This window comes from Colobus angolensis, unplaced genomic scaffold, assembly GCF_000951035.1.
Source record: "Colobus angolensis palliatus isolate OR3802 unplaced genomic scaffold, Cang.pa_1.0 Scaffold46, whole genome shotgun sequence".
Lineage (NCBI taxonomy): Eukaryota > Metazoa > Chordata > Mammalia > Primates > Cercopithecidae > Colobus > Colobus angolensis.
Genome location: NW_012118043.1, coordinates 1045031 through 1117119, shown reverse-complemented (window position 1 = coordinate 1117119; position 72089 = coordinate 1045031).

Sequence of the window (72089 nt, the reverse complement as noted above, 5' to 3'; positions counted from 1 at the left end):
TGAAAGCACATTGAAAATGTGGTATCTCCACACTGTGGAGCATAATCAGAATATAGAAAAGGTAGTCAAAACTTTTGGGACTGTTACAGATAGCAGTAGACAACCACAGAGGAAAACACTATCACTGCTAGTTGACATTCTGCCCTAAAGCAATGATGCCCCATATTACAAGGAAACATCTGTTCAGTTGATGGGTATAAATCATATTGTGAAAGAGTCCAATCAGTTGAATGCCATTACAGTTTTGAATTATATAATTGATTGCTCAGAATTTCTGCGGGCCATGTAATGATATAATAATTTGACTTTCCAAATACTTTTCCTTGAGCCAAGAATGTTCATGCCAACTTAAAACTCTCGTGTAACTTACATTATTGATATAAATCAATACCTTGGTACTTTGGTTTACACACTCCAGTCTTTCAGTTTTTATTAAGTTCAGATAGCATCATTAGCCTCATCAACTCTACGGTCCTGAGAATGTTTCTAGAGTATTACATCATTAGGAAAATGCTATCCTCTGAGTTACTTCATTAGAAAGTTATTGATCTTATTTGATGATGAATTGTTACTTCTCTCAAAGTTTGAAAGTCCTACCATCTCAACAAATTAGACTACTTTTGGCAGTCTTTGTTATTTGCATCAAGATTTTGTCTTGGTGCATTTTTTGCATTGTTTAATTTTTAATTTTTTTATTTTATATATATTATCCATGCTGAATTTTTAAAAAAATTACAGCAGCAAGACATTTATTTTAGAAACATTATTGATGTAATATTGCATGAAAAATTCTATAAAACTCATTATGTTACTTAACGAAACTTCCCTAAGTTATTTGTAGATGTTTGAGTAATTTAAAACTTAATTAAAAGTGAAAATGCTAATTGTTTTTACAATTTCAGCTTTTATCATAGATTAAAGGGTACACATACAGGTTTGTTACATGGGTATACTGTGTGATGCTGAAGCTTGGGTCACCCAGGCAGTAAGCACAGTACTCAACAGGTTGTTCTCAACCCACACTCCCTTCCCATCCTCTCTTATCTAGTGATCCCCAGGGTCTATGCTTGGAGCCCCAATGATCCCATCACCCAGGCAGAAAGCACAGTACCCAATAGGTTGTTCTCAGCCCACACTCCCTTCCCATCCTCCCTTATCGAGTGGTCTCCAGTGTCTATTGCTTTCATCTTTACATTAAAGTGTATTCAGTATTTAGCTCCCACTTTAAGTAAGAATATGCTATATTTGGTTTTCTGTTCTTGCATTAGTTTACTTAGGATAATGGACTCCAGCTCCATCCATATTACTGCAAAGGGCATGATGAGGCTTCTTATTTAAATTATAATGAATAAATCCAAAGATTTATATAAAAAAATCTAATTCTGGCCTTCATATTTTGAGCCCCTTTATAAGAATGTTATTAAACATTCCTACTCATTCCCTCCATAGTCACTTCATCTTTCTGCCATAGTTCACACTCCAGGAATTGCTGTTATTTATATCTTTCCTGCCCTTTAGAGCCACCACAGCCAAACAAAAATATTGTATCAAAATCATAAATGAGAAGAAAGTCAATACGATTGACTTCAACTATAGGAAAAATTTCAGTTTGTTCACACACACACACACACACACACACACATACACACACATATTTATATTCACTTAATGAGCCCTAAGGACAGTTGAACTAAAGCCATTTCATTTAAGACAATTCCGCTTTCCCAGATGATATGCTAATGAACCAAGTAAGCAGTTCTAAGTCATTGATATCACATCATTCAGCACACAATTTCCAAAAACAAGTTAATGAACCAGTTTTTGAAAATCATTTAGAAGAGACACAGTTTGACACATACCAATGAAGCCAGTTCATTTGCTTGCTAAAATAGACTCTATCTTGGGTCCTTTCTAAACTAAAGCTAGTTTGACTGGCTGTCATCAGAAATAGTATAAAAATAAAAATGAATAAATGCATTCCTAGGCTGTTGAGAGGACTGTTTTTTTTTCTATTAGCATAACAAACTATATTCAAGTGACCACTTATATCACCGTAAGAACTAAATGCCTGATGAAAAAGTTGAAACAAAGCATGTGTCTTTCATTTACTTAAGTGTCCTGGAAGTAATTCAAAGACCCTCTGTAAGAAGAAAATGGCTTTCCTCACTCTGAGGTATTGGTGTATTATTTGTTTTTACTGTGTTTGTGTACATCCTTCCCTGTCTCTAGTGGTTTATGTTTATGTGGAGACAAAAGAAGCTTGGAATATTTTAGTCTATTGTTTCTCACACACATTCTCTAAGACAAATGTTATGTGAATTTTATTGCACTTATTGGCGCTTCAATTCAGAGTTTCTACCTAAAATACTTTTAGAAAAATCCAGAAGGAAATATTCCCTGCATATATAAATCATTTTTTCTGTCATCCATCATTACATCTCCTCTCTCCTAAACACTTTCATGATTCCTTACTATTACTATCTATAGCCATTTTGATAATCCAAGAATTTATCACAAAAAAGATTCAATTTCTGAAAACACAAATATTAAAACCTCTAACCAGAAGCTCCTTCCTTTTAATTTTCTCAATGACTTTACTTAAATGTTACCCATTGTTAATCGAATCTAGACAAAACCATTTATAGATATCTGCTCCATTGCTGTCACATAGCTTTCAGTCTAGTAAGAGACACTGAATAGTAAACAATTCTATTACAGTATGATTCAGTGCTGTGATAAGCCAGCATTTTCTCAGTGTTGTAGTTTTTACTTACTTAATACCTCCCAAACTCGTCTACTAATTTTCCCTCTTTACTATATGTTTTTAAAAGATCACAACCATCTTTTGCCTGGATGATTCTGACAGTTCCTCAGCGAACCTTCTTGACTTATAGATATGTGTTCAATCCATTTCTCATGGAGCAGCCAGAATAATCTATTTACTAGAAACATGTTTTACTCCTTGCTTAAAATATTTCATTGTGGTCATCCCATTAATACTGAATTAAAGAACTAATTTTTTAACATGATTTATTAGACCCATGGGACATTTCTTTTACTGTCCTGTCTCTTTATCCTCACCTTATTTCCTGCCCCCTAGTTGTAGTATGTAATCTACAGTCTAGCCATGCTGCATTGTTTTGGATGAATTATGTTTCATACTCAGCAACAGTGCACATACCATTTCTCTGATTGAAACACACTTCCCATAATCAGCTTCCCCAAATTCTAGTTAACTTCTCTTTTGTTTGGCCTCAGAATTTTCTGGGTGAGAAGGATAGTGTTTTATTGTGTTTATTGCATTTTTCAGCCAGGTTGGAGTCCAGGATCATACGTAAGCTAAATTCTGCACAGATTTATGTCTTTAAATAGAAAGTCCTATGAATGAATAATTAATGTCTATGCCTTTAAATAAAAAGTGCTTGGATATGGAATCTGTCTGAAAGAAATACCCCAGCCTTACTTTTTTTTAATTTTATTGGGTAACAGTTACATTTCTGGCTCTAGCAATACCAAGATACCTTTCTTTTGAAATCTCTTCAAAAGCAAATAAACCTAGATTTATTTTCTCTTTCATAGCTAATTTCGTTGATTGGTAAGAGGTATTAGGTTCACTATCTAACTTTGTAATTTCTGTTGTTTTTACTTCCATTGTCCGATTAAACTATACAAACTAAATTGTGGGATTCATGTAGCTAGCCCATGCTAAATATCTACCATCTACAACGTGCGCCTCTATTTATTCTGAATGTCTTAATCACATAAGCATCATCTTTGGATTTAAATTTCAGATTGCTGGACTGTCACTACAATTCATAGAGGTAGAGTTTAATAAAGAAAACATGAGAAAATAACAGGAGTCTTAATTACGAAGGGAGCATGCCTTCTCTTTGGATTCAGTAAAGAAAAAAATGTATTGAAGTTGTTATAAACCAAAGACTAAAATAGGAATTTGAAACGTGTGCACAGTAGAGTCTTTTTCTAGAAACTGGATTTTCTTATGAAGTCAAATAATAGTGGAATTTGCTTTAAAAACATGTTTAATTAATTTCAAAATAGGGGCAGTGTGAGGTAACATGGGCATAAAACAATTGTAAAGGAAAATATGCTATAGTTAAACCGGAGGAAGAGAGAAAATTCCTTAGCACAACATTTAAGATCTTAGAGAACAGAGTAGGTAGACATGAAAGAGATAAATAAATGAACATGGATCTAGTTGCTTTTGAAGATATTTAAAAAAAAAAAAGTCGTAGGTATTACTAGAGCCAAGAGTGTAATTATTACCCGAAGAAAAATGTAAAAAGGCTGGAGTGCTTCTTCTAGAGGGATCCCAGATCCAATAAAGCATGTGGAGTCATATTATTAAGGCGTAGATTGTACAGTGAGAGCAATTGGTGAACAAGCTCTTAAAGACTGAGACAGCTTTGCAAAGTGGTTACATAAAAGACTGACTGATTTAAGAAGCAAACAAATGGGAGTATCAGAAAAAGTGTTAATATATTTTTGAAATGTTTCACATGACACAGTCACTGTGGTTGTTTACACAGATACTGCCTGTGTCCTGAGGAAATGTACAATATAAATTTTGAAAATAGAAATTTAAAGGATGTGATATGTACTAAGTTTAGAACATAAAATATGCTGAAATTGATCTTGGCAGTACTACGATACATTGAATGCTGTATTAGATCAGTTATTAGTCTAATTGAAAAATGCCCCCTGTATGCTATTGCCCAGCTCAGGGAAGTAAAGAAAGGCAAGATTATCTTTAAACTGCAGATAATTGTTCACTTGTAAGCAAATGAATTCATACTTATTACTGAATTCACTCACAAGAAAAAAAAAATTTTAAGGGTTTTGCCTTCAATTGGTTTTTTGGGCTTGAAGGAAAAGGTAAGTTGAAGGAGGGCAGGAAGTACTGGTACCCAAGCAAGAGGGCAACATAACCAGGTTACACGGAAAAAAATGCAGATGATTGTCTTCTCAAAAGGAATACATCAGAGGAAAATAACACCCAAGTTACATATCTCACAACTGCAGAGGATATAGTGGAAGAATGATTATTATACTCCTAGCGAAGATGAGCAAGTAACTTTTTTCAAGAATACTCTTTCTCCCCAAAACATGGGCATGATATATGAAATACAAAATGATAAAACAAGAAGATATCCAGATCAAAAATGATACACATATCTGTTAATAGTTTATACTGCCATCAGCAGTAGATTAACCTATTAGTACCTACTTAATTGCTTAAAACAACACAAACTTGTTGCATTAATTTCTGTAGATTTAAAATCCAACACAAGTCTCATTGGATTAAAAATCAAGGTGACAGAAGGGCTATATGTCTTTCTGGATATTCTAGGGAATAATTCATTTCTGAGCTTTTTCCAGTTTCTGGAGGACGGCTGTATTTCTTGGCTCAAAATCACCTCTTCTATCTTCAAATCCAGCAACAGTGAGTGTAGTCCTTTTCACAACATGTCAATTTGATCTTCTCTTTCTTCTTACACTTTTAAGGACTCTTAGGATTACATGGGGCCCACCCAGAAGATACAGGATAATTTTCCTATTGTAAAGTCAGCTGATTGGCAACTCTAATTCCCCCTTGACATGTATTACAACATATCAGCAAGTTCTGGGGATTAAGATTTAGACATCTTCGTGGAAGAGTGCTATTTTGTCTTCCAAAATAGACACTTCTGTGTAATAGCAGTGGAACAAAGGATAAGCAAGATTCATATGGGCATGAAGGCAGTGGCAATCAGGGAGAATAATATAATAAGCACTACCACAAACAGGATTATTCAAATAGCCAACAAACATACAACATTGTGTTCAACTTCATTCATAATTAGATAGATAAATAAATAAATAAAAGTAAAATAATATGCCTAGCTATCTTTTTTTTTTTTTTTTTTGAGACAGAGTCTCACTCTGTTACCCAGGCTAGGGTGCGGTGGCACAGTCCTGGTTCACTGCAACCTCCACCTGCCAGGTTCAAGTGATTCTGATGACTCAGACGGTTGAGTAGCTGGGATGACAGGTGTGAAGCACCATGCCTGGCTAATTTGTTTTGGTATTTTTAGTAGAGATGGGGTTTCATTATGTTGGCCACGCTGGTCTTGAACTTCCGGCCCACCTAGGCCTCCCAAAGTGCTGGGATTACAGGTGTGAGCCACTGTGCCCAGCACACCCTGACTAAAATTTTTAATGTTTTACAGTTTCAAATATTGGTGATGCCATGAAGCATGAGAAATTTAAGCACCCATTTGGGGAGTGTCTGTCAGGGATACCTGCACCAGCATGTAACCAGTACAAGCATTTAGAAAAAAAACAGATGTTATTTAATAAGTTGAAGATGTATAAACATACCTTGTTTTATTGCACTTGCTTTTTCACACTTTGCAGAAATTGCATTTTTCACAAACTGATCATTTGTGGTGATCCTGCATTCAGCAATTCTATTAGGAACATTTTGCAAAAGCAGGTGCTCACCTTGTGTCTGTGCCACATTTTGCCATTGCTGCAATATTTCAAACTTTACATTATTAATATATCTGTCAGAGTACTTTCTGATTAGTGACCTTTGATATTACTATTGTAGTCATTTTGGGATGACACAAGCTGTTACTATATAGGATGGCAGACTTATTCAACAAATGCATGTATTCTGATGAGTCCACTGATCAGACCTTTCTGCAATGTAAAATATGTTCTTATTGTCTTTGTGAAAAGTAAATTGACTGTAAATGTCTAGATTTATTTCTGGGTTCTCTAGTTTGTTTTTGTTACATAGCATTACTCCAATCTTCTCTTCTGTTCCCTCCTTAAAATGTCCCAAAATAGAGAACCCAATTCTATGGGTTCTATTTATATGCGTATATGTCTATGTGTCTGTTTATGTGCCAGTACCATGCTGTTTTGTTTACTATGGCTTTGTAGTATATTTTGAAGTCAGATAGTATGATGTCATCAGCTTTATTCTTTTCATTCAGGAATGCTTTGGCGATTTAGAGTCCTTTGTGGTTCCATACAAATTTTAGATTTTTTTTTGTTTATGTGAAGAATGTCATTGTATTGGTCTTTTGATAGAAATTGCATTGAATTTGTGGACTGCTTTAGGTGGTATTGACATTTTAACGATATTAATTCTTTCAATTCATGAACTTGAGATATCTTTCCATTTTTTGTCTATCATATTAAATTTTTTTATCAGTGTTTTATAGTTTTTATTGTAAAGATATTTAATTCCTTTGGTTAAATTTATCCCTAGGTATTTTACATTTTTACACCTATTGTAAATGGAAGCGATTTCTTTTTCAGTTTGCCCACTAATGCAGTATATAAATGCTTGTTGATTTTGCATCCTAAAACTTTACTGAATGTATTGGTTCTAATTTATTTATTTATTTATTTTCTTCTGGCTGAGGTTTTAGGTTTTTCTTTTTAAAAATACTTTAAAAAATGTTTTAATAGAGTTGGGTGTACAAATGGTTTTTAGTTACATAGATAAATTATATAGTGGTGAATTCTGAGATTTTAGTGCACTTGTCACCTGAGTAATGTACATTGTACCCAGTGTGTAGTTTTATATCAAGCCCCCTCCCATTGTCCCCCTTCTGAGTTTCTAAAGCCCAGTATATCACTCTGTATGCCTTTGTGTACTCATAGCTTAGCTCCCACTTATAAGAGAGAATAGACAGTATTTGGCTTTAAATTCCCGAGTTACATCACTTAGAACAGTGGCCTCCAGCTCCACCCAAGTTGCTGAAAAAGACATTGTTTTGTTCCTTTTTATGGCTGAGTGATATTCCATGGTGTACACACATATATGACATTTTCTTTATCCACTCATTGGTTGATAGTCACTTAGGTTGATTCCATTTCTTTGCAATTGTGAATTGGGCTACAATAAACATATGTGTACATGTGTCTTTTTCATACAATGATTTATTTTCCTTTGGATAGATACCCAGTAGTGAGATTGCTGGATCAAATGGTAGATTTACTTTTAGTTATTTAAGGAATCTCCATATCATTTTCCATAAAGGTTATACTAATTTACATTCCCACCAGCAGTATACAAGGGTTCCCTTTTCTCTACATCCATGCTGAAATGTATTGTTTTTTAACTTTTTGATAATGGCCATTTTTGCAGGAGTAACGTGGCATCTCACTGTAGCTTTAATTAGTATTTATCTGATAATTAATGCTGTTGATCATTTTTTTTCTCATATGTTTCTTGGCCATTTTTATATCTTCTTTTGAGAAATGTCTATGTCATTTGCCCACTTTTTGATAATATTATTTGTTTTTGCCTTGCCGAGTTGTTTGAGTTCCTTGTAGATTCTGAATACTCGTTCTTTGTCAGATGCGTAGTTTGCAAACATGTTCTCCCTTTCCATGGGTTGTGTGTTTACTCTGATAATTATATTTTACCATACAGGGTCTTTTTAAATTTAACCAGTTCTCATTTATTTATTTTCATTTTTGTTCCATTTGCTTTTGGAGTCTTAGTCATGAATTCTTTGCCTTGGCCAATGTGCAGAAGAGTTTTGCCAAGGTTATCTTCTAGAATTATTTTATGGTTTTAGGTCTTAGATTTAAGTCTTTGGTTATCTTGAGTTAATTTTTGCTTAAGGGATCCAGCTTCATTCTTCTACATGTGGCTAGCACCATTTATTAAATAGGGTGTCTTTCCCCAGTTTACATTTTTGTGTGCTTGATCAAAGACCAGCTGGTTGTTATTTGTCTGTATTTCCAAGTTTTCTGTTCTGTTTTACTGGTCTATGTGACAGATTTTACGACAGTACCAAACTGTTTTAATAACTGTAGTCTTGTAGCTTAACTTGAAGTCCAGTAAGGTAGTGCCTCCAGGTTTATTCTTTTTGCTTAGAACTGTTTTGGCTATGTGGGCTCCTTTTTGGTGCCATACGGATTTTAGAAATTTTTTTTCTAATTCTGTGAAAAGTGATGTTATTATTTTGATAGGAAGTGCGTTATATCTATAGATTACTTTGGGGAGTATAACTTCCACAAGAATGATTATTCTAATCCATGAGTGTGGGATGTATTTCCATTTGTTTGTGTCATTTACAATTTCATTCAGCAGTGTTTTGTACTTCTCCTTTTAGAGATCCTTCACTTCCATTGTCAAGTATATTCCTAGGTTGTTTTTTGTTTTGTTTCTTTTTTGTTTGTTTGATTTGCAGCTGTTTTTAAAGAAATTGAGTTTTTGATTTGATTCTCAGCTTGGTCATTGTTGATATATAGCGGTGCTACTTATTTGTATACATTGATTTTGTAACCTGAGACTTTAATGAATTCATTTATCAAATCTAGAAATCTTTTGGAAGAGTTCTGAGGATTTTCTAGGTGTATGATCCTATCTTCGGTGAACAGCGATAATTTGAATATTTCTTTTCCAATTTGGATACCATTTCTTTCTCTTGCCTGATTACTCTAGCTAGTACTTACATTACTGTGTTGAACGGAAGTGGTGAAAGTGAGCACCCTTGTCTTATTCCAGTTCTTAGGGGAAATGCTTTCAACTTTTCCCTATTCAGTATGATGTTTACTATGGGTTTGTCATACAGGGCTTTTATTAGTTTGAGGTAAGTCCCTTCTATGCCTACTTGGTTGAGAGATTTTTCTTTTTTTTTTCTTTTCAGAAAGGGAAACTGGATTTTATTGAATGTTTCTTGTGCATTTATTGAGATAAATATATAGTTTTTGTTTTTAATTATATGTATGTGATATATTGCATACATACTTGTATATACTAAATCATTTGATATGGTTTGGATCCCTGTCTCCATCTAAATCTCCTGTGGAAATTTAATCCCCAAGCTGGGGGTAGGACATGGTGGGATGGAATTGGATCATGGGGGCCATTTCTCACGACTGGTTTAACACCATCTTTTTAGTGCTATTCTCATGATACAGTTCTCACGAGATCCGGTTGTTTAAAAGTGTGCAGCATCTCCCACCTCTCTCTCTTTCTCCTACTCTGAACTACGTGACGTGATGGCTCCCTCTTCACCTTCCGCCATGATTGTAAGTTCCCTGAGACCTCCCAGAAACCAATGCCACTATGTTTCCACCACAGCCTGTACTGTACTGGAAGCCTCAACTCTTCATTTAATACCAGTGTATGATCACTGTCACACGACTACTGAGCTGGCATTTAAGAAGGTAACCTTCCAATGTGTTGAAAGGTGCAGATGCCTATTCAAGGAAAGAGGAATGAGCCACAGTCTCTCCATTGTTTTGCCTTTAATACTAAAATGACAAAAGCCTGTGGATGAAGCCATAAGCTTTTCTGAAGATCATTATTAATTCCTGGAACATTAATTCTTGTATTCCATTTCCAGCAGTCACTGATACAATTCCCTAAATGCTTGGTAAATGTTGAGATGTGAGGTACTATTCCATTCATCATGTTATAGCCTACTTGGGTTTGGTTTGTTTCATTGTGTTATGATTTTATAGGCCCTATGAAGTTTACGTTTTCAACAGGTTCTATTTTGTGCATGTTGAGCTTTTGTTTCAAGAATTAGAACTTTTTTTAGCATTATCATGTTACCCGTAAACGGGAATAATTGGACTTCGTTTGTCTTCATAATTTGTATGCCCTTCACTTTATTTTTTTTTTTTCTCTTAATTACTCTGGCTAAATCTTCCTCTAACATGGAATTGTTACTAAAGTGTTACTTTTTAGTTGCTACTAGAAAGTGGTAAAACTGGACATCCTTGTTCCATTTCAAATCTAAAAGGAAATGTTTGTAATTTGTTCCCATTCAGTGTATAATGTGAGATGTGGGTTTGTCGCATATGGCTTTTGTTGCTTTGAGGTATGTTTCATCTATACTGAGTTTGTTGATTGTTTTCATAAAGGGATGTTGTATTTTGTCAAATGAGTTTTCAGCATCTATTCAAATGATCATATGGTTTGTGTGTTTGACTCTGTTGATGTGCAGCAGGATAATTAAGGAATCAGAGAGACCGAGGGGTTGAGGAAGAATTATTTGATTATTTAGATGCACCGACCCAATTGGATTAACATCCAAAGGACTAAGCCCTGAAAAAAGAGTCAAGCTACCTTTTAAGCATTTTGTGAGGTGAGGGGAGATCTGTGCAGTGGGAAGCGTATTACAAAGACAGTTATTCAATTAAGACAAAGAGAAACAAAGACAGTTATTCAATTAAGACGTGCATTACATTATTTCTTACTTTTCAAGGAACAACATGTTTTACGACTTGAGATTATCTGTCTAGTGACTTTGCATCAGCACAGCTAGAGAAAGAGTCTTCACAATGCCTGGGAAAGGGAGAGATAAGGCTCACTAGCCACAGAGAGAAAAACCGGCAGTTAATTGTAAAGGACTCCAGCCCTTTCTCTTCCTTAAGGGGAATTGGGTTTTCTTACATACAACTGAGTTTTTGCTTACACTGTCTTTAATTTCTTTTAATTCCTGTTCCAGATGGGATGTGTCACATTTATTGATTTGCATATGTTGATTCATCCTTGCATTCCTGATATGAATCCCACTTGAACATGGGGGAATAATCTTTTAATGTGTTATATTTGGTTTACTAATATTTTCTTGATGAATTTTATTTTTATAATCATCACAGATATTGACATGTGATTTTCTTTTTTTTGTGACTTTGCTGCTTTAGTTTTTGTTTGCTTGTTAGGATAATGCTGGCCTCATAGAATGAATTTAAATGTATTTCTTCCTCTAAAAGTTTCAGAATAGTTTGAGCAAAATTAATATTAGTACTTTTTAAAATATTTGGTATAATTCCACATCAAAGCCATTAGGTCCTGGGATTTCCTTTGATGGAAAAACTTTTATTAATGCTTTCATCTTGTTACTTGTCAGTGGTTTGTTCAAGTTTACTATTTCCACATGGTTCAATCTTGGTTGGTTGTATATATCCAGAAATTTATCAGTGTTTTCTAAGTTTTACAATGTGTTGGTGTATATTTGTTCATAATACTTTCTAATGATGCTTTGTATCTCTGTGACATTAGTCATTATGTCTCCTTTTTTGTTTCTGATTTTACTAATTTGAATCTTCTCTCTTTTCTTCTTAGTCTAGCTAAAGCTTTGTTAATATTACTTACTTTTTTTTAGAAAAGCAACTTTATTTTATTGGCCTTTTAAAATTATCTTTTAGTTTCAATTTTATTTATTTATGCCCTGATATTTATCATTTTTTCCTTACATTAATCTGGGTTTTGTTTGTTCTCGACTTTCTAGTTTCTTAAGCCACATCATTAGGTTGCTTATTTAAAATATTTCCACTTTTTTGATAAAGGATTTATTGCTATCAACTTACCTTTTATACAGATTTTTCTGTTTTCTCTATATTTTTATATGATCTATTTCATTTGTTTCAACAAATTTTTTGATTTTCTTCTTAATTTCTTCATGAGCTATTTATTGTTCAGGAACATGTTTAATGTACATGTGCTTGCATTGTGTTAACAGATTTTCTTGTTATTGATTTCTAGTTTTATTCTATTAGTCAGAAAGTATACTTCATATGATTTTGACATTTCTGAAATTGCTGAAACTTATTTTGTGAGTTAACATATGATCTGTCCTAGAGAATGTTTCATGCACTGATTAGAAGAACATGTGTTCTGCAGTAGTTGGATAAAATGTTCTATAATTATCAGTTAGGTCCATTTGATCTAATTTAACTCCATATTTCTTTGACAAATTTCTATTGGGATGATCTTTTCATTAATTATGATGGGATATTGAAGTCCCCTAATATTAAGGTATGTTAGTCTATGTCTTTTTTTATAATTAATGTTTGTTTTATATATTTAGTATGACTTGTGTTGGATGCATATATATTCATAACTGTTATATCCTCTTGCTGAATTGATTGCTTTATTATTATATAGCGAACTTTTATTCTCTTTTTACAAGGCTATATTATCTGTTACAAGTACGACCACTTTTAATCTTTCTTGATTTCCATTTGCATGTGATTTTTTCCCCCATTCCTTTACTTTTAGTATACATGTGTCTTTATAGCTGAAGTGGATTTCTAATAGACACATATAGTTACATCTTGTTATTCCATCCATTTGGCCACTCCGTCTTCTAACTGGAGCTATTAGTTCACTTACATTTGATAATATTATTGATAGGAAACAATTTACTAACACCATTTGTTGTTGGTTCTTTGGTTGTTTTGTAACTCTTCTGTTCCATTCTTCTCTAATTACTGTCTTCCTTTGTGGTTAAGTGATTTTCCTCTGGCAGTATGTTTAATTTTTTGCTTTGTTATCTTTATTGTATTTATTATAGGATTTTGCTTTGTGGTTACAATGATATTAGGAAAAGAGTCTTATAGATATAACAAGTTATTTTGAGCAGATGACAAGATAAATCTGATGAGGAAAAAAGAACAAACAAAAGGAAAACTAAGAACTTTACATTTTAACCCAATCCTTCCCACATTTTGACTTTTTATTGTCTCGATTACCATCTTCTTATGTTGTTTATTTTTTATTTTATTTGTTTTTTTTTTTTTTTTGAGACAGAGTCTCGCTCTGTCACCCAAGCTGGAGTGCTGTGGCCGGATCTCAGCTCACTGCAAGCTCCGCCTCCCGGGTTCACGCCATTCTCCTGCCTCAGCCTCCGGAGTAGCTGGGACTACAGGCGCTGCCACCTCGCCCGGCTAGTTTTTTGTAGTTTTTAGTAGAGACGGGGTTTCACCGTGTTAGCCAGGATGGTCTCGATCTCCTGACCTCGTGATCCGCCCGTCTCGGCCTCCCAAAGTGCTGGGATTACAGGCTTGAGCCACCGCGCCCCGCAATGTTGTTTATTTCTTAACAGATTGTTGTAGTTTACTGTTATTTTTGTTAGATTTTCTTTTTAGTCTTGATACTAATGATATGAGTGGATTACACCCCACAATTACAGTATTAAAGTATTCATAGTTTGCTGTTATATTCACCTTTTTCATTGAGTTTTAGAGCTTCGAATGTTTTCTTTTTGCATGTTAGGAATTTTTTTCTTTCAGATGAAAGAACACTCTTTAGTTTTTATGTAAACAAGTCTAGTGGTGATGAAAAACCCTCTATTTTTATTTTTCTGGGAAAGAGACTTTACCTCTCCTACATATTTGAAGAATGATCTGCTGGATACAGTAACCTTGGTTGGCAGATTTTCTTCCTTCAGCATTTTGAATATGTTGCCACACTCTTTCCTAATCTATATTAGTTTTCATTGATAAACATTTTGCCAGACAAATCGAAGCTCCTTTATGTGTTATTTGTACTGGCTGATGTTTCAGACCCCGGGCATCAGAAAGTGGTCAATTCATGGGTTGGTAAGAAGAATTTACTAACAGTGTAGGTTTGAAAAGGGATAGCTCTATTAGAAAGAAAGAACACTGCAGAAGTGTGCATTGGGCCATCTAAGCAAGAAAGAACTGAGAATGCCAGGGTGAATTTTTCCTTAGGGGTATTTAAGGACCATAAAGCAGGGGCTTAAGGATAACTTCGACCATATTAGTCACATAGGTCAATATAAATCATTATGTTTGTAGAAATTTTCATGCCTTAATGTCCGCAAGGATTGCACAATGAGTTTTGATAAGCATGTATTCCAGAGATGTATAAAAATTCTAGTTACTTATAAATTTTGGGAAAGAAATCTAGAACCAGATGCCTGCTTTATATAACAGGGAAGTCCAATTACTTCTAAATTCCTCAGATTAAGGAGTTTTGCCTCTTGGTGGTCCACTTCATGGTCTTCAGGTGATCTTTACTCTCCCGTTTAGCTTTTTTTTCCCCCCTTGCTATTTTTTGGATCCTCTCTTTGCCCTTCCTCTTCGAGACTTTGATTGTTATATGCATTGGAGTAGTCTTATTTTGGTTAAATCTGTCTGGTGATCTCTGACCTCTTGTACCTGGGTATTTATATATTTCTCTAGGTTTAGAAGGCTTTCTGTTAATATTTCTGTGAATATTTTCTTGATCTTCCTCAAATCTCTCTTGAATGCCAATAACTTCTAGATTTTCTTTTAAGGTTATTCTGTATATATAAGGTTATATCTGTATATCTTGCAGATGATTTTGTTTCTTTCCATATGTTTTAAATTTTTTTATCTCATTATATTTTCCAATAGTCTGTCTTCTACTTGATCCATTATGCTGTTCAGAGCATTTTTTTTTCAGTTCAACAAATATCTTTCTCCTTTCCCAAATTTATGTTTGGTTTTCAAAAGTATTTCAGTTCCATTGTTAAATTTTTCTAAGTTTTTGAGTTGATTTTCTGTGTTTCCTTGGAGTTTGCTGAGTTTTATTAGAATTGCTATTTTTTAATTTTTATTTGAAAGATTATGCATTCAATCACTGGCTCTTGCTTTTTTCATTTGTAAAGGTCATGTTTCCCTGTTTGCTATTGTTTCTGTTGGATGTCCATATATGGTTTCAAATGAAGGATTATTTATTCCAGTCTTCACAGTTTGGCTTTTTTTGGTTGGTCTAGAGTATGTTTGCTTAGAAGTTGTTTTTTTTTTTTTTTTTTCAGTTTTCATTTTTTTTCAGTTGCCTGTCTTGAACTCTGTGATAAAAATATCAATCAAAGTAACTGGGAAGAAGTGTGATGTAAAATAAGTCAAAGCTGGCAACATCTTGCAGTTGAGGAAAGACAGGAGAAATGCTTTGAGTCAGATGTACAGCATAGTGGTGACCTTGAGCATTCTGTTCAGCTTGGAGTAGGATTCTGCTCATGGCTTGTGATACATCATAGTATCCATCCTTAGGAATAAAACTGTGAGGATATGAGTAGAAATATGGGAGAACTAGTATATAAAGGAATGAAACCGTGAGATAACTGAATACATGACTTTGACAAATAAAGAAGTGGAAACAGAAAAGACCATGACTTAATATGCAAGTACTTACATGGGGTTAGGCAAATCTACATGTGTGAGGGGTAAAACAGAAATACTAAGTGCAGGCCCCCCAAATTGTGGTGACAACATCAAGAAACTGATGAAATCTTTTTTTGCAGGGACTAGAAAGTGACCTTGGGATTAAAATTATTAAAAAGAAAGCTACTATAAAGAAAAGAGAGACAAAATGTGCCACAATTTTGAAAAAGGATTGAGTTTTAGGCAAACAGGTTACCTGGTAGTGAATTAATCTTTAGGAAACTCATGTGCAAAGTAGATATCCTGTCCATAATTATGTAAACTGCAACCTTTTTCTGGTCTTAATATTCTGTGGTTTACAAATATGAGAAACAGCTAAAATAAATGGGCTTTAACACCAACAAAAATACAGATAGCAAGTAAATAGATAAATCAAAGCTATCTTAAATGCTAGTAATTAATTCTAAAAGTACCTAGCTCTCATTAAATTCTGCTTTATGCTGCATTCTTTAGGAGGATGGGATTGATTTGTGAGCAGCAAATCTGGTACAGCCACATTTTTTTCCAACATAAGAAAGGAGGGAAATAACTTTTAAGGCATTAAGTCTTTCAGAGCCACATTTGTGATTAAATTGAGCAATTTTAGCTCACTGTTTAAAAAAGGACTATATAATGCAAAAATTATGCACAGAGTGAATAATAAAAGATGTGACTGGAGAGATTAAAAGTTAAACAAACCTGCAGAAATCACAGCATGACAGCAAATTCCAGATGGCTGCATTCCCCAGGGTCCTTGAGGAACTTTGAAAGGGTAAGCTGCGTGTCATCCAACAGATTTTTATCTCTGAAAGCCTATAAATGAAGGAAGAAATGTTCCTGAAAATCCACCACTTCAAAGAACAGTTGTGTTGAACTCTGTGTGAGGGCTTGGCCAAGTTCATGACTCAGTCACCCAAAAAAGTCCATGCCCAAGGGATTACAATTGTTCTAACAAGAACTTGCTCCTATGCCCTGAATGCGATTTGTTTTGCAGATGTATCTGAAGACAATTCTGAAATCTTGTGGTTTTTATTCTATCTTCATGAATAGAAATTGTATATATTAGAGGTGTACAATGTGATGACCTTATATATGTAAACATTTGAATTATTATGGCAATGGAACTAATTAACACATCCATCACCTCACATAGTTATCTTTTTGTGTGTGGTGAGAACACTTAATAACTACTCTCTAGGCAAATTTGAAATATGCAATATAGTATTATTAACTACAGTCACTATACTGTACATTAGATCCCCAGAACTTATTTATATTGTAACTGAAGCTTTGTACCCTTTGATCATTATCTCCCCTGCCCAACTTGATCCTCTCTCCTCCAACCACTTTCCATCCCTAGAAACTGATATTTTACTTACTGTTTCTATGAATTTGACTTTTTTAGACTCCATATATGAGACCATGCAATATTTATCTTTCTATGTCTGGTTTATTTTATGTGGAACATGTCCTCTAGGTTTATTCATGTCACAAATGGTAGAATTTCCTTTTTAAAGGCTGAATAACAAATATTTAATTTTTATCTCACATTTTCCTGATCCATTGTTCCAATAACAGACACTTAGATTGCTTTCATATCCTGACGATTGTGAATAATGGTGCTACGAAGATGAGAGTGCCAATATCTCTTTGAGATACTTACTTCAATACCTTTGAATATATACTCAGAAGTGAGATTGCTGGATCATACAAAGTTTTACTTATTTATTAAGGTAACTTCATACCACTTTTTATAATATCTAGACAAATTTACATTCTCACCACAAGTATATAAAATTTCTCATCCGTACAACAAACCCCTGTGACATGAATTTTACCTATATAATAAACCTTCACAGCTACCCTTGTTTTTGTTTGTTTGTTTGTTTGTTTTGAGATGGAATCTCACTCTGTCATCTGGGCCGAAGTACAGTGGCACAATCTCGGCTCAGTACAACCTCCACCTCCTGGTTCAAGCAATTCTCCTACCTCAGCCTCCTGAGTAGCTGGGACTACAGGCCACCGTCACCACATCCAGCTAATTTTTGTATTTTTAGTAGAGACAGGGTTTCACCATGTGGTTTGACCAGGATAGTCTCAATCTCTTGACCTCATGATCCGCCTGCCTCAGCCTGCCAAAGTGCTGAGATTACAGGCATGAGCCACCGCACCCAGCCTAATATAAAAGTTTTAAAAATAGTTCTTTTTTTTTTTTTGAGACAGAGTCTCTCTTTGTCACCCAGGCTGGAGTGCAGTGGTGCAATCTTGGCTCACTGCAGCCTCCACCTCCCAGGTTCAAGCGATTCTCCTGCCTCAGCCTCTCGAGTATCTGGGACTACAGGCGCCTGCCACTGCACCTGGCTAATTTTTGTATTTTTAGTAGAGACGTGGTTTCACCATATTGGCCCGGCTGGTCTTAAACTCCTGACCTTGTGATCCGCCTGCCTTGGCCTCCCAAGGTGCTTGGATTATAGGCGTGAGCCACTGCGCCCAGCCTGTCCTCACTAACATTTCTTATCTCTTGCTTTTCTGATACTAATCATCCTAATATATCTGAAGTGATACGTGATTGTGGTTTTGATGTGCATTTACCTGATTATTAGTAGTACTGAACACTTTTTCACATACCTTTTGGCTATTTGTACATCTTCTTCTAAAAAATGTCTATTAAGATCCTTTGCCTATTTGTAAATTGTGTTATTTGTGGGGATTTTTGCTTTTGAGTTGAGTTCTGAATTGAGTTTTAGCCTCTATCAGACACAGGGTTTTCAAATATTTTCTCCCATTCCACAGGTTGCATTTTCATTATGTGGGTTGTTTTATTTACTGTGCAGAAGCTTGTTAGTTTGAAATAACCCCATTTTATTTTTGCATTTGCTGCCTGTGCTTTTGGTGTCATATCTAATAAACCATTTTCAAGACCAATCTCAAGGAGTTTTCCCCTACTTTTTTTCTGGTAGTTTTATGGCTTTAAGCCTTACATTTAAATTTATAATTCATTTAATTTGTGTGTATGGTGAAAAATAAAAGTCCAATTTTATTCTTTTGCATGTGGATATCAAGTTTTCCCTCTACCATTTATTGAAGAGACTTATCATTCCTTCATTGTGGATTCTTGGCACCTTTGTCGAAGATTAGTTGACCATATGCACATAGACTTACTTCTGGGCTGGCAATTCTGGCCCATTGTTCTATATGCTGTTTTTTTGTGCAGCTATCATGCTGTTTTTATTTCTAGAGCTTTGTAATGTAGCTTGACATCAGGAAATATGATGTCTTCTGGCTAAAGATTGCTTTGCTTACTTAGGGTCTTTTGTACTTCCATATGGATTTTAAGATTTGTTTTTTCTATTTGTTAAAAATGCCATTGAAATTTTGATAGCGATTGCACTGAATCTGTGGATCACTTTATGCAGTATGGACATTTTACATTTTAATAGTATTAATTATTCCAGTTCATGTAAAGAACATATCTTTTTGTTTTGTTTCTTCTTCAGTTTCTTTCAGTAAGTCTTGCAGTTTTCAGCATACGGATCTTTAACTTCCTTGGTTAAATTTATTCCTAAATATTTCATTTTTTAGATGCTTTTTAAAATAGGTTTGTTTTTCTAATTTCCTTTTCTGATATTTTGTTATTAGTGTATAGAAATACTACTGAATCTTGCTTGTTGATTTCATCTCTTGCAACTTAACTGAATTTTTTTTCTTTTTTTTCTTTTTCTTTTTTTTTTTTGAGACAGAGTCTTTCTCTCTTGCCCAGGCTAGAGTGCAGTGGCCCTATCTTGGCTCACTGCAAGCTCAGCTTCCTAGGTTCACGCCATTCTCCTGCATCAGCCTCCTGAGTAGCTAGGATTACAGGCGCATGCCACCACACCCAGCCTGGCTAATTTTTTTTGTGTGTGTGTTTTTAGTAGAGAAGGGGTTTCACCATGTTAGCCAGGATGGTCTTGATCTCCTGACCTTGTGATCCACCAGCCTCGTTCTCCCAAAGTGCTGGGATTACAGGCAAGAGCCACCGTGTCCAGTCTATTTGTTCTAATAGTTATTTTGTGGGATCTTTAGGGTTTACAATATATTCAATTATGTCATCCCTAAATACAGAAAAAAAGTACTTATTCCTTTATAATTTGGATGTCTTTTCTTTCTTTTTCTTGTCTAATTGAATTTTGCTAGAACCTCTAGTAGTATGTCAAACAAAAGTGTTAAATGTGGGCACTTTGTATTATTTTTGGTTTTGGAAGAAAATATATCATCTTTTCACCAATAAGTATGATGTTAACTGTGGGCTTGTCATATATAGCTTTTATTAAGTTAAAATTAATTCCTTCTATAACTAATTTGTTGAGAATTTTATTATAAAGTGGTTACACATTTTGTCAAATGTTTTCATTGCATCTCAATATAAATCATATTATTTTTATTCTTTACTCTGTTAATGTGGTGGGTCACATGTGTCAATTTGCATATGCTGAGCCATTCTTGCAAGGAAAGGGTAAATCCTACTTGATCATGATGTATAATCCTTTTACAATGTGATTGAATTTCATTTGCTAATATTTAGTTGAGAATTTATGCATGTATGTTCATCATGGATATTGGTCTGCAATTTCCTTTTTTTGTAGTATCATTTTCAGATGTTTGTATCAGAGTAGTTCTAGTCTCATCTAATGAGTTTGCAAGTATTTCCTTTTGCTCCATGTTTTTTGAAAAGTTTGAGAAGAACTAGCATGCATTCTTCTTTAAACGCTTGGTAAAATTCACCTGCTAAGCTGGTTGGTGCTTGACTTGTCTTTGTTATGAGGCTTTTGATTATTGCTTCAATTGCCTTACTGTTTATTGTGCTGTTCAGGTTTTCTATTTCTTTGTGATTTCATCTTGGTAAGTTGTATGTTTCTAAGAATATATTTCTTCTAGTATATTGAATTTTTGGCATATAATTATACATAGTAGTTTTTATGATTGTATTTCTTTTGCATCAATGATAATGTATCCTCTTTCACTTATGATTTTATTTGAGTGTGTCCATATAAAAATGTATTTTTTTGTATCTTTTCACAAAAACAACTCTTACTTTTATTGATTTTTAAAAATTGTATTTGTAGGCCTATATTTCATTTATTCTGCTATAATATTATTATTTTCTTCTATATTCTTCTATAATCATTACTTTCTTTCTTCTGCTTTGTACTGATTTTTTTTTTTTTTCAATTCCTTGAGGTATACAGTTAGGTTGTTTATTTGAAGTCTTTTTTATTTCTCAATATAGGCATTTATAGCTAAAATTTTCCCTCTTGGAACTGCTTTTGCTCCACCACATAAGTTTTAGTAAGCTTTCTTTCTATTTGTGTTTGTTTCAAGATATATTTAATTTGTTTTCTAACTTTTCTTTGGCATATTGGATTTCTTTGACTCCAGATTTACCTTAACAGTGAGTTTTATATTTTCTTGTATATTCATGTTAAGGATAATGTTCTATAAATTTCACATATTTGTGAATTTTCCAATTTTCCTCATGGTATTTATTTCTATTTTTATAACAGTATGATCAAAAAAGAAACTTCATGTTTCTTTTTAAAATATTTCAATCTTGTAATATTTACACAGACTTGTTTTGTGGCCTAACATGTGATCTATCCTTGAGAATGTTCTATGTGAGCTAGAGAAGAATGTGTATTCTGTTACTGTTATATGCATTATTGCATATATGTCTGTAAGGTCTATTTATCTAAAGTGTAGTTCATCTCCAGTGTTTCCTTCTTGATTTTCTATCTCCATGATCTGTCTATAGCTAAAAGTGAGGTATTGTTGTCATCTGCTGCTATTTTATTCTTATATATCTCTTCTTTGTATTCTACTAATATTTACTTTATATATTTAAGTTCTCCAATATTAGGTTCTTGCAGATTTACAGGTGTTAAATCCTTTTGATGAATTGAACCCTAATTATTACAAAATGTTTTTCTTTTGTCTGTTTTTACAGTTTTAAGTTTATTTCCTTAGTATAACTATCCCTGCTCTCTATTTGTTTCTATTTGCATAAAATATATTTTTTAATTTTCTTCACTTTCAGCCTGATGTGTGTCTTTAATGCTAAAAGATGCCTCTTGTGTGGAATGTATTATTCTATCAGGTTTACTTTGATTTTTATCTATTCAGAAACTCGGCACCTTTTGATTAAAAAATTTATTCAACTTACATTTTAATTTTTTCTAACTATTTTGTAGTTCTTTGTTCCTTTCTCTCTTGCTTTCTCTGGTATTTGCTTGCATTTTTGTTGGCATATTTAAATCCTTTTCTATTTACCTTCTGTGTATATACTGGAAGCTTTTTCTTCATGGTTACTATGAAGCTTACATAAAAAAAATCTTATAGTAACAGTCTATTTAAGCTGATAATAACTTAAGTTTAATCACATACAAAAACTTCACTTGTACTTCTCCCCCACCACATATATGCTAGTATTGTTACCCTTTATATCTTTTAAAATTATGTATCCATTAACAAATTACTGTAGCTATAGTTATTTTTAATAAATTTATCTTTTAACTTGTATACTACAATTAAAAGTAATTCACTTACCACCACTGTAATAGTTGAGTAATCTGAATTTAGCACTCTATTTATCTTTAACAGCAAGTTTTATATTTTCTTACATGTTCATGTTGATATTTACTACACTTTCATTTTAACTTGAAGAACTCCTTTAGCATTTTTTGATAAAACTGACCTAGCTGTAATTAGCTTCCTGAGATTTTGTTTGACCGAGATTTTTTTTTTTTTAATCTCTTCTTAATTTCCAAAAGACAGATTTATTGGGTATAGTAATCTTAGGCAACCATTTTTTTATCTTTAAGCACTTCGAATATGTAATTCCACTCCCTCCTTACGGGCAAGGTTTCTGCTGGGAAGTCCACCAGTAGCCTTATGTGACAGTAATTAACTTGTATGTGACCACACTCTTTTCTCTTGCTGCTTTAAAGAGTTTCTGTTTGTCTTTCACTTTTGACAATTTGTTAATAATTTATCCTCTGGTGATATTTGTATTGATCTTGCCTGAGGTTCCTTGAGCTTTGTGAGTATAGATGTTATATCCCTCCCTAAATTTGGAAAGTTTTAGTCTTTTTTTGTTTGTTTTTTTCTCTGTCTCTCTTCTTCTCTGAAACTCCAATAATGTATATACTTGTTTGTATGATGGTATACCATTGGTCCTATATGCTTTCTTTACTCTCTAATATTTTTTTCTTCTAACCTGGTAATTCCCAGTGGCCTGTTTTCAAGTTTGCCAGTTCTTCTTCTGCATGATTGAGCCTTCTGTCAAGCTCTTTACTGAATTTTTCAGTTCTGTTATTACATTCTTCAGCTTCAGGACATCTGATTAATCATTTTTTATGGTTTCTAAGTCTTTATTAAGCTTATTATTTTGTGCATATATTATTTTTGAGGTTTTATTTAGTTGTCTATATGTGTTCTCTTACATCTTTTCTTCTTGAGTTTCGTTTGGATGATTATTTTTAATTATTTCTCAGGCAATTTATAGATCTCCATTTATTTGGGATTATTCACTGATGCCTTATTAATTCTCTTTGGTGATGTCTTGTTTGGCCAGTTCTTTATCACCTGTGTAACCTTGTACTGATGTCTATGCATTAAAAGGAACAATCACCTCTTCTAGTCTTTACAGTCAGGTTTCAGCAGGCAATGACCTCCTCTTGAGTTCCTAGGGATTGCAGTCAATCAGCATGGAAACCAAGTGGTATAACTGCTCCTAGGTCTGCAATGGGGTCCATGATTCACATGTTGTTATCAGATGCTTGGGTGAGTGTGGATTCTGCTTGGTCTTTAGACAGGAGTGTCTCATTAATCTTGGTCAGTGGCTCTGGCGCTGGGCAAGGGTTAGGTTCACAGATGATGGGGTCTATTACCAAGTCTGTGGGCGAGTGTGGCTTTCAGTAGGTCCCTAGGAAATCTCCCACTGGGTCAATGGGTGGATTACTGGGCAAGTGAGACTGCTCCTGTGCTACAGATTCTTGAGGCTAAAACTAAGTCATATGGCCACTTCAGGACCCACAGTCACATTGAGGCTGGTAGCCTACCTTTGAGAGCACAAACAGGCATGTCTCCCACTAAGTTGCTGGGCAGGCAGGACTGCCCCTGACCATGTCTGAGAGGGGCTGGAGCTCAGTAACAGGCTCATTTCAGGATCTGTAGCTGGACCAAGGTCAGTTTGCCTGTCTTCATGGGAAAATGTAGGCATGTATTTCACTAGCCCCTGGGTGGCTCAGACTATTCCTGCACTGCAGCTATCAGAGCCTGAGCCAGGTCACAGGCTGCATCAGGGTCCACAGCTGGTACTGAGGTCAGTAGGTCTTATGCCTGAGGCATGGGTAGATGTGGCTCCTTCTTGATCCCTGGATAGATGGTGTTGGTGGCAGGACCAAGGCCAAATGGGGCTGTAACCAAGTCCACAGGGGGACATGGCTGTTTCTGGGTCTGTAGTTGGGACCACAGCCAGTAAGCCTGGCACCTACACACTGGCCTAACTTCTCAAAACAATTTTATTTGGTCTTGGACTTTACCAGGGTTTTGCAGCCTCCTATCTGGATACCAAAGTCTCACAAAATCACATTTGTCTATGGTTTGCTGTCATATTGTCTATTGTTGGAGGGATACAAGTGGGTAACCTTTTATTCCTACAACTTGCTGATATTATTCCTAAGGTTTTTGCGTTGTTAACTCTGTAATAGAGGTCATAGGAAAACATGGGACTAGGTAGTACAGGAAAAATTTGGGTCCCCCAAGTGAGACCTATGTACTTGTTTCATGAGGTACCCTGGGACTTTAGAGAGGTTTGTTTCTGGAAAGCTTTCCCTTCTAAAAACCTTTAACTCTTGTTTTTATGGAAAATAATTTTGCTTTGTGAAATAGTTAACAAAACATTCGGTCTTTGAAATAAGACAGAGTTGGTTTTGACTGTCGGACTTGCTACTTTCTTGGCACTATGCTTCTTAATTAATTTCAGTTTTTATATTCTTTTTTTTAAAAAAGGGAAGTAACAATGCTTATTTCAAGAGTTGTGACTGTAAATGGAACACGTTACTTAAAGTACCCAACACATCGTAAAGCACGCGATAAATTTATCAACATCAGTTTTTCTCCCTTTCTAGTGTCTGTGTGTGGATGTGTGTGTTTCAGATTTCTAAATCACTGATCTCCTCACACATTGTCTCTAAAATTTTACCCTGATTCAAAAGAATCTCCCAGGTATAACCTGAATATAACACAAGATGCATACAATGTGCCTGATAACTGAATCCTCTCTGTCCTTAAAACACAAAGTGCAAATGTGCACACACGCACACAAACACACACACACACAAAGAGAGGCAAAAGTGTAGAACACAAAATAGTTACATTTTAAATGCTCAGTGGTGCCAAGTAACTATTGGTATGTATTGGAATGGCAGTTTTAGAGTTAGAAATACGAATTTAAACTTAGATGAGAATTAGTCAGCTCAGAAAAAAATATTCCTGATATTTAATAGAAATTTTATTTTATGCCACTAGCAAATTTACTTTCCCCTTTTCCAAACGATAGTTTTCATATTATTTCTTGCTTTCAACTTCTAGTACCACTGCACCCATTACTCAGCTAATAACCTTGCTTAGAAATTCAAAGAGATCAAATAATCAATATGTTACCTTCCGCATCCTCCTACTATTGATATGCACATACACATATGTATTGTGAGTCTCTTGAATTAAGAAAGATGAACTACCTTGCCGTTATTTAAGATAAAATTCATCAATTTTTAACGAGTCATCCTGCCTACTCAGTGATTCTACTGTTACATACAATTATCTCCCTTCTTTCCTTGAAATTATATTTGTTTACTTTATTCCTCCCCCACTACACTGAAATCTTCATGAAGGAACAGCTTATGTTGTTTTGTCGTTGTTTTATCTTTCTATTCCTATCATCTAAGATTATGCTTGGCATCTAATAAGTACTCAATATTACCCTAATTAAATCTGTGTCTTCTCATAATTAGTCACAAAACGATGTCATATTCAAAGTAATGTTAAAAGTAATTAATCCTGTAAAGTACTTTAAAACTTTACTTAACATCTCTGAAAGAGGCACCACAGAGGCAAGTTTATTTCGTGATAATATTTGTCTCCTGAATCATCATAATCACTCCAAATATCTTCAATTTCCCTCTCTGTTTGTCTCTATATATCTATCTATCTATATATCTAATATTTATGTGTTTCTTCCGTGTTAAGATTAACTCTACAATTAGTGGATAAAGTAATTCTTTTCAGGATTTTTTAAAACATCTCAATATTCCAAACATTACAAGCACTATCTAAAAGGCTTTCAGATAAATACAAAAGCATCCTTATTAATTTTGTAGCAGGTAAACGTTTAAATACTTATAAATGTGTGTCTATTTTAAAAGTAAATGAATGGATGATTGATTGAACCGTATTCTACATGTGACTTAATGTATTATAGTGGACAAGCACGCATTTCAAGCCAGTCTGTCAGGGCCTCAAACTCCTTCCATGGTACTTATTAATGACCAAGTATTGATATGCTAATTAATCTCTCACATTTTGTTTGTTCTGGTCTGTTAAGTGGCAGTAAAAATATCTACCATGTGTGCAAGAATGTGAGAGTTATACAAAATAATACTAAATTACTAGCAGGTGGTTTAGACTTGAAAGTATAGTAGAAGTTCAACTTCTACTATATATACTATGCTTTTTAAAAGTCTATACAATCTTAAAAGTATAGCTGCTCCTTAACTTACAATGGGATTATGTTCTGATAAACTCATCACAAGCAGAAAATATAAAAGTCAATTTAACACACCTAACCTACTGAACATTATTGTTAACCCAGCCTACTTTAAACATGCTCATAACACTTACATTAGCCTACAGTTGGGCAACATCATCTAACACAAAGTCTACTACATAATAAAGTGTTACACATCTCATGTAATTTATTGAATACTGTACTGAAAGTGAAAAACAAAATGATTGTGCTCAATGTACAGTTTCTTCTGGATGCTGCTTTTGCACGATTATAAACTCAAAAATAAATAAAAATAAAAAAAGAATAACCCCATAAAGATTGTGCTTCTAGCTTTTTGCACTGGCACTATTTCAATTTTTATAATTTTTCATATCAAATACCTCACAATAGCTTAAGGACACAATCCCTGGAAAACTACATTTTTATCTTCCCAGAAGTGCTGAGAATCATTAAATGTTTGCCATCACTGATCAGAAAGCAGTTAGCACCTTTTTATCAAAAAACAAAACAAATATAAATTTTACAAAATTCCTATGGAAAATACATTTTAACTGTGTGAATTTTTTTATATCATCTGGCTTATGAGATACATTCTATAATTTGATTTAAATGGTAGTGCTATTCTTTCCCTTATTTTTACATTTGTTTTTTATTGTCTGCAGAAAAAAACGATATAATGAAATACTCAAGGTGTGTCCATCTTTGAAGCTGAGAACAGTTGGTCTCTGAGAGATGATTAGTACCTCTAGCAGGCTCAACATCATATAATTCAATCTCCTTTGAACCTGAATTGAGTGCTGATAGTGCTATTTTTTCTGCCTTTGAGATGACAGTTGATGGCTGATAATTTCTTTGGGGAAAGCACAGCCTTAAGAAACAAACTTTGCATGCTTAACGGTGGATTGTGGTGCAGCGACAATGTAGACCCAACTTATTTTAAAAATTCCAGCAACCAAAACAGATAAAAATATGATGTTATGATGTATATATTATAATATTTCTTATATTAATAGAAGGTGAACTATATGTTATTGTAACAGAAAATCCAATTTACTGTCTGTTGCCTTCAATTTTGATTTGACAAATGCTCAGTCTTATGCTGTGTTTCAAGTCCTGTCATTTATCTTTTGGAGCATATATTGTAATGTCTCCTTGAGGCAAATAAAACTATCTTTGCATTTAATTTACTAAAAACGCTTAGGTGTATGAGTTTATTAGGTGCGAATATGTGGGAAGCGAATTCTGTTGTTAAGATCTTTTTGCCATGTGAAATCCATCATGACTTTAAGTTTGAAACTGTTGATTGCATCCTTATTTGTGTGACAAGAAGAATGTGTGTGATGACTATTTTTATTGTCCTCACATATACACCATGTCATTTTGTGATCCATGTCAAACTTACTTAAACAACTTCATCAATTGTAAGTATTTAATTATTTCCTTCAAATAGCTTAATTGGATAGAAAAGCAAGTTTTCCATAAGCTAGAATTATTTTACAATATGCGTTAAAGAAAAACCTTCACACTGTAAAATGTTAGTTCTCTTTATTCATTTACTGTTAGACAACTATTCCGGAGAAGGCAAAATTGTATGTGAAAGAACATCTTAGAAACAAAATCTCACATTGAAAAAGAATTACAAAGACTGCCAGTTCATGTTGTCATTTGAAACACATTTTTTGTTGTCATTCTGTCCAAAAATTCCAACAAAAAGACAGTAAATAAATAAGAAGGTATATATTCTCTAACACATAGAGAATAGAGCACAAAAGAAAGCAGGTGAAATACATCAACAATATTTTAGAAGATGGAAAGAGTATGAATGACTATACTACCTGATTTGCATAGTGGAAAAAGCTGAAATCTAGATGCTGTGTTAAGGGATGGCTAATCAAATGTAATTCAATGCATCACAAAAATAATCAAGAAAAGACTGAAACTGAAGGCAACTAGTATCTCTCGTAGGGTTGCCAGGTAAAACAGAAGACATGGCCAGGCGCAGTGTCTCATGTATGTAATCCCAGCTACCCGGGAGTCTGAGGAAGGAGAATGGCTTGAACCTGGGAGGCGGAGGTCACAGTGAGCCAAGATTACAATATTGCACTCCAGCCTGGGCAACACAACCAGACTCCGTCTCAAGAAAAAAAAAAAAAAGACACACAATTACATTTGAAAATGAAAGAACATTTTTTAGAGCACTATATCCCAAATACTGCATGGGATATACTTATGCTGAAATAAAATCAGTCAATCTAAAATTCACATATGACTGAGCATCCTCAAATTTTTTATGCTAAATCTTGCAACCTACTATGAGGATAGGTTGAGAAGTGGTACTGAAATCTGTATAAGGATTAATTGAAACTGGAAGTAATAAACAGTGTAATTACTCGATCTCCTCTCTCACCCAACCCATAGTGAAAACCACCTCACTGCAGCCCAACAGGCAATGGAGTTTTACCCCCTGAAGAAATTGAACCAGAGACACTATATTTAGGGAGAGGCATTCCGTACAGTACATCAGGATTGAGTCACCATCCTGAAAACACTGGAAGTAAAAGTCTGAATAATGAAAAATAAGATCCTCTCACATATTGTCCTCACTCATGCTATAGATTATAGAAGGCAGAATTACCTATTCCAATTCCCATCAATCAGAGATTTAGAGATCCCTTTTGAGAACAGGCTCCCCTAACAAAAGTGCACAGATACTTATGTTTGAGGGTCACCAAACAAAGTGGCCCAGGTCTCTCTCTTTTTGACCACTCCACAGCAAAACTGAGATTTTGGCAGTATCATCTCATGCTTATAGGAATTATTTTAGATTTTCAGTATCTCCTTCTGAAATAGGAAAGATTGCCAAATAGTCATCCACTTATTCATTCACCAGATATTTGTTGACCCAAACACTCTTTTAGAAACTGGAAATACCTCGGTAAAAAAAAGATCAAGATACACTTGACAACTTCTAATATGAAAGGAAAAAAACGTAAAAATTTAAAAAGGACAAAGAGATAATCAATAGCAATGAAAACCGATAGTTAGTAGATTCAGAAAAATAAAAATATATCTTGCCCTAATATAAGAACAGCTTGTTCTTTTTTAAAAAATTAAGATAATAAAAGGTACTTGGAAATGTAAAAAAAAAAATTGAATCAAAAATATTTTTTAAAATGATTTGGAGTAAATATCAAATAAAAAAATAGAAAAAGACAATTAGAGAGTAAGAGAAAAATAATAAGAAATTAGATAAGACAGCTAGGTCAACCAACATAAGTTACAGAAAGGGAAAAAAGAGAGTATTGGAGATTATAATTACATAAAAATAGAATTCTAGAATTAAAGAAAATAAGTTTTTATATAAAAATGTGGGTCAAATATTCAGAACAATAAATGAGGAAACACACACATGCACAAAGAACACACTATTTGTGACACAGTAAAAGAAGAGGGATTAAAAAAAATTTCCCAAAATATTCCAAATCAAGAGAAAACGAATTCACTTTTGCATATGAAGGACCGGAATGAAAATGACATCAGACTTCTTCAAAGCAGCAAAAGTAGATGGGAGTCTAATGAGTAATGCCTTAAAAAAAATCTAAGAAAAATGTATTTGTAACTGAAAAGTCTAAATCCAGCCACTCTACCAATCAAGTGTGAAGACAGAATGTTTTGAGAGTTGTTTTCAGATTTTCAAGATTTCAAAAACTTATCTCCAACCATCTTTTTTCAGCAAGAAATTTAAGAAAATTTAACCCTTCAATAGTAGAATACAGTAGGTCATGTATGTAGGGTAAAATAAAGAAATAACATTGTAAACTTATTTGGTAATAGCTGTGTTCATATCAAAACAGTTAAAGAATTGAAAGTGGTTTCCTCTGCAGTTTGAAATATGACTGTGTACTTTAGCCCAGGATATTGTGTTTTTGTTGCTGTTGTTTGTTTGTTTCTTTGGAGCCCTAAAGTATTCTGCCTTTTAAAAATGCATATAAGCAATACTTTGGTAAAAATTAAAATTAAAATTAAATCCATGGAGAGCTACATGATTCAATTACCTCTCTGCACAGAATAAGAAACTCGAGTAAACACTATATCAATTGAAGCCATAGAATTCCAATTATCTCCTGGAATCAATTTATGCGATTTGGATAAAACACTTGTTGAACTTTGACTTTAATTACTTGAGCAAAATAATGTTAACAAATCTAAGAAATACCCAAAGATTCTTACAATTTCTAAAGCAAAGCATCAATAAAAACATATCTTCAGAAGGTATACAATTTATTATACTTCCAAAATTTATTCTGTGGTCACTTAGTAACGTGAATACAACGAAGTGACACATGTTACTTAATTTCCTTCACAGATCTTAGCTCTTTAGCTCCAAACATTACATTTTGATGATTAAATTTTGTTAATCACAGGCAGGCTTAATGATTAAAGTGGAGGTGGCTTCTAGTGAAATAATAAAAATGTAATTAATAATAGATCCTACCAAGGAAAATCAAGCACAAAATTGCTGAGTCTATTTTAAAAATAAAAGTGAGATAAAAAGTGATAGCAAAGAACTAAGACAGTTTTATGCTGCTTTAGTTACCCCAAAGCAGTAATTATTTGGAAATTTATATCAATCTAAAGTGGACTCTGATTGACAGGAGAAGCAGATATTTTCTTTCTCTCTTTTCAAAAAATTGTTACTTAAATTATCCATACAATAATGTACACAGATCGTGCTTAGAATGAGCCTATTTATTTATACCAAGTAGTTTTGGTAAATATCAGTAATAATAGTACCTAATGAAAACAACTTCTTGGCTAACTTCTTCAGTAAAGGTTTGCTTCCATTTCCCTTTTCTATTTGGCCTTCACCCATTTTATTTACCCTGTGGATAACATGGTAACAGTGAGCGTGCTCCTCCAAGACACTGGGAAAACTGGCAAAATGCTGGTATTCCTATCATGCCTCTTATACTCTAGAGTTAAAATGATAACTTCTGGCATAAATAGCCTTTTGCCTGGAGGATGTCTATACACAAACCAGAGTAGAGGGAGGATTTTCTGATGCTATCCAAAAGTCAACAAGAGGGAAACTGAGGAGATTGGTCATGGGGAAGTGTAGACTGCAGATACAAGAATAAGGATGAGGCTACTCCAGCACAAAGTGTTAATTATTCAATTATTTTTTAAAATCATAAATGTGACTGCTATGCCAACATTCAGCATCTGTATGAGAAACTCTTTGATACCAGGAAAATTATTTCTAAATTGTTTTATTCAGTTATCCAAAAAATTCATTCAGAAATATTTATTTAAAAAATTTTATAGAGCTTCCACTATGTACCAGGCATTTTTTAAACTGGTAGGAACAAAACTATATACTCACAGATGATTTTTTTGGCCTACTCAAGCTTACATTCTAATGGGGGTAAAGGGAGGTTGACATTAAATTTAAAAAATAAGTGAAATATTATGCAAGATGAAGTTAAGTGTGTTCCTGGTAGCGAATCCATACAGGTCTGCAGCAATGTCAATTATTGCCTCTTCAGGAAAAATAATTTGACTGAGTGGCATAAGGCAGAAGGAGAACCCAAGGCAAGTTTTAGAGCAGGAGTTAAAAGTTATCAACAAGCTTTAGAGCAGGAATGAAAAAAGTAAAGTACACTCAGAAGAGGACCAAGCAAGTTACTTCAGATATCAAGTTTGCACTTTGACCTTTTGATTTGGGGTTTTATACACTGGCATGCTTCCAGGGTCTTGTATTACTTCTCCCATGATTCTGCCCTTGGGGTGGGCTGTCTGCATTCTCAGTAACTTGCCAACAGACAATGCCTTGTGCTTACCAAAATTTTGCACATGCTTACTTGAGATTTTCTTCTCTTAACAGTCACGTTCCTAGGGGAAGATCACGTAACAGTTAAACTCTGCCATTTTGCCTCTTAGTGTGTATGCTCAAGGCCACTCATCCAATTCCTGAGATCTTATCAGGAAAATGAACACCAGTTTCAGGTTTTCCTATCCATTGGGAGACTGCTTTTTTCTGGCACCTGCTGTAAAATCAATTATTGTTTTAGAGGGACAGCTTAGCAACTGCTTGACCATCAGCTGATGGTCACCTGACATTCCTGGTGGTGATGGGGGATGCCCTCTCCTGCCCTACTTATGCCTGACTGTTTGCCTGCTATAACATTTTCCCCCTCAAGGGTCAAAAACCCACTTCTTTGGGGAAAATGGTTGCCTCCTGCTGACAGAGACATGATTGTAGTTGTACTGTTGGTCTTGGCCTCTTGCTAGCTGTCAGGGCAAGGTTTGCTGCATGGGTTGATGAAAGCTGTATCCAGTGGTCCCAAGGGAGACAGGGGCAGGATTTCACCTGCCATGTCTCACTGCTGGGCAGTTTAGGGTCCTCTGTAGATGAGTGACTCTTGAATATTGAGAGGTCATATCTCTCACTGAGGAACTTTTGGTGGCCTGAGGGCGATAGGAGACAAATTGGGTTATTTGATTTCAAAGACATGGACTAAAAAGGAGCAAATATATGAGACTAACAACTGGTCCTAAAAAGGGAAGAACCCAGCAGAACCATTTCTAGCTTGCTTCCCAATTTAACTAACTCTGGGAGGCTTATTCCCATACACTAAAAGTGGCTTGGTTTGGGAGTTGTCTGACATTTTCTTACACTTTTCCTGATTGATTTACCCAAAGGCAACATTTTTTATCTAGGGATAAACAAATTCCTCTCTGTGCTTCTATTAACATATCTGGTCCTCAATGATTTTGGAGGACTACACCTGCTAAGGAGTCCATTTGTTCTTGCACAATTGTTAAGGTTTTAGCCATGGCATTAATGTTTTTGGCTATTTCCTTTGAGAGCTGGCTACAGGTTAAGGTGGGTTTTGTGATTCCAACAATCCTGGTTACTGTAACAATTATAATACCAAGTCCCATGATGCAGAAAATTAACTGGATAGCTCTCTTCACCCTGAGCAAGATGGAATGCCTATGGATTGGTACTGGAAGAGAGAGATTTCCAGGGACTATGAAAATATCCAGGGATACATAGCCTATGGTACAAGTTACAGTCCAGTTAGTGGGGAGGTATTGGTGAAATTGATTGGCTACAAATATAGAAGATTCCTTGGTTTTTAAGACAAGTAGAGATGTCGAAATGAAACAAGGTGGTGAGGACAGCTCAAAAAAAAAAGAAAAAAAACCCAAGACTGATGACATGCCCAGGTAGATAGTGGCTGTAGTCACACCTGCTAAGACATGGGTGCATGGGGTTGCTAGCTGATTCAAATATGTGTTCAGATTTAGAATATAGATCCAGATTGTTACATTACCCATCCCTCTTGTTTCTTCTGAGCTTCAGCCAAAGATCACTAATTGGTTCACAGGAATAAGCAACATTAATCTAAATTGCAGACAAAACTTCAGAAACAAATAATTAGTATGCAATCTAATAACAGGTGTACCATAGTTCTTCAAATTCTTCATAACTTTTCTCTTGCCAGTCCTCATTTTTATTAAAAACAAATCATGATAGGACTAATTTGTTTTCAAAACAGGTTTTAGAGTTATTGTATTTTGCCTGATTATTTCCATGATAAACTACAGCAAGAATAATTATTTGCCATATACATTTATTTTTAAATTGGCTTTGATGAAACTTCATTTCATAAGGAATCTTAGATAAGAGCTTTTCAACACCTTAAGTCTAGCCGTGAGTTTGTGCCATCATATATCTGTATGAGTTGGGTAAATTTCTGTCCTCTCAATGTCCCAGTATAGCTTGGGGCTCCTGGGCCTGTCAAGAAAGTGACATCTTTACTTGCCACAAGAACAAACCCTGTAAAGGGACCAAGCAGACAAGGTATGAGGCCAAGGGGTTTTTATTAGATCTATAAGTTGAAATTGATCTTTTAAAGGAGAGCATGCCATTCAAGTTAAAGTCTTGGTAAACTAACCAGTTTCTTCAATTGTGCCCTGTTGAAAATTTAAAAAAAAAAATGGATTCTTACTGCATTTCTGCAAGTAACTTTATTGCCAGAAGTTAGGAATACTCATAAATAGGTTCCAAATTTTTGGGAAATCTGGTAGAGAGAAATACGCTCCAAATTTTATTTATAGTATTTTTCTAAATTGTTAAAAGCTGTAAATAGTTCAAAAGAACAGTCTTTTTGGCTTTGAAAAACAAAGTATTAGCAATGTTTTCAGCAAAAAGGCATGAGAGGATAATTTTAGTCTTTTACTAGTTCAGTCCATGCAGTTAATGCCTGTTCTGCTTAATATTCATGAACATTTCAGCTCCCCATAAGAGTCTTGAAAGTTTTTCCCTCTATTCTGTCACAGTACACAGTATCCAAAGTTATCAGAAAAACCTGCATTAAGAGCACTTGTTAGAGTCCTATAACTGAATATAAAGCAACCTTTTAAAAAGATCAAAATAACACAACAATTGTCCATGGATAACAAAACATCTTAGATCAGCCATAGTCAAAAACACAATTGAAAAGGAAAATTTACTTCTGTGGCATGCAATAATTTAACAGGTCAATTACAATTATTGTTGATAACACATGCTAAGACATTATCAGAATTATAGGAGACACAGAATTTCTTTTATAGAATCAATTTTTCACAAACCTTCCACAAATTGTTTAAACCTTTATCTCTATCCTAACTAAAAACAATACTTTAACCTTCTAAACTAGGCAAAAATAATTCACATTCCCATGCAGTCTTATACTCTTTTGCCAAAAGCACATTCTACTTTGGTTACATGCTATTTCTAAACCCTTGATGTAGGGCTGTCCAGGTTAAAGTTATTCATTAAAGATCTAGGTAGCTTTCACAGGAGAGATAGGGCTAGAGGGAAAGAGGAATTCAGAAGTTGGGTAAATATTAAGCAGGCACTCTTCTTGGAGGAGGTGCCATTTTCCCCTATTACTGAATAATTGTTGAAGGAAAGTTGCTCAGAGAAGGAGACTAGCACAGGAGAGGCAGTTCTTGAATCCAAGAGGGAAGTTTACAATTTTACTTGTCCTTGACTTTCTCCTTAGCATAACCTGGAGGAAGCTGGACAGTTCGTAAAGCAGCCAATAGTTGAGCCTACCTTTTGCCTCTGCATGTTATTTTCTTAGTCCCGTCCTCCTAGTCCTGATCTGTTATAAAAGACTGAGGATTCTAGTTTGATGATTTCCTATATAAGGGCACTAGGTTCTAAGGTCAATTTATGTAATTTTCTCCCAGTTCATCTTTAGGCCAAACAGTATTACAAAGAAAAAATAGTGTTTTAAGGTTTGAAGGAATCAAATATCCCAGTTTTGGGGTATGCATCTGAGGTGCATGTCCTGTGATATGGACATGTGATTACCCATCTACAAAGAGAGAACAGAAGAGGAAAAAAACAAGGAAGAAGAAGTCCCTTCTTACTCTTCTACTATCCTGAATACAGCATCCCTCATTCATACTTACGGTTCTGGAATAAACCAGTCTTACCATTTACCCTTAACTTTTTTCTCATCTCATCACAATCACCTACTTGAGAACAAAGGACATACCAGAATGAATAGTGGGCCAACTGTCCACCCTTGGGGTTCTGGAATGAGCCAGTCTTACCATTTACCCTTAACTTTTTTCTCATCTCATCACAATCATCTACTTGAGAACAAAGGACATACCAGAATGAATAGTGGGCCAACTGTCCACCCTTGGGGTTCTGGAATGAGCCAGTCTTAGCATGTACGATTAACTGTGCCTTCTCCTCTGTAGCCATAAGAGAGAAACCTTCATTTCTCTCCTATGAGTCTCTTGTGTCTGTGACTTTGAGTTGGTTTATATCTTTTTCTCCATAACCTTATAGTGACTCTTGCTTGGACCATTCTAGTAACAAAATGATCATCTCTTTTCTTACATTCCCATTTCCCATGTTCTTTAAGTAGTTGAGAAGCCTGTATCTTAGCTAACTGCTGCAAGTGGGGTGGACTTCCCTCCCTTTGAATATACCTTGAAGATCTTGATGCATATTGAGAAGGGTGTGGAAGTGATTAGAGAAATGTAGGCTACAGGAAGAAGTGGGAGGAAATGAGAGGAATGATCATGGAAAGCCTTCATATGCTCACAACAACAACAGCCCTTGGATTTGAGAGGATAAAATTTATTTGCCCTCTTGACATAAAGTAGTAACTTCCGGAGGACTTGGGGCTTGGAGTAAGAACTCGCAAATGGCAAAGGGAGAATTTCCCCTCCTCCCAAAGGGGTGTTAATTCAAAAAAAAAGCAAATAGGTGGGGATCCTTAAAGGGCCACAGATAGAAGTACAGAAGTAGGCCCTATGCAGGCAGATAAATTGCTTGAAAAGCACTGGAAAACTGAGCCCTTAGGTGTAGCAGGAACAAAAAGTGTATGGTAAGTCTTAAGGAGCCAGCACAGCCAGAGTTCCAATTAGTGCCTTTCCCAGCAGTGTGCCAGCAGACAGGGGAAGGATTGGAGGTCAGCCAAGCTGGTAGGGTAAAAACAAGTATAAATCTTAGGAGATAGCTACAAAAAAGGCTGTGCCTTTGCTGCCACACAAGCCCAGCAAGAGCCATGGGCACATGAATAATAGGGATTTGGGGTTTAAGAAGTCATGTGGCATGTGAAGTGAAAGCAAAGAGGCAGACTTGCCCCTGAGGTAGATGATCCAGCAGGTGCACAAGGCCATTTCAGAATGCACTCAGAACAAACAAGAGAATAGGCCATGCAGGTTCTTGGGAAAGGGCTGATTTTAGTAAAAAAAAAAAAAGAATAAGAAACCTCAGCCATTGCATGATTTCAGGCTTTAGCCCTACCACTCTTGTGAATCTCCTGTCCAGGAGGGCCATTAGTGCTTCAGTTCTACTTGGTGTGGATTCCAAGGTCCTTCCCACCCCCAAAGGCTACCCATCAGGGTGAACAGAGAGACCAGCCTGGAGGAGCAGAGCGACTGGTTGCCAAGAAAAATTGTTCTGGGGTTTGGTTTGCAAGAGGGCAAAAGGGCAGAAGAAAACAACATATGGAGGTTGAATGCCCCCAGCAGAACAAGGCAAGGCATAGGGGTGTCTTGCTACTGGGGAACATATCTGAGTCACACAGCACCAAAGTATGTAAGTAGTAGAACGTATCTAAGACACGTGGGCCAAGCAGGCCACTGTTTGACTTTTGACTTGGGGTTTTATACATTGACATACTTCCAGAGTTTTGCATCCCTTCTCCTCTGATTCTTCCCTTGGGTTGGGCGGTCTGCATTTGCAATGGTCTGCCAGGACTTGGGAGGGGAGCATATACAATGTGTTTACTGGCGTTGCACACATGCTCACTTGAGGTATTCTTTCCTCTTACATTTAAGAGCTGAATGTTCTTAGAAGGTCATATACCAGTTAAACTCTGCCATTATTCCTCTTAATGTGCAGGCTTGAGTCCACTTGCCCAACTCCTGAGCTCTTGAAAGTTGTTGATAACCACTTTCAGATTTTTTTATCTGTTGGGTGATTGCCTTTGCCTGGCACCAGCTGTGACCAATTATTATTTTAGAGAGAGAGCTTAATAACTGCCTATCACCTGATGGTCACCTGACATTCCTAATGGGGGCTATTACTCTCCTGCCCTGCTCATGGTACTTACTATAACAAGTACAAGCGCAAGACAAAAAAATACAGGAGGATATTTTAATAATTCAATCAAGACAGATTGATGGTTTCGCCCATGTTAGAATGGATATAAGACACAGTAATAGAGTAACTGGGTGTAAAGATTTTTAAGGAAAATAATTTTCTAAGTTACATCATAAGTTCATTATTTGTATTCAAGGGAAGTATTTTTAATGAGTTGATGTTGATCATCAACAGTTTTTAGAATAAGTTGACATTGATGTTAAAGATTTAGCTTGCAGGTCAATATTTCCAGATTTTCCAAACTGTTTGCAAAAAATTTAGAAGTGCAGAATCTACCTAAGTCCTTCATAAATTGATTTATTAGCCTCTCCCTACTGCCTTTTCTGAAACTAGAGTTTTACAGCTTCTAATTTCCTCTGGGTAAAGTAGTATCTTTAAAACTTGCTTGTTTGTAACAATTACCTGGTTTGTTTATCAATACTGTAGATTCTTAAGCTTTCCTGCAGACTCATGGAATCAGAATCTTTACACATGGGACAAAACAGCAGTTTTAATAAACAGCTTAGGTTATTTACACATGCCTGAAAGTTGGGCAGTCATTCATTTGCTAACATGATATTATAGAATGAATAAATGCTTAATAATTCTGTTTTAGTCTCACGTATTTAGAAATCTCAGTACGAGATTAGTAATATTCTGTCTTTCCAGTCTTACAATTCTCTATACATTTATTTATAATCAAGGGATTACTATAAAGATATTAAACTACATGACCTTTTATTTCCATGGACTTCTTCCATGGTGCTTTATTTCACTTTGTGATGATCCCAAACATTGCATAAAATTACAGTCTCAGCTAACATAAGTAATCCCAGTTTATTTCAGCCAGAAGTAAGGTACATAATTATAGAGCCAACATTATAACTCAAGATCTCTTAATACTAATATACATCATAAATTTGCCTTCAAATTAATCGTCACTTCTTGGTTTAAAATTATTTGTTAGCATTTCATATTAGATTGTGTTAATATTTTTAGAGGAAAGAAAAATTTCGGTATTGGAAAGGAACAAATCCAATAATGTGAATGAATATCTAAATTTAAGGCTTTTCACTACTAGCTATTGATTAAATGCTACTACTATTGCTAGTAATATTATTACATATACAAATTCACAAAAATCATATAGTGCACATTATCAAGAAGTCATCTAGCATAGACATAATAATGTTATGAAAGTATACAAGAATAAGTGTGCCTGCCTAGAAATAGATGTTGTGATTTGTTTTTAAATACTTAATTTGTCTAATGGCTTTACAATGCTTAATAGTTATGCTATGTCTTCTGATTGTAAAATAGCTGGTGGTTTTACTTAAACAATGAAAATACTATAAAATTTTTTGTCAAAATAAATGAAGTCCTATAGTGAGTTCTATTATGTAAGTTCACCAGAGACTTAACATCAATTATTAATTTAACCTTTGTTATTATATTGAGACACACATAGACAAGACCTTATCAGGAAGCACATACACACATGCACATACAAAATTGCTGGCAGATTATTAAGAATACAATTTCCTAGCATAAAAGACATGTTTATAGCAAACTAAGAGATTCTTAAAAGCAATCCTAGATGCTTTTGGAAGGAATCCTCATGTACAGCATAGTGACTGCAGTGAGTATTGACTTGGCAGTTAATGAATATTTGATGATGAATGAATAATTGAATTAATTCGGATCCATGTTCTTGACTGAAACCAAGGTGACTTCTTTACCATGTGCTTGAATAAAGACATGTTTAATTACAAACTTGATAAATAATGTTGTTTCATTATTTTGTAGACACTAAAATACAATAACCAGATCAATTTATCAACAGACCACTATTCATGATCCACCATGATTTGTTCAGGATTGAGAACTAATGGCTTCTTCTGGCATAGACCTTCAAATTCAGAAATAATCTATTTACAGGCATCAGGTTGACGGATATCCAATTTCAGTTCCTATAGTAACACATTAGAGAAAATGTTTTTTATTTAAACAATTGTTTCTCTTGACATGTGTTTCGGTGTGATATTTACACTGCTGTCTGTGCTCTTTATAGATTGCATTGATTATATAGCAGGAGTGTTAATGAAACTGAATGGTTTATACTTTAATGGGACTGCAGCACAAACAAGGTAGTCTAACTTGTGTCAATGTGTCCCATAACCTGAGAAAAATTTTCACAAATAAAATCCAACTAACCTTTCTTTCCCCAATCTGACTACAAATAACCCCTACAAACAAGGGTGATTGCAAAGACTTTGACTAATTAGTTGTGAAATCAAAATTTAGGTAATTATATATTGACACTAAAAGGGGACTGGCAGAAGGTAAAACGTATTTGTACAAAATCAGGCAATCCAAAGTTATACCAGCGCATTTAAGCTCTTCCCTGGTGTAATATTTAAAGACATTCTAATTTAATAAGAATGGCAAAACAACAAGACTTTTACAATTTAAATGAAAGTAGTTTTATGAAAAAAAATTTTAAGTGAAGACAATAAAAAGGAGATCCTAAGGTCAAAGTCTTGTGCATTTGACTGTGTTTTAACATCAAAAGATATCATACAGAAATAGAAAACAAAGACCTCAGAGTGGGAAAGATATGATATCCATATCACATAAAACAAAGATTTTATATTTAGTATACATAAGAAGCTCTTACAAATCAACAAAAAAAATGGGAAAATGACAAATTGGTATTTCATAAAAGGGAACAAAAAGAATAACCACTGACCAATAAGTACAAGGCCATGAAATATAGAGTAAAATGTAATATCATTAATATCCAAAAAATGGCTAAAAAAGAATTACAAGATGAGGTATAGCTAGAATGTGGAACAAGGGTAGCTCCTTCATATTGCTGGTGGTAGGGAGAATCAGTACATTCACTCTGTAAAAATGTTTGGCATTATCTACTAAAGATGAGCATACACAGCTAAACAACTCCACACCTAGATATATAATCAACAAAAATGTGTGTGCTTATGTACTGAGAGGCATTTAAAATAACAATCGTAGCTCCATTATTTGTTACAATCAAGAGTTGAGAACTATTATGAGACCCATAAACAGTAAAGACAGATAAAATAATGTATATGCATAGGGGAATACACACAGAAATAATGTATACATACAGGGGAATACACACAGAAATAATGTATACATATAGGAATACACACAGAAATCATGTATACATACAGGGGAATACACACAGAAATAATGTATACATATAGGGGAATACACACAGAAATAATGTATACATCAGGGGAATACACACAGAAATAATGTATACATATAGGGGAATACACACAGAAATAATGTATACATGTAAGGGAATACATACAGAAATAATGTATACATACAGGGGAATACACACAGAAATAATGTATACATATAGGGGAATACACACAGAAATAATGTGTACATGTAGGGGAATACACAAGGAAATAATGTATACATACAGGGGAATACACATGGAAATAATGTATACATACAGGGGAATGCACACGGAAATAATGTATACATACAGGGGAATGCACACAGAAATAATGTATATGTGTAGGGGAATACACACAGAAATAATGTATATGTGTAGGGGAATACACACAGAAATAATGCATACGTGTAGGGGAATACACACAGAAATAATGTATACGTGTAGGGGAATGCACACAGAAATAATGTATACATACAGGGGAATACATACAGAAATAATGTATACATACAGGGGAATGCACACAGAAATAATGTATACGTGTAGGGGAATACACACAGAAATAATGTACACATATGGGGAATACACAAAGAAAAATGTATACATACAGGAGAATACACACAGAAATAATGTATACATAGAGGGGAATACACACAGAAATACAAATAAACTATACCATTACACACGGATGAATTCCACAAGCATAATGATTATCACAGAAGCTCAAATATAAAAGATTATATCCTACCCAGTCTTGGTTCATTGAGTTCCCTCAAAAACATAATAAAAACTAGGTTTTGTGATTAATATCACAACATGCAATAGTAAAAGAATGAAGAAAAGTTTAGAGAAATTGATTACCACAGCAGTCAATTTATTTGTTATTCTTAAGTGGTAGAGATGGAATTTTTGTGGAAAATTTCTTTAATGGCTGGTAAATAATCTTTCCTGACCTGACTCATGTAATGGTTACATATGTGTTCAATTTATAATTTCTTAAATATTATAACGGTTTTTACATGTTTCTCTATTTGTGTTATTTCATAATAAAAAAGATTAAAATATACAAATACCTGATACATACACCTTAAATCTTAGACCTTATTAGTCATCAAATTAATACTATAATATCAATTTTGTATGTTTAGTTATTAAAAATTAATTCATACATAATACTGGATGTTGTGTAATGGTATCTGTAATATTAAATACTGTTAGTAGATATGCAGATTTAAATATTAAATACTTGACAGTCAATAGTAAGTGTTTTAATGTAATAAGTGCCAGCTATGCTTTATTTCTAGTAATTCCTATTCTAGAAATATCCTTAAGGAATTAATTTAAAATAAGAGAAATGTATTTAAAATAGATTAATTATTGTATAATGCATAGAAGTAGCATTGAAAGCTAAAGTGTCCAACAATAGAAAATATTTGAATTAAATTGACATTCAGATTATTTCTATATACTTTTATTATTATACGTGAAAGACTTGCACATATGGTACAATATAAAATATGCAAAAAAATTCTGTATAAGCCTGCAAAAATGTTAACTTTGACTCACTCTCTGCCTTGTAAATATGAAATATTTTTTCTTCATAATTACTGTTTGCTCTTCCATATTTTATGCACTAAATATATTTTATCACATAACCTGAAACAATTAGCAAAAACATACAAACTAGATTTATCTTCTTTTATCTTTCAATATTTCATTTCCAATCTGACTATACTTTATTCTGTTGATTAACAGTGCTGATTACACTGGCTGGAACTTGTGGTGCAAAGTTGAACAGGAGTAACAAGAGTAGAGAGTCTTGACTTCTTCTTGATATTAAGGGAAGATATTCAGTCTTTCGTTATAAAATTAGATGTAAGTTTCTCATGGAGTCCCTTGTATCAAGTCAGAAAGTTTTCTGGTCCAAGTTTGTTTAGACTTTTTCTCATAAATGCATGCTAAATGCTATACAGCACTTTTCTCTATATTTAGACAATCGTGATTTTTGATCTTTATTGTAGTAATTGGTTTATTACATAGAATTCAAAGGTTAATCTAAACTTAAATTCCTAGGATAAATCCTACTTGGTTATAATGCATAATTTCTGTTACATATTTCTGGATTTAGTAAGCTAATATTTTCTTCATGATTTTTACATCTATATTCATGAGGGATTTGTATCTGTACTTTTCTTTTCTTTTTGTTATTTTAATTTGGCCTTATTTTCAAGGCAATGTTGGCCTTATAGGATGAATTGTACGTGTTTCTTCTTCCTCTATCTTTTTGGAAACTTTCGTAGTATTTAAAAGTAGAAAATCTTCAGAATGACCATGAGTAGCTATGGTGAAGGCAAGCTGGAAGCAAAAATTATGAGATGAATCTTTCAAGTTAAAACTTCTCTGAGCTTATAGGTCAGAAAGCACCAACTGATGTTGGGGCACATCCTCTTGCAATGGCAAGCACTGGGGCAAGGGAGGAGGGCTGAGAAGATACGTAAACAATGACCAGCAAACAGAAGAAAAGGTTCACTTGTCATGGACATCAGCAAATTCTAGTGCAACGTCTTAACAGTGTGTAGGCAATATGAAGACATGTGGACCAGAAGCCATTCTAAGTAGGAAGAGGATGTGGGATAAATATTTTTAACAATGCTTTAAATGTAAATTGCTTTAGCATATGTCTGGAAACTTTTAAATCAAAAAACATTGTTTAACCTACAAAACTCATTGTTACCTTCAATTATCAAATACAATTTCTCCTCTAATTTCATCCCTACAAACAGTAGAAAAGAATAGAAGTGTTACTTTTTTTTCAGTTCTGAGGTGTGTAAATTACAAAATTCTCTGGTTTAACTTTCCTTATAGAATATATTACAAAATTTAGGTTATATTTAATTTGATTGATTTTATTGATAGATTAGATGGACACAAATGGAGAGAAACAGAATCTAGAGCTTATAGAAATCCTGAAGAGCAGGTGGAAGATGAGAGATTACATTAGAGCATGTCCTTCTGGGAAGATGCTGAATTCATAGAGGCAGGGAAAAGTGTAGGAATGTCTTAGCTAAGAGGTTTAAATAACTCAACATAACATAAATGTATATTTTCAGATGTATAGTAAGTCAAATTAAGTGCATAATAGAGCATTATTATAGCAGGAAATGCTCACTAGTCTAAACAATCGATTGTCACAAGTCTTAAGATAGGTTATTATATTTTCAAATATTTATAATTGGACTTGAACACAATTTTCTCCCTCAAGTTGACTACTCTGGAAGTATTTTTTAAGAAAAACAGATATTATATGAATCTTATTCAGTATGAACAAATAAACACCAAATAATTTTTAATAGAAATCAATAAATTTGGTGTAATAGGTAGGTAGATAGATATAGACACATATCAAGAAAAATGGTTTGAAGCAAATATTTTGGATATGCTATTACAATAAAAATCATACTAATATTTCATTTCTGTATTACTTCATCAACTTCCTCACTGGAAAACCAGAAATATTTATTCTTGATAGTTTTTTTTGCTTTATGAGAATACAAACTGAGTTACAGATTAGAATATCTAACTTTGAATTAAAATGTTACTTGAATTCCATTTTAAACTGCATTTTCATATAATTCATTTCTCAGCATAAGTTGATAATATGGCCCAAGTAGTGAAAACATAGAAGATAACCGAATAATTACATCAAATAATATTTATTGCATTTTCACCATAGCTTCTACTACACAGTAAACAATTCTCCTCCAGAGGGAATAAGCATTTTCTCTAAGAAAGCATAATCCACATGTGGTTCAGCTTCATAAGTTTATTTCATTTTTACCAGAAACATCAGGGTAGAACTATAGCTCTCCATTTCTCGTGTTTCACACGGTATTTACCACATTTTACACAGCTGATTAGTAAGAAATTTGACTGAAATTCTAAAGGGCAGGAGGCAGAGCTAAATGGCTGAATCGAACCTTTTCTTGATTGGCCCCCTGCAGAAACGCCAAACTGAACAGCTACCCACATGAAAAAGCACCTTCATAAGAACAAAAAATAAAATCAGATATGTGCTGTGTACCTGATTTTAACACAATAACAAAGAAAAAGGCATTGAGGAGGCAGAAGGACAGTCCTGCATTATCTACATCACCCTTTCCACAACCCTAAGCAGTAAAACATGGAGAGAATTTATATGCTTTGGGGATGGAAAGCAAAGTGGGAGTACGGCACATTGCATTGGAACTTAGTGCTTCCTGTCATGGCAAAATACAAAACAGGGCAGAATTCTGGCAGAAGTGCCCATGACGGGAGAATTTAGCAGAAGAAAACTGAGTCCTGGTCGGCTTTACCACTGACTGACTAAAGTGGCCTGGGTCCCCATATAACTTTGAGAGCTAGTTAGGCCATAATGACTGTAGTTGTTGGGCAAGCTCAGGTGCTGTGGTGGTCTCATACATAGGCAATGAATTTGGGGTGCAACCCAGTGTGACACCAACTGCGGCAGACACAGGAGTGCCTGTATCACCCCTACCCCAACTCCAGGCAGTGCCACTCAAGGAGAGTCTTCTTCTACTTCCAGGAAGGAGAGGGAAGAATACAGAAGACTTTATCTGGCGGTGTAGGAACCAGTTTAGCCACAGTAAAATAAAGCACCAGGCAGATTCCTGAAGCCCCTGATTCCAGGTCTTAGCTGCTGGATGGCATTTCTAGATCAAACCTTGGCTATAAGGGAATCCACTGCTCTAAAGGGACAAACCCAGTCCTGGCTGGATTCACCACCTGCTGACTAAATCTGAAAGAAAAAGATATTAGTGAACAATGAAAAGTCATCTGAACGTACAAAACTCAATGTTATAAGTAAGACGCAGATAAATACAGAATACTTTAACACTGCAATTACAATTTATAATTCACTCATATTTCTAGTAGGAACCCAGTAAGATAAACCCATCAAAAATAATAACTACAACATTTTAAGAGAGAGGAAGTACAAAACAGTATAAATAGGGACAGCAGAAAGCCTAAAAGTAAGGAAGAAAAAGTTAAACTGGCGAGTTTTTTAATTGTCTCTTTGCTTATTTTTCTTCTTTGTGATAAGAATTAAGCTGTCACCAGTATAAAATAATTGGTTATAATATGTTATTTGCGAGTCTTATCATCACAAAAAAACCCATAATAGATCCACAAAAAAAAAAAAGTAAAAAACAAGGAATTAAAATATCTACCAGAGAAAATCATTTTCACATGAAGGAAGAGAGGCAGGAAGAGAGAGAGGACCAACAAAACAGTCAGAAAACAAACAGCAAAATGACAGTAGTAAGTCGTTACCTGTCAGTAACAACACTGAATGTAAATAGACTAATTCTAAAACAAAAGACATAGAGTAGCTACATGGAAAAAAATAAAGAACACAACACTCAACTATATGCTGCCTATAAGAAATTTACTTCACCTATAAAGACACACATAATCCGAAAATAAAGGGAGAGAAAAAGAAAAAGAACAAGGCCTTTTTCTTTGTTATTTTGTTAAAACAAGGTACACAACACAGAATATCCAGAATGTAGGACATTTTGGCAAATGAAAGTCAAAATACAGCAGGAGTATCTATATTTACTTCTCATAAAATAGACTTTAAGACAAAAATTGTAAAAATGTACAAAACGGTTGTTATATAATAATAAAAGGATTAATTAAGCAGGAAAATATAACAAGTGTACATGTATATGCATCAAACACTGGAACATCCAGATATATAGAGCAAGGATTATAGTTAAAGAGAGAGATAGATGCCATTACAGTAACAGATGTGGACTTCAACAACCCACTTCAAGTATTGGATAGATTATCTAATTTGACCAAGAAACACTGGACTTAATCTGAAGCATACACTAAATGGACCTAATAGATATTTACAGAACATTTCATCTGAAAACAACATAATGCACATTTTTTCTCAACACATGGAAGGTTCTGAAAGACCACACGTTAGGGAACAAAATAAGTCACAAAAATTCAAAAGAATTTAGAATTATATCAATTATGTTTTCTAGCCACAATTGAAAAAAACAAAATCAAATAAGAGGAATGTTGGACAGAATAAAACCAAACCAAAATTAAACAATATGTTCCCAAATGATTATTGAGTCAATGATGAAATTAAGAAAATTTCAAAATTTCTTCCAACAAAAAAATAAAAACACAGCATACCAAAATCTACGGAATACTACAAAAGCATTAGTAAGAGGAAAGTTTATAGCAGTAAATGTCTAAATTTAAAAAATAGAAAAATTGAAATAAACAACCTAAGAGTGTATCTTAAAGAACTAGAAGAGGAAGAACAAATCAAACCCCAAATTAGTAGAAAGAATGATACAATAAATATCAGACCAGAAATAAATGAAACTGAAATTGAAAAAAAAAAAAAAAAACACAAAAGATGATCAAATTAAAAAACTTTTTTTTGAAAAGATAAACTTTCAACAAACTATTTTTTAAATAGTTTTTTAATAGTCTTGCTACTTTTTTGTAGCAAGAAGGCCTACAATTGATATGACAGAAATTCAAAAAAAATTGGAGATTGTTATGAGCAACTATTATGAGCAAATATATGTCAATACCTTGGAAAACCTAGATGAAATGGATAAATTCCTAGATACATGCAACTTACCAAGACTGAACCATGAGGAAATCTTAAGCTTGAATATACCAATAACAAATAACAAGATAAAGGCAGTAATAAAAATTTTCCATCAAAGAAAATCCCAGGGCCTGGCGGCTTCACTGCTAAAAATTCTGCCAACATTTAAAGAAGACGCAATACAAATCCTAGTGAAACTAGTTTTAAAAAATTCAAGGTAAAGGGAACACTTCCAGACTCACTATATGAGGCTACTATTATCCTAACAGAAAAATGAGACAAGGACACAACATAAAAAGAAAGCTGAAGAACATAGATGCAAACTCTTCAAGAAAATACTAGCAAGCTGAATATAACACATTAAAAGATCGTCATAATCGAGTGCAATTAATCTTGGGGATACAAGTGTGATTCGACATATGAAAATTAATAAATGTGTTACATCACAGCAACAGAATGTAGGACAAAAGCCATATGAACGTCGCAATAGCACACAAAAAATTTAACATCCTTTCATGACAAAAACTCTGAACAAACTGGGAATAGAAGCGAAATACCTCAACACAATAAAAGCCTATATGAGAAACCCACTGCCCATATTACTTTAAATGAGGAAAAACTGATAGCCTTCCCTCTGACATGTCCGTCAACACAAGAATGCCCACTTTCACTGTTTTTATTCAACACTGTATTTAACATCCTAGCCAGAGAAATTAGACAAGAGTAAAAAATAAAAGGCATCTGAATTGGAAAGGAAGAAGTCAAACTATCCTTGTTTGCAGAAAATCTAATCTTATATTTAGAAAACCTAAAAACTCCATCAGGAAGCTGTTAGAACTGATTAAAAAAATTCAGTAAAGTTGCAGAATGCAAAAATCAACATACAAAAATAACTAGCTTTTCTATATGCCAATAGCAAATTAAAAAAGAAACCAAGAAAGTAATCCTATTTATAATAGCTAAAAATAAAATTTAAAAACTAGAAATAAACTTTGCCAAAGAAGTGAAAAAGCTCTACATTGGAAACCATAAAACATTGATGCAAGAAATTGATGAAGATCATACAAAAAATAGAAAGATATTCTATGTTGATGGATTGGAAGAATCAACATTGTTAAAATGCCCATATTACCAAACTCAATCTACAAATTCAATGCAATCTCTATCAAAATGTCTGTGAGATTCTTCATAGAAACAGAAACAATGTTTCTGAAATTTATATGAAATCACAAAAGACCATAGAGATCTTGAACAAAATGAACAAAGTTGGAGACATTGCATGACTTAAAAATACAATATGAAGTTATAGTAACCCAAACACCATGACCCAGGCATAACAACAGACACATAGACCTATGGAACAGAATAGTAGACCCAGAAATAATTCCATACATCTACAGTGGACTCATGTTTACAAAGGTATCGAGAACATGCATTGGGGAAAGAGCAATCTCTTCAATAAATGATGCTGGGAGAACTGGATATTCATTTGCAAAAGAATGAAACTAGTCCCTATCTTTCACCATATAAAAAAGTAAAATAAAAATGTTTTAAATATTTAAACATGAGATGTCAAATTATGAAACTACTAAAATAAAACTTTGGGAAAACCCTACAGGACATTGGACTGGGCAGAGAGTTCTTGAGTAATACTCCACAAGCACATGTAACCAAAGAAAATATGGACGAATGAGATCACATCAAGTTAAAAAGTTACTGCATAGCAAATAAAACAATCAACAAAGTGAAGAGATGGTCCACAGAATGCGAGACGATTTTGCTAACTACCCATATGACAAGGGATTCATAACCACAATATATAAGCAGCTCAAGCAACTCAATAGGAAACAAAAATAAATCTTATTTTTTTAATGGGCAAAAGACCTGAATAGATACTTATCAAAAGAGGACATACAATTGGTCAACAGATAAATGAAAAAATGCTCAGTATCACTAATTATAGAGAAATTTCAATCAAAATTAAAAATATGTTATTTCACCTCAGGTAAAATGGCTTTTATTTTAAAAAGGCAATAACAATTGATGGCAGGAATGTTTATGGGAATGTAAATTCATATAGCCACAACGGATAATAGTATGGAGGTTTCTCAAAAAAATAAAAATAGAAATACAATAGAGCCAGCAATTCCCCAGATGGGTATATATGTCCAAAAAAAGGAAATCAGCATGGCAAATTTATACCTGTATGCTCACATTTATTGCAGTACTACTCACAATGCTCAAGTTCATCAAGATATAAATGAACCTATGTGTCCAGCAACCAATGGATGGACAATGAAAATATGGTACAAATACACAATGGAATATTATTCAGCCATAAAAAATGAAATCCTGTTATTTGCAATCACATGGATAGAACTGGCAGACATTATGTTAAGTGACATAGGCCAGGCACAGAAAGACAAATACTACATATGCTCACTTACATGTGGGAGCTAAAGAGAAAAAAAATGAAGTCATGGAGATAAAGAGTAGAATAACGGTTACCACAGCTTGGGAAGAGCACTGGGAGTGGGAAATAAAAATGGGATGGTTAATGGAAACAAAATTACAATTAGATAGAAGAATTAAAATTTAGTATTCAGGAGAAAAATAGGCCCACTACAGTTTACAATAATGCATCTTTTCAAAATAATTTTAAAAGGTGAAATCAGAATGTTCCTAACACAAAGAAATGATAAATGCTTGAGATGATGAATATCCCAATCACCCTGATTTGGTCATTACATGTTGCCTGCTTGTATCAAAATATCACATGTACTCCATAAGTATGTATAACTGTTATGTATCTATAATAAAAATTTTTAAAAAACAGAAATTTGACTTATGGCTATCTTTTCCATACACTTACTTAGCACAACCTATATTCAGAGTGGTCATATATTTTCAATGAACCATACTTAAACTTGAAATTTTTTCATGGAAATTTCTGTGCTAAATAGCAGATAGATTTGTTTTCAAGGTCTCCTTTCAAAACCTACTTTATGAAGTACATATCTGAAGGGTTAATGCTCACACATACATCATGCGTATAATGCATATGTACTATGTATAATATTTTATATGTATTTTATGTAAGAATAATTTAGATAACACTATTTTTTCTCGTTTTATTACTACAAATGATCTCCTAAGGCACATGAAGAATATACTGATTTTTTTTTTCAGTATGATGTGTGAAAAGTGTGTGGTGAGGATGTAGCTTATTAATCTTTCTCTCCAGAGGTAGTTATTTTATACCCTAGACCACAGACTTAATTATCTGTATTTTCATAATGTTTACTTTGCAAACTAGAGGTAATTTTAGCAATGACTTAATCTTACCTTGAATCCAAACATAGTATTTTGATGTCCTCTTGGAACTGCAAAATCTACAATTTTGTCACATAACAAATTTGGAAGAGGAATAATATTTATTCTAAATGTAATCTCAGTTTTATCTAGATTAATTAGTCCTGTCATTAAAATATTATTTCATGTTATGCCTAAACTTATGCATTTTTCTCCATTATGTGTAGAGAGAAAACAAAACTCACACAGGCAAAGGAGCTTTAAGCTCTCTAATAATACAAAAGTATATCTTTCTCATCAAGATGAAGAAAGCTGCGAATGAAAACTTTGAAACAGCACTAACTCTTTCATTTTTTTCCTACTACATTCTGCTATTTTAAGATAAGTCCTAATTAAGCATATGCTAGTTACTTATATAAAATAGTTTTATTGTTAGTCTCACTTTTTGGTAAAAGAAAATTCCATTTCGAAGTAAATGTTATAACATTTTTAAGAAAATTTAAACAGACTGCCTTCAACAAATTGGAGGAGGCTCCAATCTAAAAACTAATTTTTAAAAATAGTAAGAGCATAATTATTACTTTTATTAAAAAGTGAATATAGGAAGAAACAAAATGAGAATTAAAAATTGAATATTATTTGGAAATTAATGAATGAAAATAATTCCTCTTTCTGTTGTTTAGTAGTGTATTGTAATAACATATTACTATCAAAGATATTCACCATTTAATATTTTTGAATTAATAGTGCATCAACATTAAATTCTGTCAGTGCCAGACATATTATGTGAACATAAATAATTATATTTTATGGAAAAATGTATGGACAGGTACTGTTTTAAGCACTTTACAGATATTCTTAATACTACAAGTAATTCTTTCAAAAAATTATTTTAATTCACCAATTTACTATTGAAACAACTGAGAAATAAAAAAAAAAGCAGATAAATTTATCATGGTTATAAGACCTAAAAAAATTTGCTTTAACATCTTTTAGTAATAATTTGGGCAGCCTGACTTCAGAATCCACACTCACAAGCCCATGAAGGGATTGCTGCCTCCTAGTACTATAAATATTCAAGTTTATGAATTCACAATTCCATGGTTCATGACATTGATTTCCACTCATCTCTCTGGGTATTCACATCTTAGATCTGTAAATATTTCAACAAGTCAGGGAAAACTCTACTGAAAATGTAATACTATTATTTTGAAAGTTCAAAACCTCAAAGTTTATTAACTGGTATATCATGTAAGAATATTTTAGATATAACTAGATAATTTTTGATTTCAGAATGTTTGCTTGTCTCAAAGTGGAAATAATGTTTTTAGTATGCAGTTTTAATTTGCCTTTGACAAAACAGAATAATTTAATTATTAAATTTGGTTTAAACTTTTAGTTTTAATTAGAAATAGAAAACTTTTATGGTTCATAAAAATATAAATCAATTAATTCAGACTAAATAATATCTAATATCTAAAATCTAAAATATTTACTAACAAGATTAGCAAATATGTATTATAATTATTTATGTCAAAATTATCTCCCGTAACTGGAAACCAAAAATAGTATTTACATCACATTGTAATACAATAACCAAAATCAAAGTTTTATTAGAATTAATTTAAAATTGTGATTTTTAATTACAGAAATATTAGCCATAGTTAGAAAAAGTTTCTCCTTAAACTTACTTTTTTCTTAAAAACTGAATGAGGGGTGCAGCATACAGGAATCTTTAAAGCAGCCACTCCATCCTAACAAGTACAAAGTTTAAAAAATACTGAGAAAGTAACAACTTCTTATGTCCACAAGAGAAGTGAGGCCACAGGCAAATTGCTACCCACAAAATTGAAGAGACTATCAAATGAATACAGAGTCATCATTTACAATAGCAGAAACTCATGAGTAGTAACCTCCATGGGAATTAATGCTGAGTACATTACGCTTGACCATTAAGTAAAAAAATTAGAAGACATACTAAATGACAAAAAACACTGTATGAATACACAAAGCAGGCATTAGAACCAGACTAAGATGTGGCAAAGATGTTGGAATTATTAGACCAATAATTTGAAGCAAGTATGGTTTATATACCAAAAACACTAACGGAAAAAGTACAAAATAAGTAAGAACAGATAGGCAATGCAAGTAGAGGTGCAAATTCTCATAAAGAAGCAAATAGAAATTCTAGAAATCCAAAACTATAGGAGAAATTAGGAATGCCTATGAAAACTTAATTAGTTGACTGAACACAACTGATGAAATAATCTCTGAGCTTGAGGATATCTCAATAGAACCTCCTAAAACTAAAAAGAGGAAAAGACTGAAAAGAATTCAGAAAAGAATATTCAAGAACTATGTGACAATTATAAAATGTATAAACACACATAATGAGACTACCTAAGGAGAAGAGAAAAAAAAAGAAACAGAATAAATATTGGAACAATAATGATCAAACATTTCCTTTAAACTGATAGGCACCAAACCACAGATTTCAAAGGTTGAAGAGAACACCAAGCAGGATAAGTGCCAGAAGATACTAGGCATATTATTTTCAAACTACAGAAAGTCATATTATTTTCAAACTACAGAAAGTCATAGATATAAAGAATATGGAAACATATAAAATGTTCATTTAAAACAACAAAAGACAGAAAAAGAATGGAAGACAACAAGATGAACAAAGAACAAAGACATATAGAAAGAATTAAAAATAAAACATATAATAATCCAACTATGTAAGTAATCATTTTGAATGTTAATGTTCTACATAAATCAATTATAACATAGAGATTTTCAGAGTGGATAAAAAAAAAGACCTAATTACATGTTGTCTACAATAAACCCATTTTAAATATAAGACAAATATAGATTAAAAGGAAATGGATGGTGAAAAATATACTATGTTAATTTTAATCAAAGGAAAGCAGAAGCATTCAACAAAATTAAAGGGTTCAATCCTTAATGTGTACACAGTTAACAACAAAAAATCAAAATATGTAAGCAAAGATTAATAGAACTTCAAGGAGAAATACATAAACTCACTGTTAGAGACTGCAACAGCTTCCTTTCAGAAAGAGGCAGATCTAAAAGATAGAAAATCAGTAAATATTATTAAAACCCAACGACATTATCAATTAAATGGATATACTAGGTGTATATGGCCTACTTTATCCAATAACAGCTGAATACCTGTTATTCTCAAGCTTACATGTAATTTTCAGTGACACAGATCACATTCTGGGACATAAAACATACCTTAAAAAGCTTAAAAGAATGGAAATCATACAATGTCTGCTTTCTGACCACAGTGGAATTAAACTAGAAATTAATAACAGAAATATAGCTGATAAAAATTTAAAATACTTGGAGATCACCTAAAATACTTCTTAATAGCACATGGGTGAAAAAAGAAATCTCAAGAGAATTTAAAAATATTTTGAAGGAAATTAAAATGAAAACACAATTTATCAAAATGTGTGGGATACAGCAAAAGCAGCGCTTAGAGGGAAATTTATAGCAAGACTAATCTTACAGGCTAGTACACTAGAAAAACAAGAGCTAATTAATTCAAAGTAAGCAGATGAAAAGAAATACTAAAACTTTAATCAGAAATCAATACAATTGAAAGAAATCAATAGATATAATCAAGGAAATACAAATCTGATTGAAAAGATCAATAACATTGATAAGTCTCCAGCCAGGCTAATTAGAGAGAGAAGACAAAAATTCCAGATAAAAAAATAAAAGAAAAGCCATCACTACATATTAATGGACCTTAAAAGAATAATAAAGAAATACTGTGAACATGTCTCCATTCACAAATTTGATATCCTAGATAAATGAATGAATCAATTCTTGGAAAGATAGAATCTACCAAAACTCATAAAAGAAAATCTGAATAGGCCCAGGTCAATTTAACAAATTTAATCAATTATTAATTACCTTCTCAGACGGAAAGCACAAGCCCTAGGTGGGTCCATCAGTGAATTTAAGAAAGAAATTATACCAATTCTCTACCATTCCTTTCAGAAGACATAAGCAAAAGGCATACTTCCTATCTCAGTCTCTGAGGCCAGCAATATCATTGCATCAAAATTAGAAGGAGAGATTTCAAGAAAAGAAAACTTCAGATCAATATTACTCATGAACAGAGATGCAAAATTTCTCAACCAAATAACATTAAATTGAATCCAGCAATATGTAAAGAGAATTCTACCTTGACCAAGTAGGATTCATTCCATATAAGCAAGTCTGATTCATCATGCAAGTATCAGTTAACATAGTTTATCATATCAACAGGCTAAGCAAGAAAAATCACATGATCATATAGATGCAGAAAGATCAATTTACAAAATCCAACTTTTAGTAAACTGTGAATAAAAGGAAACTTCTTCAACTTAATGAAACTTAACTACAAAAAGCCTACACCTAACATCATAGCTAAAAGTGTTTTGAAATTTAATCCACTCAGCCACTTTTTATCTTTTGATTTGTAAGTCTAATTCGTTTAATCTTAAAATAATTATTGATAGGGAAATGCATACTATTGCCACTTTGTTAACTGTCTTCTGTTTGTTTTATAGTTCTTTAGTACTTATTTTTCTCTCTTTAAATCTTCCTTTACATTTCATTGTTGTCATTATTGTTGTTTTGGTACTGATCGACTTTGTTTTCTCCTCTCTCCTTTTTTTTCATTTTTATTTTTTAGCTTTTATTTTAGATTCGGGGATACATGTGAAGGTTTGTTACATAGGTAAATTCATGTCACAGGAGTTTGCTCTTCCAGATTACTTCATCATAAAGAAATTAAGCCCAGTACCTAATAGTTATATTTTCTGATCCTCTGCCTCCTCTCATCCTCTACCCTCAAGAAGACCCTGGTGTCTGTTGTTTCCTTCTTTGTGTCCATAAGTTCTCATCATTTAGCTCCCACTTTTAAGTGAGAACATGCAGTATTTTGTTTTCTGTTCCTGTGTTAGTTTGCTGAGTATAATAGCCTCCAGCCCCATTCATGTTTCAGCAAAAGGCATGATCTTATTCTTTTTTATGGCTGCATAGTATTTGAAATCTCAGGACTCGTTTTCTCTTTTTATTTTGTGTAACTTCCATGGGTATTTTCTTTGTGATTGCCATAACTATAAGATTACATAGAATATCTTATAGTTATGACAGTCTCTTTTAAGTTGACTTCACTTGCATAGCAAAACTGTACAATTTTACCTCTCCTCTCTTAATATTATGTGCTATTGATGTCACAATTTACATATTTTTATATTGTGTATTCATTAAAATCTTTTAGTTATAGTTAGTTCTGACATTTTTATCTTTTAACTCATATTTAAAAGCAATTCACCCATTATTATAGTAACACAGGTTCTGTTTTTGTCTATATAATTACCTTTACCAACAAGTTTTATAGTTTCTTATGCGTTTGTGTTGCTGTTTATTGTCCTTTCGTTTCAACTTGAAAAACTCTCTTTTGCATTACTTGTAAGGTAAGTCTAATGGTGATTAATGAACTCCCTCACCTTTTGTTTATCTGAAAAAGTTTTCATCTCCCTTTTAATTTTTGAAAGATAGGTTTGTTGGGTATAAATAGTATTGTTTTAAAATATGATAAAGAGAGAATTTGTGCAACACATTTAGTTTGTTTGACTAACAACTATTGAAAATGCAAAATTCTTAAAGGCAGCAATACTGAATAATAAAATAATAATCATTTCTTTGCATCATTCATCCAGAATCATTTAGTGAATGAGTCTCCATCTTTCCAATATCCTCTTCCACTACCTTAATTATTGCAAACCGCATTTGCTTAAATATGGTTGTCATTTCATTCTAAAGGAGCAGATTACAGTTTTCAGTTCTAAACCAGAACTAAACTCTCTTTACTTTTCAAAGGCATTATATATAATTAATTATCAATATGTAGCCCACATGTAAGACTATATACAAAAATATTTACTTTATGTGTTTCTGTGTTTCACATATTTGAATACTCAACTAAAAATTAGAATTTTAAAGGAAAATTTATTTTAAGGAAAAGTAGGGCTAAATTTTCACAGGGATGATAATATCACATTTTAATTATATTTCCCTTCAGCTTTTAAATCATTTAAAGTCTTAATTTGTGATAATATCTTCCGGAAGGCAAATTACCAATGCCTATTAAAATCTAATATTTGACAGTGTGCATTCACCTTAGTCTAGCCATCTTACCTATAATTTTAATTTAAAAGGATTACAAATTTTAAATATCTCTTCATGCTATCTGTATTTTCTATTTTCCTAAATTAATTTATACTTTTAAACAAATGTTTGAAATTATGCTGGTGCATTATTTATTTTGAACTTTTCTTTACATAATCATGAAATGTAGAGATTTGGAAAAAGTAGTTTATTCTGTATATCCTGGACATCAGAGTTTTTTCTACATCTGCAAGCCCACTGTAAAGTTAGAGGCAATAGTTAACCATCACCACTAGGTAATAAGTTTTAGAACAGAAATTTCAGAGACAGCAAGATGAATTATTAAAGGCTAACACTATTCTTGATATGTGGTATTGTAGGTACTCAATAAGTAGTTCTTTAAAAAGCTTAGTGACTGAATTGATGAATGTATACCACGGTGCTCCAATGAAGTTTCCCTGCATTTTCTATTATAAATTTATTCTTGTACTTATGTATCAGGTTTTTTTTTTTTTTGGACAGAGTCTCACTCTATCACCCAGGCTGGAGTGCAGTGGCGCAATCTCAGCTCACTGCAACCTCCGCCTCCCAGGTTCAAGTGATTCTCCTGCCCCAGCCTCCCAAGTAGCTGGGACTACAGGTGTGCACCACCAAGCCTAGGTAATTTTTGTATTTTTAGTAGAGACGAGGTTTCATCATGTTGACTAGGCAGGTCCTAAACTCCTGACCTTAAGTGATCCACCCTCCTTGACTTCCCAAAGTGCTGGGATTACAGGCATGAGTGACTGCACCCAGCCTGTGTCAGGTATTTTTAATTACTAACAAATTAAACTATAATAACGCCTGTCCATATTTTTTGAAAATGTAACCTTATAATCAATAAACCATGAATCCCCAATCTAAGCATGTCTTAGACTTTTTATGTACAATGACTTTTTTCCTTTTATTTATCTCTCATGTGTTGTCATGGTTAAATCTTGAACTTGTCATCACCAGAAAAGGTAAACCTTAAAATCTTAATTTCAAAGGTCATTTTGTCCTCCTAACCCACTTACTCAAGGACAACACCAATTTAATCTGATTGCCAATACCAGTCCATTTATTCAGTATTTATGTCAGTATCTGTCAGCTTTTTCCTAGATCCACTTTGTTAAAGTCTGGATTCTAGTCTTACTTATTATTACCCCTTTGTAAAAGTAATTTCTTTTTTCCTTTCTTGTTCCAAAATTATTCATTTCTATTCTTCTAGCAAACTCTTATCTTTATATATAATTTGACTACTTAATTATATATGACAGTGGCTTAGTCGCTAAATATGGGAAGAAGAAGAGGAGGAAAAAGAAGGAGGAGGAGGGAGAAGAGGAAGAGGATGAGGAGGAGGAGGGAGAGGGAAACACACAATAAATGTAATTGGTCTCACTATGATTTGTCACTATAGGTTTATATTCTACTTTCCTAGATGACCACTTTATAATATCCTTTTTGCTCAAACTTCCATGTACCTTCACAACTCTAACTTCAGCCAATGACTTCCAACATCCTGTATTTCAAAAACTGAAACATTGTAGCTATTTGATACAAACTCCATTATCTTTCCACTACAAATGTTAAAGCTTACCTGAACCTTCACTCATTTTCTCTTCTACACTTTGCTTTCAATAAAGGAACTATCCCTGCTCCTGTTCAAGACCAAGCTCTCCACTTTCCCGTTCAAACTAATCAGTTCCATCTCCTGTGCCATTATTTTATTACTCCATATAGATCATTCTCATAATCTTCCAAATGTGTTCTTAAAAAGCAAACAAATCAAACTCTTTCCTGGGAGCCAAGGCAGCTCCAGCTACCACCACATTTCTCTGCGTGCTACTCTTCAGTCAGTTATGATAATGGGTTCATGTCTCATGCTTTATTTGCTCAGAGAAGATTATATTTCAAAACATTTATCTTGAAGTATATTCAACATTTATCTTGAAAAAAGAACTTTCTCACTACCATAGGCTCATCTCTCTAGTCCTCTCTTTTCCTCAAAGGTCAACAGAGTTTTCTTTTAAATACATATTCTTCAGTAATGTTTTTGTATAGATTTACTTATTTATTTATGTATTACTCTTATTTTATAAGTTTAAGAAATTAAATGAGATCATATGATACATATTTCATGGTATTTTTGTTTCCTTTTAAAATTCTCGTGGGCATTAGTTCATGCCAAACTATAGTAATCATCATGTTTATTAGTAACTGCATAATTTTATATTTTATGAATATGCTATAGTTTATTTGATCAATTCCATGTAGACAAATAGTTTCCAAGTTACTACTAGTATAAATAGAATGGTATTACAATGCCTTTATATGCCTCTTTGTCTGTATATGAACAATTCCATTTAAATAGTTGACTGAAAAATCACAGTCGAAATATATGCACGTTATAATTTTATTATAAATATATTTTCCAAAGATATATAGGTATCTATAGTAAGCTAAATGTCCCCCAAAAAGATGTGTATAAATCCAATCTCCCAGCACCTGTGAATGTGATCTTAGAGAAAATAAGGTATTTGCAGATGTAATTAAGTTAAGAATTTTGAGATTAAATTATTCTGAATTTAAGATGAATTTTACGTCCAAGAAAGGTGTCCCTATAAATTAAAAAAAAAAAATGGGAGATTTGATATATAGAGACACACAAGGAGAAGGCCTTGTGAAGATGCAGGTAGAGATTGGAATCATTCAGCTCTAAGCCAAGAAATGCCTGGAGCTGTCAAAAGCAGGAAAAGAAAAAGAAGGATTATTTTCTAGATCTTAGGAAGGTGTGTGATCTTGACATCTTGATAGTGGACCTCACATCTCCACAACTGTGAAAGAATACATTTCTTTTAATTCACCATGTTTGTAATTTCTTTTTTTTCTTTCTTTTCTTTTTTTGAGACGGAGTCTGGCTCTTGTCCCCCAGGGTGGAGTGCAATGATGTGATCTTGGCTCACTGCAGCCTCCATCTCCTAGGTTCAAGCTATTCTCCTGCCTCAGCCTCCTGAGTAGCTGGGATTACAAGTGCCCACCACCAGAGCCAGCTAATTTTTGTACTTTCAGTAGAGACTGGATTTCACCATGTTGGCCAGGCTGGTCTCGAACTCCTGACCTCAGAAGATGCACCCACCTCGGCCTTCCAAAGTGCTGGGATTACAGGCATGAGCCACCGTGCCAGGCTGTTTGTGATCATTTTTATATCAACTCCAGGAAGTTAAGTAGTAGTATATTTTACACATATTATTCAATTTTAATGGATAGCACATTTTCTAAAATTTTTAAATTATCAGATTAAGAATACACATGGTGTAAATAGTATTTTATTTTTCAACATTTTTATATAGAAACATATTAAATCTACTCAAAAAGTTTAAGGGACCATACAATAAATTACATATACTCCTTATCTAGATTCCCCAATTGTCACCATTTTGCCACATTGTTTTATATCTCTTTCATTTTTTTTTTTCACTGAATCTTAGGAAACTAGTCTGCACATATAGTGAAACTTCACCTTCAGATACTTCATTGTGTTTCCTAAAAATAATGACACTGACGTTTAAGAAGAGTACAGGAGAATTGCTATGTATCATTAGATTTCTTTCAATTTGGGGTTGTCTGATTATTTCTCCTTATTAAATAGAGGTTATGAGGCTTTACTAGAATAAAATGTAAATAATATTTAAGATGTCTCTGATGACTGTGATGATTAGAATAATATGTAGATAATATTTAAGGTATCCCTGATGATGCTGAGGAAGTTACAGGGCATGCCAAGAGTAGAGTATAAATCAGTAACCCATCTTTGGGACTGGAAGTCCATGTTCTTCTGGTTAAAAGTCTCACTTAGCTCCTACCACGTCATTCTATCTGACTGAAGAAGATTTCACTCTCTCTGTGACAAGTACCTCTTGATAAAAGGAAAGGGATGAGGTGAGTGAGGAGTACAGGTGCAGTTGAGGTGTGGGGATATGAAGTGGGTTGTCACTTAGAGTATAAGCTGATTACTCTTCCACAACCAATAACCAGTTTTATTGTTTTTTTAAACACTGTCCAACTCTTTGTTTTATTTGAGTTTAAAGCATTGTGAAACCATATCTAGCATTTCAGAAAAGCCTTTCCTGGTGCTTTGGATGAAGGTTTTTAATGTAAGGGCAACCCCATCTTTTAGGGGTTCCTCAACTCCTTGGCACATTTTCTCTTCTTTCTCTCTCTCTCTCCATATACATATGCATGTATTTATGGAAAGAGGGAGAGAGCTATCTTTTTTATATATATTTATAAATAGCTACATATATCTTTACATATCTGTGTATATATATTATATATATATATTTTATTGTAATGGTAAGGTATATATTCCTAAATACATGTAAAAATACATTCCTAATGTATGTAAATTCAATAGTAAAGCTTACATTGCATCATGTAAATTTGATTTCCTGTCAGGAAATGTACCAATACACTCTGTACTTGGAAAAACATTCAATTGTCTTACTAGCCCCACAGAGCCATGTAAGACTGACCTCTGTCTACCCCTCCAACCTCATCTCACACTGCGCCTGTCTCCCTGCCCCCATCTGTGCTCCAGCCATACTGTTATTTTTAGTCTTTCTTACTTTGCAAAAAAGCTTTTTCCTATATTAGGGTTTTTGCTATTCCTGAAATAATCCTACTACTCAAAAATTTTTATAACCAGTTATCTCTCATGTTTTAGATTTTAGCTTAAATATCTTTTCTGAGAAAAATTATCTGATGATTCCATCTAAAATATTACAAAGACACACACACATACACACAATTGCTCACACACTACGTTTTATTACTTTGCGGTATTTACCATTATCTAAAAAATTGTTTTTTATTTTACGTGTTGGTGTTCAATCACCCTCATGAGTTTGTAAGCTCCCTGAGTTTAAAATGCTTTTATCATGTTCAGATGGTTTTATCCATTATGTTAATCTGTGTTGACTCAGTTTTGCTTAAAATAATAGATTTAAATAGGTAGTAAATACACAAATTAACCTACATCAAGAATATATAAGCAATGTTCACTTCAATCTGAATATAATTTTAGTCAGGAACCTATGTATACAAGTTTTTAAATTGTTGGTCAAACACAGAAAAGACAGCTGTGGCCGTACGAATAAACACTTTTAATCTCTTTAATGCTTCTCAAAATGAGACAATTTCAAAGCTAACAAAAGGTACAACTCCTGGATGATATTTTCAACAAATATAGGTCAAACTGTATTATTAAAAACCTCAATAGACACATAGAAGAAAATGAAATACAAAAGAGTTCATAAAACAGCAGCTGTGCAATTTCTTGAAAGTACTTACCCTAAAAGAAAATAAACTAATTCGATGGTGAAATCAGTTGGCATATCTCTGGTTAACAATCAAGAGTAGAAGACGATTTCAAAGGCTTTTGTTTTACAGGAAGATAATTGAAAAAATGAAATATGAAAGCTTGAAGGTACTAGGCCCTCTGCTTTCAGAAATACTTCACAAAAGAGCCACTCACTGAGGAGTAACTGCTGAACATAGCACACAAAATGATTGAGACAGAAATTCTAGTGATACAGGAGAAATACAGCTCCTCTGTTTTTTGGAGTTTATGAACAGAAGTGTCCTGGATATCTTAGTTGAAAAGAGGAAGAATTAGAACCATGAAGCTGGACTACGCCATTCCCTAAACGATTGTTGTTCATTTCTATTTTAATATATTACAAAGAAAAGGGGATAGTAAGTATCTGCGAAACATAGTTAAAGAAAATAAAGACACATCAGAAAAAAATGGCCAAAAATTGTGGAAAATTGTACTATAATATTTAATGAATGAACTGAAGGAAATTAAGAAAATACTAGAGTCTAAAATAGAGCAACAAAAACTAGAATTGTACAAGCTCATGAGTTCTTTAGACAAGAGACACAATAGAGGTCTTTCAGGCCTCAGAAAATACATAGAAATAATATTTTTAAGAAATAAAAATAAGAAGATTAAACTAAAAAGACAATAAGAAGAATGGACACCCAGAAAGCATTGTGATATGATTTCTTCTTAATAATGTTTTGAGTAAAGATGTTTGTTTGCAGCAAACACCTACCAAAGCAATTAAAAATATATGCAAATTACCATGCCAAGCAAAGCAAAATATTTCATTTGATGAATGTACGATTTTACTGATAATAACTGATGAATGAAGGTCCTATAATCAAGCCACAACTTGATGATAAATAATTTTTAGAGACAACTTTGTGAGAACAATGTAATGAATATTTCAGGGCTGCCAATCCAGAGTGCTATAAAAGAAATATTACAGTCAAATAATCAAAGACCCAGAAATTATTCTTTTTGCCAGTGAATTGTTTCTTTCCTTTCATCAGGAAACATAAGATTCCAGACAAGGCAATGCTGGATGTAGCAATTTCACCACAATAATCCAGCCTGTTCTTAGCAATGTTCTAATAAAGAGCTTTCACTTTTGCAAAGAATCTACTAAGACATTAGCTTCAAGTTATATGGAAATTCATCAGAACCAGACTAAGGTAAATTATTTCTGTTTTCAACGTTCCAAGCCTCCAAAATAGTAATATAAACCCATGAAATCCCTAATATATTGATAATTTACCATACATCAGGTAGTCTTCTAATCTTCTTATATAATGTAATTTATTATAAGGTGAGGTATAATTATTATCATTCTGTAGATAAAAGCATAGACATTTAGTAAAGTTAAACAACTTATAATAAGTGGTTAAGATTGAATTAGACCTATAACCATACAATTTCAGACTCTAGGCACTTACTCAGTTAGCTGTATGGCTATCAGGAAATTCTGAATTTGGCTTTTCCACGTTACTCTTTCTCATTTTATATCTTTTATGTTGAAGTCATATATATGTGTGTGTGTGTGTGTGTGTGTGTGTGTGTGTGTATATATATATATATATTTTTTTTTTTGAGACAGTCTTCTCTGTTGCCCAGACTGGAATGCAGTGGTGTGATATCTGCTCACTGCAACCTCCGCCTGCCTCCTCGAATCAAGCGATTCTCATGGCTCAGCTTCCAGAGTAGCTGGGACCACAGGCATGCACCACCACGCCTAGCTAATTTTTGTATTTTCAGTAGAGATAAGGTTTAGCCATGTTAGCCAGGCTGGTCTCAAACTACTGACCTCAAGCAATGTGCTCGCCCAGGCTCCCAAAGTGCTGGGATTACAGGCGTGAGCCACCATGCCTGGCCTGAAGCCCTATCTGTATTTTAGCGTCAAGAAGGCTAACAGTGATAGAAGATCTGTATAACATGACAGATGCTGAAATAATTAGGAGTGATATTAAGCATCATCTGTAACTAAAATCATATCATAGGGAGTCAATGTTGCATGTACTTTCACTAAACATGCTGAAGTTATATCTGCAGTGTTTTCAATTGTAAAATCAATAGAGATTTTACAATCTGACTTAATAGGATATGTCAAATGCATATTATATAGCGTCTATTAGAATATATGATCCTACATAAAAGAGTTCTTTGCTGAAAAAAAGAGCACGTTTCATTTATCATGTCTTAGAAATATATACTATAGTAATGACTATTAGCCTATGTGATTCTTAACATTTCAAGTTTAAATTCTCCTGTGAGACACTAACTAAGGAAGACAAAGTTAAAATTAACTTGGCTTATTTTATCTGTGTTGACCATGAATGATGATATTGGAGAAGAAAATATAAAAATTCATTCATTATAATAATACATATGGATGATATATTTCCTTAAATATATATGAAATATTTGTTAAATGTGAAAAGAAACTGAATCATGGACTTGAAAGCTGGAAATTAGAGAATATCAAATCTAAACCCTTGACTTTATAGAAGAGAAAACTGAGGTTCTTTTAAGCTAAATATTTGCCTAATATCAAAACTAACTAAAGGTAAAAGTGGGACTAGAACTTAGGCTTTTTAAAATCAGAATGATTTAAAAATCACACTGAAGACTAGGAATAACCCACAACAGCCAGAATAAAAACTTAGGAGTTTTAAAATTATGATTATAAAACTCACCTCAAAATGAAATGCATTTTGGTGGGAGATGACATGCTTCTTTTACATGGAGACCTGAAGAGAATACCATCCTGCCATAGATTCAGCCTTGATACCAATGAAAGGAAGAATTATATAAGGAAACCCAAATGATTTTAATGATTGCATAAATCCAATTTTAGCAAATAGAAGCATTAATTCCTTTCTAAATTATCCTTGGTTCTGTTATTGCTTGCACAGTCAGAAATAAAATTCTTATATTCCTAAGCAATCTATATTCCCAAATAATTCTATCTCTTATAGCACCAATTTTAACCATTTCATTTTTTAGTACATTAAGTGGCAGCAAACTTTCTGACATGTTCTGCATTGTCATATCACCAGGCAAGTTTGAAATGACATCGCAACTAATATGCTTACTCTACTAATTTTTTAAAGATTCTTAACAAGTAGTGGAAAAAGTTTCAGACAGTACAATAAAGTGAATATCTAAATGTAGAAATCAAGAGGCAAAATAAAAGAGGGGAAAACTTCTACCATAGGCAATATAGATCATAATTTTCTCTGACCCCTGGTAATTATAAACAGAAAGTTAAGATTATAGTCTTATAGCATCACACACAGGAAATAGTTTTCTTCAATTATATAAATCAACAATTTCATGTTTTATATACAAAGTGTTTGAGAAAAGAATTCAATAAAGAATTGAGTAAGCAGGTACTACTGGTTATCACAAACTATAGTAAAAGAAAAAATAGGTAAAGGATTTTTTTTAAATCAGAATAGACAACTCTGTAGAGAATGTTGCAAAATCACAGCAAAGTCTCAAGTCTCAAAAAATTTAGAAATATAAACTTACAAACATAAAAAAGAATATGTCGGAGTTTGATTGCTTAGATTTATTTCATTTTACTATTTTGAATTTTACATATAACGTATATAGCTTCAAGTAGGCAAATAAAGAAAAACAACAGTTAAATATGAGAATTTTTATAAAATGTTTATTTTTATTTTGATGGGAATATAGTAGATATATATGTTTACAAGGTACATGAAATACTTTGATATAGGCATATAATGTATGATGATTACATCAGAGCAAATGGGGTATCCATCATCTTAGACATTTATCCTTTCTTTGTGTTACAAACATTCTAGTTACACTCATTTATTATTTTTAAATGTACAATAAGTTATTGTTGATTGTAGTCTCTCTTCTGTGTTATAAAATACTACAGCTTCTTCACTCTATCTAACTATAGTTTTATACCTACTAACCATCCCCAGGCTGCCCACCGCTGTTACTCTTCCCAAACCCTGGTAACCATCCTTCTACCCTGTATCACCATGCGTTCAGTTATTTTTAATTTTTAGCTCTCACAAATAAGGGAGAACATGTGAAGTTTGTCTTTCTGTGCCTGGCTTATTTCACTTAACAGAATGACCTGCAGTTCCATCCACGTTGTCGTAAATGACTGGAGCTTGTTATTTTTGTGGGTGAATAGCGCTGCATTGCGTAGACATACCACATTTTCATTATCCATTCGTCTGCTTGTGGACACCTATGTTGCTTCTAAATTTTGGCTATTGTGAAGGGGGCTACAATAAACATAGCAGTGCCGATATCTCTTTGATATACTTTCTTTTAGGTATATATCTAGGAGTGGTAATGCTGGATCAAATGATAGCTCCATTTTTAGTTATTTGAGGTACTTCCAAACTGTTCTCCATAGTGGCTGTACTAATGTACATTCCCATCAACAGTGTAACAGAGTTCCCTTTATTCCACATCCCTGCCAACATTTGTTTCTGTCTGTTTTTTGAATTTTTAACTAGGAAGATGATATCTCATTGTAGTTTATATTTGCATTTCTGTGATAATCAGTGATGTAGAACACCTTTGCACATATCTATTTGCCATCTATATGTCTTCTTATGAGATATGTCTGTTTAGATCTTTTGCTCATTTTTAAGTCAGATTGTTAGATTTTTTTCCTACTGTTTGTGCTCCTCATATATTTTGATTAAAAATCAATAGACAGATTGATAGTTTGCAAATACGTTCTCCAGCTCTGTGGGTTTTCTCTTCACTTGGTTGACTAATTCCATTACTATGCAGAAGCTTTTTAACTTGATGTAACCCCATTTGTCCATTTTTGCTTTGGTTGCCAGTGCTTTCGGACTATTACTCAAGAAATTTTTGCCCTGACTAATGTCCTGGAGAGCTCCAATGTCCTCTTTTAGTAGTTTTACAGTTTCAGGTATTTAAGTCTTTGATCCATTTTAATTGTTTATTATATATGGTGAGATATAGGGGTGTAGGTTCATTTTTCTGCATGTAGATACCCAGTTTTCCCAGCATCTTTTGTTGAAGAGACTGTCCTTTCTGCAATGCAAGTTCTTGGCACTTTTGTTGAAAATGTGTTCACTGTAGGTATGTGGATTAATTTCTGAGATTTCTATTCTGTTCCATTGGTCTCTATATCTATTTTTATGCTAGTAACTCTCTATTTTGGTTCCTATAGCTCTGTTGTATAATTTGAAGTCAGATAATGTTATTCCTTTGTTTTGTTCTTTTTGATTAATGTGTCTTTGGATATTCTGGGTCTTTTGTGGTTCCATATACATTTTAGGATTATTTTTTCTATTTTTGTGAAGAATGTCATTGATTGGTGTTTTTATAGGGGTTGCATTGAATCTGTCAATTGCTTTGGATACTATGGACATTTTAACAATATTGATGTTTTAAATTCATCAACATAGAATAGTGTTCTTTTTTGGGGTCCTCTTCAATTTCTTGCATCAATGATTTATACTTTTAATTGTAGAGATTTTTCACTTCTTTAAGTTTATTTCTAGATATTTTATTTTATTTGTAGCTACAGTAAATTGGATTGCTTTGTTGATTTCTTTTCAATTAGTTTCCAGTTTGTGTAGAGAAATGCTAGTGATTTTTGTGTGTTGGCTTTGTATCAGCAGCTTTACTGAATTTATCAGTTCCAGTAATTTTTTTGGAGTCTTTACGTTTTTCCAAATATAGATCATATCACCTGCAAGCAAGGATAATTTGACGTCTTTCTTTCCAACTTGGATGCCATGTCTGTGTTTCTCTTGTCTTATTGCTCTAGGTAGACCTTCCAGAACCACATTGAGTAACAGTGGTAAAAGTGGTAATCCTTGTCTTTTCACAGATCTTACAGGAAAGGCTTTCACGTTTTTCCCATTCAGTATGATATTAGCTCTGAGTCTGCCATAAATGGCTTTTATTGTGATGGTATAAGCTCCTTCTATACCCAGGTTTTTAAGGGTTCTTACTGTGAAAGGGTGTTGAATTTTATCAAGTGCTTTTCCGCATCAATAGAAATGATCATATGGTTCTTGTCCTTCATTCTGTTGATATAATGTATAATGTTTATTGATTTCCTTAAGTTGAACTATCTTTGCATCCTTGAGATAAATGCCACTTAGTCATAAGGAATTATCTTACGTTTTTATTCTTTCTGAGACAGGGTCTTGCTTTGTTACCCAGGCTGTAGTGCGGCAATGGCAAGATCACTGCTCTTGGACCAAGCAATACTCCTACCCTACCTCAGTTTCCTGAGTAGCTGTGACTACAAGCATACACCAACATCGCTAGCTATTTTTTTCAGTTTTGGAGAAATGGGGTCTCCCTACTTTTCCCAGGCTGGTTTTAAACTCTTCAGTTCAAGTAACCCTCTGCCTCAACTTTCCTAGTTGCTGGAATTTCAGAAACGAGCTACTAAACCTGGCCCTGAATGATATTTTTATTGTGTTGTTGAATTTGGTTTGCTATTATTTTGTTGAGAATTTGACATCAATGTTCCTCATGAATATTGGCTTGTAGTTTTCTTTTTTAATGTGTCTTTGTCTGGTTTTGGTATCAAGATAATACTACCCTTATAAATGGATTTGAAAGTATTCCCTCTTCCTCAAATATTTTGAGTAAGAGTGGTATTACTTCTTCTTTAAATATTTGGTAAAATTCAGCAATGAAACCATCAGGTCCTGGGCTTTCCTTTGCTGGGAGACTTTATTACAGCTTTGATCTCATTGATTGTTATTGGTCTATTCAGGTTTTGAATTTCTTCATGGTTTAATGCTATTCCTGTCAGCCTAGCATTAGGCTAACATGTCTCTCAGAATTTGAAAAATATTCTCAAATTTGTATTTAACAAAAAGTAGCTCAAATAGCCAAAGCAATCTAAGCAAAAAGAACAAAGTTGAAGGTATGACACCACCCTACTTCAGACTGTATTGCAAGGCTACAATTACCAAAATAGAATGGTATTGGTGTAAAAAGAGATACCCCAATGGAAAAAGTTAGAGAACCCAGAAAGAAAGCTGTATACCTACAATCATCTGATCCTCAAGAAAGTCAATAAAACCAAGCTATGAGAAAATGACTTCCTAGTCAATAAATGGTGCTGGTATAACTGGCTAGTTATATGCAAAAGATTAAAACTGGGTTCCTTCTTTTCACTATAGAGAAAAATGAACTCAAGATGGATTATAAACTTTAATGTAAAAGTTAAAACAGTAAAAAAAAAAAAAAAAGACTAGTAGAAAACATAGAAAATACCATCTAGAATGTAGGGCTTTGCAAATATTTTATAATAAAGTCTCCAAAAAGCAACTGCAACCAAACCAAAAATCACCAAGTGGGACCTAAACTAAAGAGCTTCTTCACAACAAAAGAAACTATCAACAGTGTAAACAGACAACCTATGAAATGGAAGAAAATATTTGCAAGCTATGCATCAGACAAAGGTATAATATCTATACCCCATTAGGAACTTTAAAAAATTAACAAGCCAAAAATAAACTATCCTATTAAGAAATGAACAAAAGTCATGAGCAGACACTCTTTTAAAGAATGCATACACATAGCAAAGAAACATATGAAAAATTAATCAAAATCACTAATGATTAGAGAGGTGCAAATCAAAACCACAGTGAGATATCATCTCACAACAGAGTGGCTATTATTAAAAACTCAAAAAATAGCAGATGTTGGCAAGGTTGCAGAGAAAAGGAAATGCTTATATGCTACTGGTGTGAATGTAAATCAGTTCAGTCACTGTGGAAAGTAGTTTGGAGCTTTCTCAAAGAACTTAAAATAGAACTACCATTTGACCCAGCAATCCAATTACTAAGTGTATACCAAAAGAAATGGACATTATTCTACCATGAAGACACCTGCATGCACATTTTCATTACATCACCATTTATAATAACAAAAGCATGGAATCAACATAGATGTGCGTCAGTGGTTGACTGGATAAATAAAACGTGGTACAAATACATCATGGAATACTATGCAGCCATAAAAAAGAATGAAATTATGTCATTTGCAGCAACATGGTTGGAGCTGGAGAGGCCATTATCCTAAGTGAATTAATGTAGGAATAGGAAACCAAATATCACATGTTCTCACTTATAAGTGGGAGTTAAACACTGAGTATACCTCTACACAAAGACAGGAATAATAGATGCCAGAGCCTACTTGGGGATGGAGGGTAATAAGGGTGTAAGAACTGAAAAACTTCCTATCAGGTATTTTGCTCATTACTTAGGTGATAAAATAATCTGTACACAAAAGCCCTGCAACATGCAGTTTTATCCATATAACAAACCTGCATAGGTACTTTGCTGCACCTAAAATAAAAGTTGGAAAGAAAAAAAAGTAATAGAGGTAAAAAGAAAGAAATTATTTTGCTGTTTCACATGTGTTGTCATATTTTGTTTTTCCATTTTCATTTGTCTTAAGAAATTTTTTAAATTTTCCTTTTAATTTCTTCATTGACACACTGGTTTTTCAGGAGCATATCTAATTTCCATGTATTTGCAAATTTTCTGAATGTATCCGGTTATTGATATCTAATTTTACATCATTATTATCAGAAAATAAACTTATAAAATTTTAATCTTCTTAAATTTCTTAAGAGTTTTTCTGTGGGCTAACATATACTCTGTCCTGAAGAATGTTCCATGTGTCAATGAGAAAAATGTGTATTCTGCAGCTATGGATAGAAGATTTTGTATATCTCTGTTAGGAACATTTAGTACAAAATGTACTTTAAGCTTAACTTTTTTTTTCTGTTTCAAAGATCTGTCCATTGCTAAAAGTGGGGATGTTAAAGTTTCATATTGATATTGCCTCATATTCTAT